This window comes from Cydia strobilella, chromosome 8 (assembly GCF_947568885.1).
Source record: "Cydia strobilella chromosome 8, ilCydStro3.1, whole genome shotgun sequence".
NCBI lineage: Eukaryota > Metazoa > Arthropoda > Insecta > Lepidoptera > Tortricidae > Cydia > Cydia strobilella.
Window position 1 is genome coordinate 10,357,400 of NC_086048.1, and position 72,089 is coordinate 10,429,488.

Sequence of the window (72,089 nt, forward strand, 5' to 3'; positions counted from 1 at the left end):
GTAGGTATTCACACAGAGCTCTAATAATTAGCTATAATGATCTTCCTTAGCCACTCCGACAGTTAATTTTACAACAGACCATATCTGCATAACTACTTACTACATATTCCATATAAATGGCTTTATGGAGTTCTCATAAAAGTGGATTTATATGGTGTAGTCCTCGTCGGGTGTTAACAATTGCGTAATTTTATCGGATACAGGTTTTTACCCGCGGCTGGTCTCGCGTAGAAATCTTAAAGATATAAATTTAATAGTCAAAAACTACAATATATATTTAGTATACGGTAATAAAAACACAACACCTTATCATTATCTAATAGACGATTCAGAAAACCCAAATGCACGATCACTAAACCTAGCATTGTGACTGGGCGGAATATACAAACACAATCGTGGATCGAATGTGCGATCATGTCGAAAAAAGAAACATTGATCGGCATTAGAAGAATATGATAACAAACATTAATAAAAAATTTACCTACTCGTGTCCCAGTCTCGCTGCTTGGCAAAGACTCCCTTTTATTTCTACTCGCTCTGGTTTTATGCATGCGAAATGGGTTCATGTTGTTCATGTAATGTCATCTGCACCTCAGTAGTTATCATTATTTATTTGGATTTATTTGCGGATATACCTACATACTAATAAATGAATTCAGTAGTGGATATTTTACAACCCTTTAACTTTATAGACGTTATACAGTATGCTTTTAAATCATATTGCCTATAATCAATACCCAAGCTACATCGGAAACGGCATATTCCCATATTATTGTAGGCACATGTCTAGACGATTTACGAGATGATGCAACGGACAGACGCGCTAAAAGAACGTTATGCTAGTAGAGCAGGAATGCAGCTGTCTATCGGGCCATCATTAGTGCGTTCCTAGCCCAGAATAGCCCCAATAAAAGCACTAGGGGCTAAACGGCGGTTTCGCGAAGAGTTTTACTAAAAATACAACTAATGGAGGAACGGGTTCCTTCGGAAGATTGATCACGAGGTGAATTCGTTTCACGGTCTTAGGTGGTTTTTTGTGCTGCGAGAAAATTTTATTGGGGATGTTGGATGCATTTCGCAAAGCCCAATTGTAAAAAAAATCGGCCAAGTACGAGTCGAACTCGCGCCCTAAGGATTCTGTAGGTACTTCGCAAATTTTTTAACAATTTTTTTAAGTACGCTCACGCTCGACTGCAGTCTTCTTATGGGTTTTCCTGTAATGTAAAGTAATCTATATATTTTCCGTGATTTTTTCAAACAAATAGGGTCAGTTGTTTTTTTTTTATTATAAACTGATCGGCGATTGGCCCTTGTCACACCTGATGGAAAGTGAAGACAGGGCCTAAGATGGAGCTCACCGGTTCAGTAATAGCCTATAGTCACTCTTGCTTTAAAGAGACCGAGGTCATATTAATCAGGGAATACAGATGGCGGGAGCGCATTCCATATTATTATTATTCCATCGCCGTTGTTTACGTATGTTTAAATTATTTACGTTGCATGTGTCGCGCCAAGCGCGATGTAATTTGGTAAGTGGTATCAACCAGGTTTCTACTTTGTCATGTGGCAACACTGACATATAGAATGACAGTTCTCATGGCGGTGCACGCACGATGGCGCCTTTAGAGAAGAAAAGAAGGTACGTGCAGGAGGTGTTGGACGGCGCTGGGTGTACTGTGTCGGTACACGGTGCACCTTCACGCTGTAACAGGAGCTTGCCCAGGTGAGAGTTTATAGTACACTTATGCTTATATAATCGACATTCTAGCTGCATGGGAGTGGAACAAGGGGTTAACCAACGGTCCTTGGTTAACGTAGTGGGGGCACCGCCCCCACGTCCATGTCGTGTGCAGGACACCAGGGTACTAGACGGTAGTACCTAGTCTGGAGGCGAACCGATCGTACGGGAGAGTCACTGGATAGGCCAGTAGACTGCACTCTTGTATTGATACAGACGTGCGATGCCAACTCGGAAGTAAATGTACTTGTACATGTAACAGTGTGGTCGTCGGTGACCCCTTCTACTACTCTCATGGTAGCGTGGTGTTATGTGTATTCATGATGTGTTGTGAATGATATATTTTGTTGCCCAGAGCAATCTATACCCCTATATATACCTATATATAATCTATATTGGATTCAGGCACGTGTATTATGCATAGCTGGGTATAGATGGCGCGACTGCATGTCCATGTTGAGTCAAATTTCAACTTAGTTAATGGTCGAGGAGTTTCGGAGCAACGGCTGTTAGGCTGTGAAAAACGGTTAAACGGACGCACGGTTGATCCTTTAAGATCCTACCTATTATAATTGCTAGGAACTAGTAGATATCTAACTTTTTTACTACGCGACAGTAATGTTTTTTTTAATTCATATATTTAAAAAAAAACATTATTTCGAAGGCTTGATAAGAGGTATGTTAGGCTATGGTCTACTGACAGATACAGGGGCGACATTAAGGGCTCCGCAGTAATGTCACAACAGTAATAGGTACACCGTCTGATATGGATTGGATATGTGAGTGTCAAAAGTGACGTTTTTGTTTGAAGGAATATTCGTGATAATTGTCCCAAATTACACTGGCCAGTATTAAATTTTGTCTAACACCCCCCAATTTTGCCTCCTGTAACTATTCTTATAAATATAAATAATAAAATAAATTGGCACCTAATTCTACTTTAACTCCAAGTTGAGGACGATTTAAAGTTATCGAGAGTTACGTGCGTATACGCAGCTACCGTGTACTTTCACCGGTTGACTCTGAGTTCAAGTTTATACTACTTCCGATAACTTCATCTAACACAACACAGAACAAATTCAGTAACAAAACTAACTAACTACCGCGTAACGTAACTTAATTCCTAATTGTTTTGACTTGTTATTTCAATCTACCTTCGCGATGCAGATTTGATGCATGCTTAGATACGTATGTGTAGAACAGCTGTTCAAATGTAAATATCTCTCTGAAATGCAAATCTGCGTGATATGTATGCCGTTGTCTTACTGATCTTGTTGGTCTACTGCTAATAAACATGTGGGTCGTACCACTAGGAAATAACCATTAGTTATATTGACAGCTCGTTGTAATTTCCAATTTAGACGTCACAGTGTTCAACGGGCGTAATGATGTTGTACTTATCAAACAACTTGTTTCACATTGTCATGTGCACAATAGACGTACACATTAGCTTCATTATAATAAGATTACTTTCTTTTACAGCTTGTGGCAGCCTCGAGCTTCGTGTTATCTCGGATTACTAAAGTTATCTAATTTGCGTTATTCGTCATAGCTATCAGCAGTTTGCCTTGGCAATTCTGATTGTTGTGTAATATTGAACGTATAAACACAATATTTTTTGAAGTTATTACGAGTTAGGCAAAGAGCAGCAATAGTTTGATTAACTATTAATTTTTATTACACGTTTGCATCAATAATGTGAAACAGGTAATTAAAATCAGTTAAAAATGCCTATCTACAAATCTCCAGTTTTTGAAGTAAAACTTCTTTAGGCGCGACTAGAGGGTAACTCAGATTTTTTTTCTGACGGAAGTAACGCTCAGTAGTGACACACGCACAATAGGACACACGTCAAAGTGCCAACATAGCGATCAACGTCATCGTCAAAGAAGTTTTACTTCAATCGCACGTAAAAATTACACGAACACACTTTTTTTTAAATAAAAAAACGCTAACTAACTAAGTTTGTTACTCAAAAGTAACAAACTCAGATTTCGATTTAAAAAAAAACGCAGGTAATTATTTTATGAAATGTTCTGTAGTGCCCTTGTCGCCGTTGCCACGTTTTTCTTTTTAGGAATCAAATTCCTTTTATATTTTAAAACATAGTTGTTAGTATGTGATTAATGAATCAGTCATTCTGGAATTTACTGACAGAGCTGGAGTCGTATCAGCGGGACCCGAAAAGTCACAAAATAATAAAAAAGCTCTTTTCCCAGTTACGTACGCTCGCTAGTATTACGGCAAGCCTGCATTCTACCTGTTACCTTGTAAGGCACGTCTACAGTCTGTCGGCCCCAGCACTTGTCACGGCGTTTGCTAAGACGCTGCCACACTACGTCCAAACCACATCTGCCACATCACAATAACAAAGTAACTCTTAAAGTGTGGCAGCGGCTTTAACAACATCCGTCTCTTTAACCTATTAAACGGCAATCTTCTTTAACTGTCAGGGATTGAACTATGTTTTGCTAGATAACTGTTGATACCTACATGGATAATCTTTGCCTAATATAGAAATAGTTCCTGTAGATTAATACGTGTTTAATGTGAACGTGTTTCCCGGATGTTGCTGATTACTAATGGAAATATACGTAGTTCTGGTTTCCAAATATATACAGCGAAACAACAGTGACTTACGACGTTGATAACTCTACGAACCAAAACTAACAAACAGAACGTGGTTAAAATATATAAAGACGTGTCCTATACAGAGGAGCTTGATGAAGTTGGAATTAAATTTTCCCCTCACTAGCTCGGAAAGCCGTCTTTTATCCTTTAAAACAAGCGGGGAAAAACGCATTTTATCCACTAGTGGGGAAAGTAATTTGACCTTGGATGGAGCGTGTTTAAGTAGCTTGACAGATAACAAAACGTAAAACGCTCATAATAATGGTTCGTTCGATATTCATTATCATTAAATAAATGGTTTGAGAATCTATTAAAAAATACCAGATTTAGCTTTATTTAATGATTTTAAGTCATAAACTTTAAAATTCCATAATAAACGTTTGTTTTTTAATAATTATGTTAAATATAATTCTGAACGCACAAGTTAAGTCGATGCAATTTCAAAACGCATCATTGACATTTCATACGTCAGAAATGTCAACATTGTCAAAAAAAAATTTAACTTAAAAACTTCTCACTTAAAAGTACAGAATTTCCAGAGTTTTTTGTTATAATATCGTAAAAAAATTAGTGATTCCAGTTGATGAAGATGATCTAACGCCTGTGGATGTTGCACTTTCCTCGCTATAGTGAGGGGAAAAGTTTTGTGTTACACACGGGTGCAAATGTATTTTACTTCTCGTGTGTTAAAACACTCGCTACGCTCAGGATTCTATTTTAGAACCACTCGCTTCGCTCGTGGTTCAACTATAGAATCCTTTCGCTTGCTCGTGTTTCAATTCCACACTCGCGGGTAAAATACAACTTTGCACCCTTGTATAACAAATAACTATTACAGTGTTTTGTATTTTTCCAATACTCTGATACACAACTAACACAGAACACACAGAACGTCTAATACAGAACTTGTATTTGAAATAGCGGATTAATAAATCTCTAATACAATCGAAAATTCATGATTTATCGTGAATTTTATTATCATTTAAAATGAGCCTTATTGTACCTTCACTCCGCCTGTGTCCTATGTCGCTTTGCTATCGAAAGGGCTCAAGTTGATATTAGATTCGTTTCTTTATACGTCCTTATTGTTTAGTAGTTCGGTATGAATCAAATGTAACAGTGTCACCGAACCACGAGGTAGGTGGGTCAGAGGTACTATATTAGGGCACCGAGTGGCGGTAGATCCGAGATAGCTCAAGGGTTCGGTTGTGACACGATGCCTATTAAGCGCCGTCTTCGCCTTTGATGTTTCATCGACCACAGTGCCTTTATACTCGTAAAAGTAAGTTACCACACTGCAAATACAAGATTGTAACATAATTTAGCATTTACTCGTAAAGTGCATGCTACTTAATTAATTTTGTATCAACCAGAAACGTCTGCGAACGCTTCCCTAAGTCTCATGTATGGTGGAAATATTCGCTGTATTGGGTAATGGGTAGGTCTTGGTAGCTCACATGGCAGAGAACTGGGCTAGCGATCCAGTGGTCGTGGGTTCAACTCCCACCCAAGACAGTGAATTTTTCCACTTTTAATTTGTTTCTAAGCTTAATTGCACGCTACTTGATTAGTAACTGCAGATTACAAAAAAAACTGTTTAGGGATCTTTGTTTCCACATAGTACGAGTACCTAGTTTTTAAATTTTGAAATTTACCGTTTATGATTCTTTCACATTAATACTGCATTTTTTTCAATATTTTTATTTCAAGAAATAAATAATACAAATAAGTTTCATACCACTACGGCCAACTAGCTTGCGACGCGTGGGGCTATATAAGTCAGCAGATTGGGAATTGGGACGGACTGCGTAAATTCTACGCTTCGTACCTGGAGGCAGCTCTGCTTCACATCAGAAGATCCTGACTCCTGCGCAGCCAATGTTGCCGTCGTCATACTGCTAGGAATGGATTGTTTCGTTGCCAACACGGTAATAGCTGCGGAAGCAAACTCATCAGCAACGTCCTTGGTTTAATCGGCCCTGTAAAGAAGCTACAGTTTGCAAGCAACTAGCAAGCCGCTTACAGGGCTTGGACCAAGGCCGCATATCATAAGGATCCGAACGTTTCTGATGTGAAACGCGAATTAAACGCTGCCTCGAGGTCCAGTAAAAAAGCCATTGCCAGGGCTAAACCGGCTAAATACGATTTCGTCGGCAGAATTGGTAAGAAACTAGCGAGCTACCCTACTCGGAGTTGCGCGTTCTGGTCGCTCGCCAAAGCTGCTGAGGAAAATTTTTGTCAGTCGTCTTTACCACCACTGCGAAAAGCTAATGGTGATCTGGCCCACAGTGCAAAAGAGGAAGCCGATCTTCTTGGTGCTCTTTTTGCCTCGAACTCGACCCTGAACGACGACGGTAGCCCCGTGCCACCCACCATCCCGCAGTGCGCATACTCCATGCCCGAAATTTCATTCAGACGGATATTCGGCGGGAGTTGCTATTCCTGAACGTTCATAAATCCAGCGGGCCAGACGGCATACAAGCACTTGTGCTTAAGCAGTGTGCTCCTGAGTTATGTCCCGTGTTAGCGCATCTTTTCACACTCTCTAGCAACAAACGGCATGTTCCAACTTCGTGGAAGACGGCCTTTGTGCACCCTGTGCCTAAAAAGGGCGATAGATCGGACCCATCGAATTACAGGCCTATCGTTATTACCTCCCTTCTCTCTAAGCTCATGGAGCGTATAATTAACGCAAAGCTCCTGAGATACCTAGAAGAACACGATCTAATCAGCGACCGCCAGTTATGGTTTTCGCCACGGTCGCTCGACTGGTGATCTTTTAGTGTATCTCACACACCGCCAGGCTTCGGCCATTGAGAGTCAAGGTGGGGCATTTCCTGTGTACTAACATAGTTGTTCTAAGTATTACCTATTGTTACTAACATATTTAGTTTTAATTTAGGATTAGTTATTTTATTTTATTTTAAATGTAAATGTAATTGTATATGGAATTTTTATTCTGAAATAAATTAATTGAATTGAATTGAATTGGCAGTTAGCCTAGATATAGCGAAGGCATTCGATCGGGTCTGGCATAGGGCTCTCCTATCGGAGTTACCATCTTGTATTGTTTGACATGAAATTGTATATGTAGTTGCAAAATCACTTGACATATTTTTAATTAATATTATTTGCATGACTAAATTGTATTTCAATGATTATGTACTGTTTTGCTATTTGCATGTATAAATTTGCCAGCGCTTTGGTGCAAACTGTAATGCTGTGTAAATATGTTGCTTTAATAATAAATAATAAATTGCCGGAGGGACTATGCAAATGGATCGCTAGCTTTTTGTCCGGCAGACGCATACGAGCCGTAGTAGACGGAAGCTACTCCGATAGCTGAACATTAACGCTGGCGTTCCGCAAGGTTCTGTGCTATCTCCAACGCTGTTTTTGCTGTACAGTACATCAATGACATTCATTGCTATGCAGACGACAGTACTGGGGATGCCTATTACACAGGCCGTGCCAATATCCCTCGTTCTGTGGTGCTGGAGAGTCGTGAAAAGCTTGTGTCGGACATTGAGAGCACTCTATCCAGAGTTTCGGTTTGGGGTCGGGACAATTTATTCCGATTCAACCCCACAAAGACACAAGTTTGCGCGTTTAATAATAATAATAATAAATAAATAATAAAAGCCTTTTATTTCCCAAGTATGTGTTACAAAAAATTTAGTTTACATATTATTTTGAAAAAGTTACAAAGAAAATAAATTATAACTAAGTTTTACTAACTAGTATTTTTATGTGGGTTTGTCCATTTTTGGACGTAAGCTCCATGTTGCACCATAGTTTTCTGTCGGCGGCCAGACTGGCCCAGTCTATGTCTGCATGCTCGGTTATGTCATCTCGCCAGCGGCGGAGCGGATGACCTTGCCCTCGCCCGCCAGTTTGCGCGTTTACCGCTAAGAAAACCCAATTTACTGTGGTCCCACAGTTCCAAGGCACAGCCCTTAGAATGTCAGGGAGTATTGGGATTCTCGGTGTACATCTCCAGTGACGTCCAATTCCGTAGCCACCTGGAAGGGGAGGCTGCGCTGGCATCCAAAAAACTCGTCGTGCTCAATAAAGCGAGGCGATACTTTACTCCGGGGTAAAGACTGCTGCTATATAAAATCGCAAGTCAGACCCCATATATGGAGTACAGTACTGCTGTCACCTTTGTTCAAGAGCACCTGGATGCCAGCTTGGACCCTTCGACTCAGTCCAAAGGCGCGCTGTACGAATCGTCGATGATCCCAAACTCACAAGCGGTATTGAACCTTTAACACATTCACTGCCAGGGGGCGTGGCCTTGGAACAAACTTGTATGACGGTGAACGCACATGTGCGTTGGGGGCAGTGAATATGTTAAGTCTAAGGAGAGACTTTGCCTACTTGTGTGTGTTCTACCGCTTGTACAATTGGTTGTGCTCTGAAGAATTGTTTGACATGATGCTAACGGCCGCTTTCTATCACCGCACCGCTCGCCTTCGGCAGGGTGTTCATCTTCACACCCTATTAGAACCTAAATGGTCGCGTACTGTGCGGTTTAAGAGGAATTTCCTCCCGCGGACGCTCCGGCTTTGGAACTATTTTCTTATACTATTTTGCATATCTAAATCTCATCCTAAAGATCATCTTCGCGGAGCAAGATAGTTAAATTGTTTTTTTTTTGTCAAGCGAAATATGTTATTTCAATGATTTCACAGTTGTTTAAGACATGATATACTTTTTAATAGAACTGTGGACTGTGGCAGTAATCGCGACTCACTCCTAGTTAAGCTTCCGTCAACCGAACGTCGAGCTAACGAACGCTATACGTTCGCCGAGCCGGATCCTTGGCGATGACCAATTAAGTAACATATCGTTTGTACTTAAACGTTAGCTGACAGACGATTACAGTGGTCAATTGGAAATAATACGCAGATCGCCTAAATGTACCTAGGCAGATGCGGTCTACATTTTTATTTGAATGTAATTACATATAGGTACCTATATAATTGTAGGCCGGAGACCACTGCTGTCAAAACTCAACTTCGAAAATACGTAATTGTGATTACGCACCTATCGATTTATTACAGTTATTTTTTTACTTAATATATAGGTAGTAATTTCTTAACGGTTAAGATTATGTTTTTCATTTCTATTATATAATTAACACAGTAGAAAATTAAACGAAAAATGGCGGGTTTATCAAAACTCCCGAAATTGCGATGAACGTCGCGGCATTTTATTTCAGCGCTGTTTGTCTGTTTCGTAAACTTCGGTTCTTTATGTACATAATATTATGTAGTTGACTCAGGTGCTTTTTAGGGTTCCGTACCCAAAGGGTAAAAACGGGACCCTATTACTAAGACTTCGCTGTCCGTCTGTCCGTCTGTCACCAGGCTGTATCTTGTGATCTGTGATAGCTAGACAGCTGAAATTTTCACAGATGATGTATTTCGGTTGCCGCTATAACAACAAATACTAAAAACAGAATAAAATAGAGATTTAAGTGGGGCTCCCATACAACAAACGTGATTTTTGACCGAAGTTAAGCAACGTCGGGCGGGGTCAGTACTTGGATGGGTGACCATTTTTATAGATAATGGTACGGAACCCTTCGTGTGCGAGTCCGACTCGCACTTGGCCGGTTTTTCGTGTTTATTTAAACAAAATATGCATTCTATAAGGAAAACATATACTTACTTACCTAAAAATAAACCAGGATGAGAGTATTTATTTTTCTGTATGTCACGAAAACATTTTTTAGGGTACCGTACCCAAAGGGTAAAAACGAGACCCTATTACTAAGACTCCACTGTCCGTCTGTCCGTCTGCCCGACTGTCTGTCCGGCTGTCTGTCACCAGGCTGTATCTCATGAACCATGATAGACAGTTGAAATTTTTACAGGATGATTTATTTCTGTTGCCGCTATAACAACAAATAAGTACTAAAACGTACGGAACTCTCGGTGGGCGACTGGACTGGGTGGAATCGCACTTGTCCGATTTTTTTTAACTTTTGATATGAAAGATATATGTAGTTTTTTTGCGTATATGTTACGTTATTATATGTATAAATAAAAATATATAAAACATATATATATATATATATATATAAATTTATTACTTAACACATTTAAAAGTATATGAATACCTAAAATCACATTAAGTGTTCCGCGTCTAGTGATTCAGTGGCCTGGAAGTTGGTACGCCGAAATGTGGTCATAAGAAAGGAAGTATGTTTAATATTATCAAGGAGGTTCCGTATTTAATAATAATAATTTAAACTTAGGTAATTGTATATGTAAATAGGAAATATATTTTCTTGAAAATTATGTAGGTACAAATAAAATTGGATAGGTAGGTATTTGTTACCAGCTCGTCGACGTAGAAAACATACATGGAAATTCAGATGGCAATCACTTTCTTATACACTATTTTGGCAACGCCATTTCATTAGAATGCGATGCGACCGGGAAAAAGTCGGGCAGGTAGTATACTATAGGCAGTAAGAGCAGTAATTGGCAATAAATATTACACTATTTAATTTCAATGTTAGCTTTTCACACTAGCTAAGAGCTTATTTCTAAGAAGTAATCTTACACTGTTATCGCAGTATAGCGAGAAACGGTAGCGAATACCGGGCTATATGGGAATTGTTTATGTTTCGTGAACTACTATTTCGGGGCTCATAACTCATTGTTAAGCCGCAGCGATTATAATTTTACGATAAGTTAACCCAGAAATTTAAGTACCGTTAAAGCCGGTCGCGACACTAGGAAATATTCTGACTTCAGCATGCCCATTTAATAAAACTACTAAATTAAAATTTATGACAACTGACCTCCAATAAATCGATCCATTCCGATCCGATATGTTCTAGATTTCATGTTATCGTTGCTTTGCTTGAGATCTTCATTTGATACCTTACGTGCGCTTTTACGTAGCATTTCATCTTTTATTTCCGTTTTCACGCTAACATTATCCGTATAGGATAAATTTATTTATTATATATATATAATTATAAACATTGAGTACTTATTCTTCATTTTAGTATCTAAACAGATAGTGTACCTTGCTAATACTTAGGGGTCGGTGACTGTATATTCTATCTATTTTATTAACTTTGCACATTTAATAATGCATATTATTATGTAATGTTAATTTGAGTATTATTTAAAGTAAATCTATTTCTTCAATAATATTCTTTGGTCTTGATGTTACATTCATTCATTCGTACTAGATACACCTACGAGTTTGCTTATTCGAACTAAACATTTTTAAATACCTACATAAATCTTTTTTTAACAAATCATCATAAAAAACATTATTCTTCTTTTTTGGACAGTGTATAAATGAAATCGCTACGCGCTCCGTTCGTCAGCTATGCACGCATGTCCTCCATACGCGTATGTTTGAGATTCAAGTCCGGGTTCCAGGAACCACGGTCACCTGCTGCGACAGCAACATGATAAATAAGACATAGAATTAATTACTTCCTACTACCAGACCCTACTAAATCATTACACATATTAAACTGTCGTCATTTAATCACCTTTATCATTCGTAGATGCCTTTTTTAAACCCTAGAGTTTATTATAAAGCTGTCCATTTGTATCGCAATGGGGCTTATTTATCGGACTAGTCTGACTAGGTCCACCGTGACTCATAGTTCTTTTACGCGGTTCGGTGTAAGCGGTGAGCGGTGGCGATGGAAACGGTACTGTACTGTTACATAATTGATTGGGGCAAAAAGTTTTGCCGCTATAGTATCTTCCACTGAATTACACACTTCGTTCGCGTAGACCGCCGACCTAATGGACAGCTGACTGATTGACTAGATTGGTAACAGTTGTAAACTAATTTTTATGGTGAAGTTCAAATAGCGCACAAGGTAGACTACCGTTGAATTTTTTGGTAATGTTATTTACCTAATGAACTGAAATAAAATTAAGGTTGCTAAAGGCTTTTATCTACAAGCTAGTCGTGTTATTCTATATCGGGCGTATTTAATTTTAACTTAACCAAAAACAAATCATTAGCCCTTCACTCATCTATGCAAACAGCTCATTGAAAACCATTACGGTAAATGAATGACTGCTTTTCTCAAAATAACTCCGATTCACTAGCGGCAGCTAGTTAGCAAATAAGAAATAACTAATAACCGTGGTTTTAACTAATAAATCCTAATGAGTTATTCAAGAACACCTATTTAAATTCCAATTACTCGTATTGGATTAAATACAGTAGTAATTTGTAATTAAGGCTTTACCAATCACTGCGAATTGGTTTATAGTAGTGCACGGCTCGGCCGGGCTTGCTCCGGGCACTCGTTAATATGCTAGCTACTGAACTACGTGCACTAACTTATTAATAGCCGTAATGAATTAGAGTTTTGATCAGGAGCACAATTTCTGTGAACAGGACTTCAGACGATATTTTTAAGTGTATCTTTTTTCAGTCGGTTTAAATTTTTATAAATGTAGGGATTTGAAATCTGCATGATCAAGCGAGTGGGGCAATATTAATTACTGTAATCAGGCATATTCAATAATTTAAGAGGTGTTTAACTATTGTTGTTGAGTTGAGTAATCACAAAAAATACACCTTTTCTAAGAATGTAATCATGATCCATGGTATCTGAAGCTCCATCAACGCCTTTCCTTCCTTTCTACAAAATTTTGGTTTTGCGTTTCAAAAAATATATAAAATATATAACTTTTTTAATACAGTTGCTCAAAAAGTGCTACTTTTCGTGGCTGTTTAGCGTGCGGAAAGTTGGTTTTCGCGAACTAGTGCTTTTTACTTTTCCAATTTTTTTAAATTTTTACTTGTTCCAATTCATGACTACTTATTGTTGAGTGTTAATATTAGTTTCCTTTAAACGTCGTAATCAACATAAAAACCTACTGTTAATGTAAGAATACGAAAAATATGCATATTTCATATTTTATTACTTACTTCTTCATCATTATAAGTATTATAACACGTTTATTTTTTAATGTTGAAAAACCGTTCTTAATAATTTGTCTGAATGGAACGGAACGCCTGTCAAAAAAGAGGCGTATTTTCTTACTGCAAGAATGTTTTAAGTTTCCAAAGGCAACATTCGATATTGTTTTTATAAATATACGATACACAAATAATCGTAAATAACGATATTTAGGTAATAATAGTGCAATGTTTTAATATTTACAATTGTTTCTGTCTTATAGAACATGCATTTGAAAAAAAAAAAAAACTTTAAAAAAAAAAAAAAATTAAAATTAAATGTATTAAAAGACGTCGTTCGATACACGTGCGGATATGTCATCCTTCACTCGTCCCGAGTCTATATCTCGGTACTCGTGAAGTAATGACATACTTTCCGCACTAGCATCGAAATGTACTATTTTGGTTCTCTTAGAGTCTAGCACAACTCTGAAAATGTACCTATGTAAATAATAAAAAACCGAATAGACACATTCACACACAAGATCACACACAACACACACATTACAAGATTCTCCGTTAGCAAATAAAATGCAATAAAATTGATCAATATTTTAAGAACATAAATAATATCAATGCCTTCAACGCCCGTATCTGGCCGTGTATTCCTTGATTGCGTGAGTTTTCGGTTGATCCCGTATAAAGTGATCTTGAGATGCGCAACAATTTTAAGATAATAGGATAATCGAAGAGCCTGGTTATACTCACTTAGTTCCCCTGAGCGCTCTGTGAGCGATTTTAATAAGAAACCAGCTTCTTGGAACAAATTTGCTCTCGAGCGGTTGTTGCTGCGAACTCACTGCTTGTTTTATGCGTCGTAATGGTTTCTTAATGATGAGATTCTTCTGAGAAAAAAAAACTATTTAGTTTGTTTCGTGAGGTTTATTTGCGGGATCATCCCGTTATAGCCTGGGGAACTTACATTTAATAAACCTGTTTTGATATTTTCATCTAATAGGTATTAATTACATCATCATTGTAATTACTTAATTGTTTTTGTCATATTTCTGTGAAGTAAAATAAAAAAAAACTACTTAAATGAGAGTTTTGGCAGAAGTAAATACCGCAAATACAGATTAATATTGCAGAAAAATAATTAAATTTATTTAAACATACGAGTAGAAGTGCTGTCCAGGAAGACGAATTGCTAATGCGCGAACAATAATGACTGGTCTTACGCCGACTGTATCTAAGAGTTCCCTATATATCTAATAATTAAGGCAATACTTATTTGTTTTACAAGGGGGCAAAGTTGTTGGTTAACATCTCGTGCTAATATTGATACCCGAGCAAGCGAAAGATTCCAAAATTGAAACACGAGCGTAGCGAGTGGTTCGAAAAATGGAATCTTGAGCGTTGCGAGGGTTTCAAGGCACGAGGGTTAAACAATTTTTGCCACCGAGTGAAACACAAAATTTTTCACCACACCAACGCAAGGAAAATACTAACTGTAAAATATTAAACAAAATTAAAGCAAAAAAATTTAAAATTAATGTCATTAAATATTTATCATTCAAAATCATCATTTGAAAGTCAATTCTACCAGCCAACATAAGGAAACAACTCAAAATTTTCATTTGATTACTTTGCCCCACATGAGTGAATAAAATGCACTTTCTCATCAGTTTTTGAACAACCAAGAGTGCCTTTATCAGCTGGTGTGGTGAAAATAGTTTTATTAGGTAGTCAAAACACCAATTCTATTTTATTGCGTTGGTATGTTGCTCTCCATAATTCTAATCCTTTATTTCCATTCCGACATCCGATGATGGTTCCAGGGCTCGGAACCGGTATTTTTCAAAAACCCCGAACTTTTTTATGCTCATTACGTAGGACTGAATCATGTATTTAGGAAACAATTTTGCATTATTAAAACGTCCCATTAAAAATGAAATTATAAACAAAAGAACGAAAAAGAACGTAATAATACCGGTATTTTTGTATAGAGCAAATACCGGTTTCCGACCCCTGGATGGTTCTATTCCCCTTTACAGAATTACGAGTATTCCTGAAAAAATGTGTTTATCCTTTTTCGTCTAGGACTCGAGTCGTGGGTCGTTACGTAACAATAGTAACGTTTTTTATTATTGAATATTGTATTCCGCTATTTGCCTTATGAGGGCATCACTAGCATGCATTCCGTGTGTTGCATTATGATAATGTGCCATTTTGAATGAGCGCATCGCGGTTGTGTTAGCCGTGTAGGTATTCCTATTCGTTGTGCGAGTCGAGTCCTCAGTCTAACCCCTGTAGCGTAGTCTCGACATTCGTAACAACTTGGTGTGACCAAAGAGGGCATTTGTATTGGTTCGTCTGAGCCTCGATCCCCCCGTGTTCGGTAAGCGATTGTCAGAATATCGCCCTTGGTCGCAGGTCGCAGCACGCGTTCTCTGTGGCGCCTGCGTTAGCGCACACTAACTTAAACCTTATTATAAAACTACAAGAATTGAGCTTCGTTTAAAATAAAGGGCGGCTATAATTCTCGCCAATTCTCATTCCCTATAAGCCAACACATACAATAGAGCTCAAGTTCCATTTCTTAATAGGCAAAATATTTAACTTGTCCCTCGCACATATCAGCGTAGAATCTCCTCATTACCAGATGCAGGAATGCTGCTTGTTATTATTTATACATCGTTAGCTGTAGCGGGTGCCACATTTGACACGAATGAAACAGTAGGTACCTACGCATGAAGGTGTTTATCAAAAATATTTGGCATTGGATCACGTATGTGGGTTTTATGGTAATGTTATGGCGTTAGAAAGCCTTATTCGTGGCGAAATCGGCTAAACAATGGATTGTAGTGTTTCAAAATACTGCAACGATCGATCTTTTGTTACTAATGATGGCAACGAAATTTAATCCGCAATCTTTTCATTTTTATCTGGCTGACCATTCGTGTCATTAGCATACCCGGAAAATATCTACTTACCTTTCTATATTCAAAAAGTTTTCACTTTTTATTTAAGTTGGGTACCAGCGTTATCATCATCATTCGCTTGCCCTTATCCCATTCATTTGGGGCCGGCGCAGCATGTCTTTTTCTTCCATACCTCTCTCTCGCCCCTCATCTCATCATTCAAAAAATAACCAGCGTAGTAAAGAGTAGTAGTAGTTCTCTCTCTTAATCAGATCTTATTTAGTGCTCTGGCATATTGCTTAGGCAAAATATACATGTTTAATTATTTATTTTTGCAATTTTTTTTCCTGAATATTGTTTCTTTACTAATTATGAACTTATTTTGCCTACATCTAGTATCAAAATCTATTCACCTTTTTATTTTTGACATCAAGCTTTTTGAGCGCATACTTACTAATCTGACCGTGCAAACTTTAATAAATATTTTACCATAGTTATATGTCTTCGGTAAACACTGTGGACACTATAAAATAATCACACGATTATAAAGATAATAAGTACCTCGTACCTCGTTCGTTATGTCTGCGTTTACATTAGTACGTGTTGTACACACGACAAAAAAGTGCGATTTACGGCAAATGTTGAGCGCGTTTCCCAGAGATAAGACCTAGCTAGATCGATTTCCGCCCCCGATTCCGAGATCCCCGAAATACATAAATATAATATATATTATACAAGAATTGCTCGTTTAAAGGTATTAAAGGTAAATGATTTATCTGGATTTCGGAAGTAGATACATAGTCAAAACAAGGTATGAAATATGACAAATCAATCTTATTTTTTAATTTAAAACATCTTTTTAGAAGGCGGTTAAAAAGGTGTCAAATAAAGGAAGGACTGAAATTCAAGGCTGAAATTCAATGAGAATTCAATATATCCGATCCCTGGTCGAATTCAATATATCCGATCCCTGGTCGAATTCAATATATCCGATCCCTGGTCGAATTCAATATATCCGATCCCTGGTCGAATTCAATTCTTTATTGAAGTTCAATGAACGGATTTACAAAATGATGTCGATGAACTCTTAAAGAGCATCCTGAAGATGCTTCAATACCGTCACACTTTCAATTATAATGTGTAATATTCAGCCATTATCCTCGCTTTAAACAGGTACAAGTAAGGCCAAGTTCACATGTGGTACAGTACAGGTAAAGTGCTTTGATTTAGTACTTATCTAAAATCCTGGCTGCTTTGTGTTTTGTTTTGTATTTGTGTGTGTGTGTTTTTTTTTATATTAAAATATATTAGGTATTGTTGATGAAATTGTATGTAGATTTTTTTAGATTTTAGGTATTTATTAATATTTGTATAATTTTTGACATTGTATTTCTGTATAGTGAATAAATACATTATTTTTAAATCCTGAATATTATAAACAAAACTCAAATCTAAACTATCCAGCAATCTACTATAATCTCACCTGATAAAACAGAACAGAACAATTTGTTTTGAACAGTGGACGACGGAATATTATCATAAAGTAAAATACCTAAAATGTATTTGTTTTTGTATATCGCTTTACGTGTATTGTTTAAAGTAAAATATTAACGAATACGTATCTTTATAAGTTCATTGTCACTCCCGATAGCTGAAAATAGCGAAAACCCAACTGACTGACTTCAGAAATCGAGGGGGTTATACATAGGTACACTTAGATACGGGGTCATGCAGACCCCCACCTGCATGCACCCGGGGGCCTAACCAAGGTGACAATCGTTAATAGAAAACGCCAAACGAAACTTAAATAATGTCACGTAACTTTTTGTAGCATCTGTCATCCTGGTAATTTTTTTATTTTCGTTTGGCGTTTGTCGATGTACGATTGTCAATGTCATCTGGGCTAGGTTCCTTGCAATACATATTTACACTAATGGCTTTGTGACCTGTAGTCCTCGCGAACCCCTATGGCTACGCCATTTTGAAAAAAAAATCAAATCGAGAAAAAATTCTATTCATCGAACCTCTCATAAAATTTCACGAGAATCGGTTGAACATGAATTTGATTTCAAAAGAGAAGACAACTTTATTGAAGCATGAATTTATACATCCAGTGTGTACCCTCTCAAAGCGTACACACACGGCAAGCACTATTAAAAACAGCTAACTGACACGGGTCGGCCAGAACCGACGCAGTATTTGCATAATATAGATAGCCCCGTCTTCAGCACCCGCGCACCCGTCGGTTGTCATACCAGGCGCCATTTTATCGGCAACAAGGTTGATACCTCCTAGTTTCTCCACGACCGTTATTAGGACTAATCATAATTAGCGTCCCTGCTATCTACTTACTTAATATTATTTAATAAGATTTGCAAAGTAAATAGCAGATTGTAATAATTTATGAGGCGATAAGCTGTGTTGGATAGCGTATAAATTTAGCTTGTTGCGTTTCTAACTAGAGTATTAGCTACTGGACCTATGTGCATACGTGTTATTATATGTATACTACTTTTATGTATAGGTATGGTACGGTTAAGGAACTATACTATACGATACGAGACCTACACTTCTTTTAAAATTAAAACAGGTAACATCTCTTAAAAAGTAAAACAGTGATTCGAACATAAGACTGTGAATATAGTACCAATCATTAAAAGAAACAAAAATATATATTTACAGCTCATCTATTTTCAAAATTTATTTACCATCAGTTTAATATTCCACCTACTGCTAATATAAACTATTTATTGCGAGTTTGATTTAAGAGCTTATAAATCTTGTCAAGTGTTTAAGAATAGTTTGCGGAGATGGCGGGACGACTGGCCGGAAAAAGCTCAACAACGGGAGTCGTGGAAATCAAGGGGAGAGGCCTTTGCCCAGCAGTGGGACACTATAACAAGCTATTAACAGAAAAGTTTGCTATAAAATTAGGATAGTTTACCTACATTTTGTACTAACTTAGAAATTATTGATATAGTTTTCATCATAATACCACCTTAAAACTAGAAGCATTCTTATAATTGGACTGGGTTATGCAAAAACGAACTAAGCGACAAAATAAATAAATAAAGTTATTAATGCAGGCCGAATCTGGGTATGAAAATCTGTGCTCGACTATTTCTGTGATCAAAAATCATGTTTATAGCCATATTATAAGGGGTAGAATCAAGAGACACAACAAAATATGTAAGGGCCTATGTACTAACTCGTTACGTGAAAAATAATTAAGCGCCAGTTACTTTTAACAAATTATAATAACCACCCATTTAAAATTGCTAAAACGCCTAAGATTTATTAATTATTATTTTAGTTTCAAAGTTTCAATGATTTATAAACGCAATATCGACTTAACCGCCTTGTGTCTTTTAATTCGTTATAATATTATCTCAAATCGCACTATCTTTCGCTTCCGCACCTCAAACAAATCGCATTAAAGTATCAAGCGACAATATGTCGCATAGTGCGTTACTACCAAATGATAAATGAAAATGAAAATCTATGTTAGCGTCATTAGTTAAGTTTTAATTAAGCGTTTTTGAATAAAGCATCTTCTATTCTATTCTATACTATAAATAAATTACCCCCATCGTAGGTTTAGTGCAAAAAAGAACTAAGCGAAAAAACGCCAATAATTTCAAAACCATAAATATAGGTAGTGTTTTTTTTTTACCGATATATAATTTATAAACACTTTTACAGGTTCACAGTAAAAAAATACCGGTCAAGTGCGAGTCGGACTCGCGGTCCAAGGGTTCCGTACATTACACAATTTTTAACAATGTATTTTTTGGGGTTCCGTACCTCAAAAGGAAAAAACGGAACCCTTATAAGTAGCTTCACTCGTGCGTCTGTCTGTCCGTCTGTGACAGCCTATTTTCTCCAAAACTACTGGACCAATTAAGTTAAAATTTGGTACACATATGTAAGTTTGTGACCCAAAGACGGACATAAAACGTAAACACATGAATTTTAAACATGGGGCTGGCCCCCATTTTGGGGGCTAAATGAGAAAATAAAGTTTTTTAAATTATATCGTGTTACATATATCAAATGAAAGAGCTCAAGAAAAAGTTGAGTCCGACTCGCACTTGACCGTTTTTATCTATATACTTAAATTAGGTACGAGTATATCCTCTAAAATGATCCAATATTCCAGAAATGTCTAAAATGCAGTATAGGCCCACACAAATTATCTCTCTACTGACAAGCATTGAGGAAGGCGTTTTATCAAAGACCACTGCAATGATGCAGCTGACACCCGATCAATGCTGTGTAATTTAAATCCCTCGCGTTGAAATGTGGTGGGATGCACTGACTGGTGTGCTGTGCCGTCAATCCAGCCTAGTGTTTGTAAAGATTAACCGTTAACGTTTTCTTAGCATTGGTAGCTTTTGGAGTCCTCATCGTTTTTAAAATTACCAAATATTCCTTATGCCATATGTTTCTGGTAAAGGTCGTGGTCATGATTTCTTTTCAAAATTCGCTTTAATAAAAGTAGTAATTGATAATAAAATAAGTTATTTGAATCGTTTTAATTTTATAATACCTAATGTTTTATTTATGACCAGTAAGTGGACACCATATAATGAAAACTGGAATAAAATTGTTCGACTCAACACGTTGCTGGCCACATTAGCTTGTAGAGTATCCATTTATTCGCTATAACAATCATAATTAAGCGTAATTTTTCAGTATATGGCCATGTTGCGCGCGCAAGTTTCTGCAATACAAGAATCGGGCGGTTGTTGATAGAAAAGTTGATCTTTATTGAATGGTGAAAGGCGATACTAATATTGCTCAAAGTATCTACCGCGTGGAAGTTAGTTAAGAGCCAACAGGAGCTGAGCGAATTCTCAATTTTGAGATTTCAAACTGATTATCTCCGTCGCGCTGACGGGGGCGGCGCCGCCATATGCCCGTGTGTGTGGTGCACGCACACAGACGCGCACGTCATTTGCGCTCACGGACCTTATGCCTGCAAGTCGCGTCGCGGTCGCGGCCCGCTATATAGGCATATCATGGGCTATAGCTAGTTCTTACAAACTTTTTCTGTTAGCTTAGCTCGCTACCACCACTGAGCGTTTACTTATTTCCTGTTATTGTGATTTAACTTCTTGATTTTAGGTAGCTGAATTCAATATCCTTCTACAACCTGCAATCCAAATAACATTTTGACTTTTACAGGAGAGTAAAAAAACAATCATTTCTTTTCTCGTTTCCGTGCGGAAAGTATCAACTTTCGACACGCTGTGCTATTAGTACCTACATTGTGCAACGAGGGGGGTAAGTGAGATTTTGTAAAGGAGGAGTTTACAATATTCTTACCCCCGGAGTTACACACAATGGTTTTCGTTACACTTGTGATGAAAAACTAAATTTTCAGGGAAATAATTATAAAATACGGTGACATTTCAAATATTCGTCCGCCATATTGTCATTTCTTGACAGGTTAGGCATCTAAGGCACAGACCTTCGGCATTCAGCCACGATTTAAAATTTTGTGTAAAAATATTTTAAACGGCTATTAAATTAATCCAATTAAATATTATAAACAAAAATACTAAATTATAATTGTCAGTATTTTAGAAGTAAAACTCCCTTACACACCCTTATACTTTAAACAAAGTATTTTACTTATAACTTACTTGGTTCGTACTTCGTATGAATTAGTGACATATCTAATTAAAAAAAGAAAGCTATAACTCCCGCGGGAACAATATAGGCCTTTTGTTTTCCCTTCAGTACACCTGCATGAAATAAGATCTTTTCGAGCAAGTGTGATGAAAAACAAATTTGTCGCTCTCCGGCTTCGTTGATTAGAAAAAAAGAAAGCCTCAGGTTAGATAAAATTATCATAACAAAGAAACATGTGACATGAGATATTTCTTACGTTGATGTAATTATACAGTTTTATTAATGGTCCGTTTTTTATTTATGAGTCAGATTTTGATTAAAATAGGTATGTTTGAAGAGCTCCTAATCCTGGTCGGAATGAATAAGAAACCCCAATTTGGGACAATAGTCTAGTCTACAAAACGTTCAATGTGGTTAAAAATATAGTGTAAGCTGTTCGCATTAAAAAACCGCAAATCGATGTACAGGTTAGCCGTTTGGTACACGTATACTAGAGGTCAAAACAAAATTATCGACCCGCAGTTCCTAAAAAAAAATCCCTTGGGAGGGAAGTGCTGAAACTTTTTTTTGTATAAAAAATCTTTTTTTTTTTGTATAAAAAAACTTTTTTTTTAAACCTATCGTATTCTTCTCTTATCTATCATACGAAAGGGCTTTTTGAAGCGATTCTGAAAATATATCACATCATTACATTTTAGCCATTTTTCTTAAATTGAAACAAAAAGAATTTTCAAAACATACCAAGTTTGGGCTCCTCCAGATACGATATGGCTGATTTTTTTTTGTACAATATACCAAAAATGATACGTGATTTCCTCATATCTAACCCAAAAAAAGGAATTTTAAAAATAATTTTATTTAGTTTTTTTTTAAATACAAAGTGACACAGTTAGGTTTAAAGATCTTTATTTTCTCATAAGAATACATAATATTCACTTACACGAGAATTAATTGTTTTTTCACGCAAAATACATTTTATCGGTGAGCGCACACTTAACCTATAACAAATAACTTAATACTGTAGGTATTAACATATATGACTTAAACTAAAAGTATACAAATTAAACTAAATTAAACAAAAAACACTTTTTTTTGTTTTTTTTTTTGTCGGGTATATCAATAACTTATAAACAGAACAATTAGCAATGGAATGCGAGCGTAGTTGCTACGGCCCGGACCGGCCGTTCTACTTCAATACCTATTTTACGAGACTTATGGAACTGTACTGCAGATACGGTACATATTAATCATACAAGGATACGTAATATCCATATATCCAACGGGAAATACCTCTTTAACCCTTTAACTTGACCCCAAACTTGGTATGTTTTGAAAATTCTATTTGTTTTAATTTACAAAAAAAAATGGCAAAAATGTAATGATTTGGTATACTTTTAGAATCGCCTCAAAAAGCCCTTTCGTATGATACCACACACGATAGGTTTTTGAAAAAAAATGTTTTTTTCCATACAAAAAAAAAATGTTGTAGCACACCCTTCCTAAGGGATTTTTTTAGGAACTGCGGGTCAAAAATTTTGTTTTGACCTCAGTATGCGTGTGCCAAACGGCTAACTTGTACATCCATTTGCGGTTTTTCTTTGAAATTGGGCTTGTACGGCTGCCACTAATAGAGATACTAACTCCTAAAAATACGTATGATACCTCATTAGATTCGGAATGATGTCTAGAAAAATGCATTCGAAGCATTCCCACATAAAAAAAGTTCAAAAGCTATTAACAAAAAACGCAAACGTACCATTACGCAAAAAACAGCAAAAAATCACGTTTGTTGTTTGGGGAGCCCCACTTAAATATTTATTTTATTCTGTTTTTAGTATTTCTGTAAAAATTGCAACTGTCTAGCTATCACGGTTCATGAGATACAGCCTGGTGACGTGGTGACAGACTGACAGATAGATTGACAGACAGTCAGACAGACAGACAGATATTATTTTAAAGGTATTAAATATTCTTTTAAAAATTAGAAAAAAATATGGTGCATTTAAAACATATCATGGAATATACTACGGTTATAAGTTGATAGTATGTAAAGTTATTTTTTCAACAAGTTAGGCAATTATTAAGTAACCACATTTTTCTCGAACTTTCGTCTTTGTTGTAAATAAAAAAAAAAAAAAAATAATTGTCGTAAAAAGTATTTCGCCTCGTGGAGCCCTTTTCATATACATACTTAATAAGATCACGTCATAAACGATTTAATAAAAGTAATACTTTATTTAAAATAAATTTTAGAATAATAGTGAAAATTGTAAAATATAAAACAATATGTTAACCAAAGTATTACTAATTCTTTTTACAATCAAATGTATGAATACGTACTTAGAACTGATACTTTTCTAAATAACGAATAAATGGACTAAATTGTGTAATTAATTTTTAGTGCAAATCACCACAATTTGCTTCTAAAGAGCAAATCAGTGACCAAAAATTATATATGATTTTAATGTTTCGTTCATATATTCAGATTTGTGTATGAAAATGTGAAACTATTATTTCTAAAATAAATTATTCGTCCCTAATTTACACAATAATTATACCAAATTTGATCTCATAGCAACAGATATGTAGAAATAGAGGCAAACTGGACCGCAGAAGCCGACTTTTCCCCTCCCTTTTTCGCGGGTTACCAGGACTTAATCTCGTAGCTAGTGCGTCAGCTCAGCTTTGTATGAACCAAGGAATAATAAATAGTGTTAAACGATATCCCCTGAGGCCAAAGTGCATACTCACTTTACTTACTTCGCCTACTAAGAGGCAAATCGCGACTTTGAAAAGGTTTATCGATCTTATCACATCACTAGATTATCGACATTTAATGTCGACTATTGCCCATCACTATTCTGTCTGTGTACGTATTTAGAAACTTGACCCCGCCCCTAAAATTAGTGCGATAAGAACAACTGCAGCTTAGGCGAAAAATCCTGCGTAAAAATCTCAAAAATCGAGGTTTTGTACTCGACTGTTTCCTCCTCCAAAACTTAACCAATCGTAACCAAATTTGGAAATCTAAATGATTATGAAATTGTCTGTGTCGGACTGTTTCGATTTTTTGGCTAATTGATACCAGTTTTGAATACCACGCCTCTCATTGCGGCATAGTCAGTGAGGCCATTTTTGGCCATGTGTGAAGGGCTCTAGCGCCTTAAAAAACAAAAATATCAAAAAAAGCAAAACACACCGACACAGATATTGACAATATTAATCTGTGTTGAAAAAATCATTGCTCTAGCTTCAAAAACCACGGAGGAAACAGTCGAGTACGTTTGTATGGAGAAATGACCACTCCTGTTGGCTCTTAATAGTATGTTATATTTAACACAAAACTCTTCGAAACAAAAACACTACCTATCCCTGATCATAATATTCATAATATTTGGTCGCGGAAAATGACAATATTAATGTCATTGATCTCGATAAATGATATTCCCCTTGGCAACTCGACGCGGCAATAACATTAGGTCTGTATGTAGGTATTATATTTTGTAAGCACCTATCATTGCCTATGGACATTTGTCACAGTTCGTTGTTTATTGCTCGGTGTGTCACATGCAAAGAACTCTTTATATACGATTCCCAACGACCAGCTGGAGTCGGGCCGCGCCGGAGCGCACTTTCAATAGTTTCAATGCCTATATATTATGTGTGGCAGAAGCGATGGAGTCTGTCCGGAGCCATCCGCGTCCGCGAGGAGCTGACCGGCTTGCGGCTGTACAAATGTGAAATGCTCCGACTCCGCCTGTCGGTGAGAATCGTACTTTAGGTATTGTCAAGTTTGCATTCATACCTAAACGGTTTCAAGCGATGTCAATGCATCACACTCGCTCAGCCTGATTAATATGACAATTTTTTTTAATGGTATCAGTCGGTCAGGTTTGTTTTGAGGATCAAATGTCTCTATATGGGACCCATTGTCTTTTTAAAGCAATACAAAAGTCATAAATGAAGGTCAAAGTCTGGCACCCGTACTTCACTGACAAAACGCTTCTAACAATGGCAATACATCGTGCCGTCACCGTGTAACGTCGCTATTACTTAGAAGCCGTTTCGATGTATAGAAAACAAGAAAATTGCGATTATGTCGGTGAACTACTGCGTTTGTGTATATTGTTGCCTTACAATTTTTTTAAATAAAATGTAAGGAATCGAATGGTACCATTATTTTTTTCCTATTTACAAGTTTAAAAAAAATTTTAACAGCTTGTATTTTTTTTATTCCTATATATTTTTTAAGTCTCCAAATTATTGTTATAAATTGCTCATTTTCTATCTGGGGGCACGGCAGTGCCCCCGCCAAGTCGAGCAAAACAAAGAGGCACGGCCGTACCATCCTTTTCTCGAAGCCGTTTAGTCCATTTTCGACGTCCTGTAATTTTGTGCTGGCTAAAGCTAGAGCCCTGAATTTTCAGTGGCATATAGGGCATGATATGGCCTACATATATTCCCAAGAACATTCAATTTGAACTTGTAATTTAAGAATTATTGTACGTCAAAGTTCCTTACTTTTGTCACTGACACACTCACTCACCGATCATCATAATTCTAAGGTACTTTTAGCCAACCAACAAGCATCAAATTTTAAACATAAGTAGTTTACTTTTGCAGTTCCAACAAATAGGTAAAGTAAAGGTCTAAGATGTACGATGTGATTAGGTATAAAGATGTGTACAGTATGAGTATGGTATGGCTATGAGTACGGTAAGGATATGAATATGGTATAGGTTCATACCATACATATGGCACTCATGTGCGGGTATGGTGTGGGATGGGGACTTGGGTATGAGCACGGAGTAGGAATGAGTATTGTATGAATACAAGATACAAGTATAGCTTGGTATGGCCATGACTATTGTACAGGTATGAGTACGACTGTAGTGTGGGACGGGTATGAGTATGAGCTTTGAGAAAAGTGGTAGCTGACGTACAAGAAGTACCTAGTACCCGAAAAGAAGGACTGCCTATAAAAAGAGATGAGATCCTATCAAAAACATTACATTACGTAAAAAGATGCCAGTCTCGCAACGCAATACTTCTACTACAAAAAAGTTTAGAGATGTAATGTGATACCAAGTCGGTTATTTTAGTCAGTGCTAGGGGGGGGGGGGTGTTAAAACCGCATCAATATTAGATATCTTTAATTTTTAATACATATAATGACTTGGCAATCGCACATAATGCTTTACTCGTACCGTACTCCTAAATATGTGCAATGCTCAAGCTGCATGCGCTAGCGTTATGTTCAATTAGAATTATTTTTAATAGTTGACGATGATCCTACGTCATTATGCAGCCGTGTGATGGCCAAGTCATTATACGTATTAAAAATTTAAGATATCTAATATTGATGCGGTTTTAACACCCCCCTGGAACTGACTAAAATAACCGACTTGGTATCACATTACATCTCTAAACTTTTTTGTACTAGAAGTATTGCGTTGCGAGACTGGCATCTTTTTACATGTAATGTTTTTGATGGGATTTATTTAACTAGATTTAGTTATAAAATTCAACATGTGTCAACAACCCTATTGTTCCAAGCACAGCGAGAGCAGACGCTATAAAAGGAAGTTAGTGATAAGTACCCCCAGTAGTAGTAAGGAGTACTACAACTTGCTAGCTGATAAACTGATAACATACCAGTGAAAAAACAGTTAAGTATTATAAGCAATGTAATATGCCATAGTAATTACGTTAGACATAAGTTATACAGTATAGTAATTGTATAATATTGCAGTGCCCTACAGGGTTTCATGGCTGAACCAATAAAATAAAACCGGCCAAGTGCGAGTCGGACTCGCGTTCCAAGGGTTCCGCATATTACACAATTTAAACATTGTATTTTGTATGTGAAACGTGAGTGAAATGTCTTTAAAAAAACCCGTAGGGGTCGGATCAAAAACTAAGTAATTAAGTCCGACTCAAGCTTGACTGCGATTTCTAATAGGTTTTCCTGTAATCTATAGGTAAATATCTATTTTGTTTATTTTTTCCAAATTTTAGACCCAGTAGTTTCGGAGATAAAGAGGGGGAATAGTCATTTTTTGCTTATTTTCTTGAATAACTTCTAAATTATTTATCCTAAAATTATAAAAAAATATATTTGAGATTCTCACAATGAGCTCTTTCGTTTGATATATATATAACACGGTATAGTCTGAAAAACTTTATTTTTTAATTTTTTCATTTACCCCCCAAAAGTGGCCCCCATGTTTAAAATTCATTTGTTTGCGTTATGTATCCGTCTTTGGGTCACAAACGTACATATGTATACCAACTTTCAACTTTATTGGTCCAGTAGTTTCGGAGAAAATAGGCTGTGACAGACGGACAGACAGACAGACAGACAGTCGCACGAGTGATCCTATAAGGGTTCCTTTTTTTCCTTTTGAGGTACGGAACCCTAATACTAACTTGTATAACCTATAAAAGCAATAAGCACACTGATTACTGATTGTTCTTTCTAAAATATGATAATTTAATAATTAAATATAATCGTTCCCATTATTCCCTATCATGTTTATTGAAAAAAAAGAAAAAAAAAGAAAAAATATTTATTTAAGATAAGTAGGTACAATAAACTTATTAAGTAACCTATATTTACAGACTTATTCACTAATTTACTATGTAAGAAACTTATCTTAACGTGCGATGCAGACTCGGTATCGGTGGTCCCCGCACTAGGCAAGCCTGTATTGCGGAGGCCAGTACATCGGTGTGGTACAGATAGGGTACGGTCGGTTGACATAACAGTCAAGTGAAAAAAACTAGTAGGTATTTTGGAAAACATGTAGGAGAAAAACAAAAATTATAAAACGAATAGAAATTATTAAATGTGGGCTACGAAATAGTTACGGAAAAATATTAAACATGTTACTATTAACTTTTAACTACAAACAAAAGGTTAAAGAAGCATAGGGGAAACAAAATTAAAGTAGATAATTAATAACCAAGTTAAGTGAGCGCGTGCTAACTCCAATTTAGTGAAATTACTTTAGTAACTCCTCCGTTTCGTCGTACGACAATCCGGTCAGCCAGTTTTTCAAAAGCCTTTTCACCTCATAAACGGAGCAGACACAACCCTGGTCGGACCAGAACCGTTCTGTGGAACCACAAAACGGGATGCATATTCTCTGCTCAGCAACTTAGAAAAAACGAGAGCAATCGATTGGTGGAAGTTCGTCAAGGGACAAAAACACTCGAAAGCTCTAATCAAAGGATTCAACAGCAAAGTTGCTAAGGAGCTTCTAGGGCTCAAAAGACACAAAACCTGCGCGGTGACTAGAATACTGACTGGACACTGCAAGTTGAACAAACACATGTTTCAAATAGGAAAGATACAAGATCCGACATGCAGGTTCTGCCAGGAGTCAGAGGAGACTGCAATGCACATTCTCTGTTCCTGTGGACCACTAATGTCAAAAAGAAGTACCTACTTAGGGCGGCACGTACTGCAACCCTATGAGGTACAGAACATTACGGCCCAAAGAATCTGGAATTTTCTGGATTCAACGGGCATTAGTAATGAGCTTTAAAGGGCCGTCACAATAGATCACTGTTTGGTCGACTTGACACTCAAAGGCCCACAACGCCCCAATAATAATAAAAATAAAAAACTGAGCTGTCCTTAATTTGACACTTTTTCACGACTCTGTTGTAAATAAAACTTGAGATATATGGGTCAAAACGACTAGCAAAAACACTCACTTCTGGCGTTTGTGTACGGTACACTCTTTTTTGGAGCATAATTGCATAGTCATTAGAAGTCAATAAAGATTTGTGTTTTCGTAGTACTATTTTTAAAATAAAAAGTTGACGCACTGTGAGTACCTTAGCTTCATTATATAGACATACTGTTGGGTATCTGAATGGTCTCTTTAGCATTGTTTTGAGCACTGCGCGTTGTGCCCTTTCGACATCGATAAGCACAGTCTTTGCAGCACTACCCCAACAAGTGTTGCAGTATGTTAAGATGGACTGACACAACGCGTAATAAACAGTTTTAAGTGTTAGAATATTAGCTGCATTTCGGAGAAGTCGCATAATGTAACAGATTTTCTTTACTCGCCCAGATAAGGCGGAGATATGATTTTTAAAGTTAAGGTTGTTATCGATTAACACTCATAAGTATTTCAGGCAGGCTGTTCTAGATATGAATATTAACTTACATACATACGTAAATGCACGATATGTCAGGTTTGCTTTGATTGTAAACCGAGAAACTACACGGAATAGGTCAGAAAGTTACTGTAAGATAGTGCTTATTTTCTCGTACTTAAATTCTTACTTTACACCTCATGTCAGCTTCGAAAGTGAAACTAGTATGGCTTATTATCATAAGTGTTATTTGAAAATTATTCATAGGAAATAGGAAGGCATTGAGCTAATGCAATTTATACAAGTGATCTGCATTATAGGTAAGGATGAAAAACAAAATGTAATTTGAATAATTTTATTAAACAAGATACCTACTTAATATCAAGTGAAAATATCATGGCACATTTACCTCTTAAATTTAAATAGGTATTTAATTTACAATCAATCAATTAACACTTATACTAATGGTCCAGGGACAGTCTTATTTCTAACATGTATTTTAGGCACTTTTATACGTTGGAACCATATACGTAAACATGTCGACGAATTTAAAATAATACAAATACCTATAATTAATTATGTACAACAATTTCTCCTACAATGACTCACTTTTGTTCATCTACTTCAGTTTCGTCTCTTACTTCACTTACGTACGAGTGTAGCATAGTATGTTAAATACTTAAAAGGAGTAAAATGAAGGAGTTGTCAATAAATCAAGGAGTATCTAGTTAAAGTGACTCTTGCTATTTTACAGCACCATCATGATACATTTAAGAGAAAACTTGGAGTATTTTAATCATTTCTCTGAAACCTGTAAAATTCCTACCGATTAGCGAGTTAAAGTTGAATGTCCTATTAGTTTTTTAACGCGTTTAATAAAAAAATACTGCAATTGGTTACAATATAATTAACAAATTAAAACTATGTTTTTTCTCCAGTCGTGGGCAAATTAATGAAATCTTAAGCAGCTCTATAATTCTTGGTTGTGGTAAACTGGTTGCCAGTGTTATTTAAAAACTGATGTTAAATACTTATTTTATATGATTGGTGGTTTACGTTTCACTATTTATGCCATGTCCATTATAGGGGTGTTTCCCTTATCTAATTCCCATATCAAATGTTTTCGCATGTGTACTACTAGTATTAACTTTACCCCCATATCCGTTAGAACTTTCAGAGGTAATCAGAGACAAAACTAATTCTAGATCGACTGTTATTGTTTGTTGTTAGATTTAAATGTGTTGTTTACGACGTGTGTAATAGTTACCATAATAGCTGAAGCAATCATCATGACCGGGTAACGAAAAGTTTAAAAGTCAGATAAGATCGTTTTGTCCCGCGCTTGTTTTGACAACGTATATCGGTGTACATATTTAAAAACATCCACAAAATTGAGTAGGTTTAAAAAAATATATAAACCCTCTGTAAATGTTTATTTAAACTTACCAGAATAATATTAATGCTATCTAAATAAATACTTTAATATCAGATTGAAATAAATATCGGTAAACAATTGCAAAAAATCACACAAACCAATGTCTTTTATAAATCATATTTAAGTAAGTAAATAAATTATCACATTGAATAAAATAAAAACAAGTTCATTCGAATTCAAAAGCTAGTTTTATGAGAACTAGACATACTTAACTCACATCATACTTTGTTCATTCGATTGTTACAAAATTGAAACCAACAATTAAGATCTGTTATTGGAAAGTACAATCAGAGTTTTGCATCAATGCATTCTGGTTTCGCTGACATCTCATCTGTCCAGAAATTCTTTTGTCATCTCTCCATCGAGACAGGCCTGCCGTAGACGGTCAACAAACTCCTCCAGGAGTGAACAAGATCCGCGAAGCGCAAACCAATGCTTCATATGCTCAGGGATGGACGTTTCTTTCGGACGCTCTTGTTGCTTAGCCCAAGGATAGAGCCGATTACCTGTATAATAAAAAATCATTTTAGGCGCATAATTGAAACCTTATTACAAAAAACAAGACAGGCGAAGTTGAAGAACTTGGTTAAAGTAAGTGCAGTATTTGCCTTTTGGATCTAGTATTATAGAGCTAAAGAAATAAGTTGGGAGTCTTTATAGCCTAACTTTTATTAACCTAACCTAAACTATTATCAAATTGTTGAGAGATAGTAGCAAAGTCTAAATAATTGTTCTATCCTGCTGACCTTTTAGGACGTAGTATAGCTTCCTTGCGTCGCCCCGCTAGAATTTTAAGAAAACAGAAGAATAGTGACGAAGTTTAAATTAAGTAAAAATAAAAAATCTCACTTTAGAAACAGAATAGGCGGCGAGCTTGCGCCGGGGCGAGGGCAGCAGCAGCGCGAGCGCGCGCGCCTCGCGCAGCAGCGCGTGGAAGCCGAGCGCCGCGCCCGCGCACGACTCCGCCGCCGACACCTCGTAGAACTGGCACCCGAACCGCAGCGATAGCTCCTGACCCTCCTCGGCTTTCACGGCTCTGAGCAAGTATAGCAAAAATAAAACATTTATACCTATATATAATTCGACTGGTTATACAAATCGTGCGAAATCATATTGAGAAACGAGAATTGCTGATTGTTTTTATTACCAATAAAAAAAAGTTTTAACATACTTAATAACAGATGATACTATAACTCACATAAATACATTGAATACATGATGATGATGGATAATCAATTTGAGAACAATCAGATACTGTCGTAATCGCAGGTCTTCATGTTTACCTCGCATGTTCCAAGTCCCGCTTATTTCCTAACAACGTCACAGCAGTGCAACCGGGTAGTCTAGTTCGCTCCAGCAAGGCAAGGAGCTCTGCAGCTGCCAGGAACGACCGCCGGTCGCACACGGAGTACACTATCGCGAAAGCGTCACCCCATCGGAGATGTTCTGCTAAACAGCCGCGCTTCTATACAAAATCAAAAACACTCTGATCATCACTGGATGTTTGAAGAATCGCCCATACTGGTCATATCAGCATAAAGGGGCCCACTGACTATCAGTCCGCCGGACGATATCGGCCTGTCAGTATTAAGAACAAAAATTTGACAGTTCCGAACAACTGACAGGCCGATATCGTCCGTCGGACTGATAGTCAGTGGGCCCCTTAATTCTCGCATGCGAAACTGCGTTAAAATCATAAATTAGTAAATACTCAAGACGGACAACCTCCATACAACACCGTGTTTGTCGCGTGCCTTCTTACTATTTTTCCACTTTAGCTGTATATTTACGAATAAAATCTATTAACATCTGTCACCTACTCCTATTTTAAAATGAAAAAATGAAAAATATATTTATTTTGCACACAAGGATGGGAATTTGCAGATGGAGTATACATGAGGTCCAGGTTGCGCGCATACAGCGGTACATTTATAACAGTATGAACAGGGGTCCCCAAACTAGGCATAGCCTGTATCTTGGGCGACCAGTTAGTGAATTAAAAACTAGATTGAAAAAAAAGAAAGTATGTCTAAAGATGAAGATAGGTGCTAATGCTAATAACCTTAGCTACTAGGGATTTACGTTGGTCAGTCTGTCAGTCAAGTCTCTTACGGCTAAGTGTCTATACCTGTGTGTAGTGTCTATACTATATTTATGACTTTTAAACGTAAAATCCGACTTTAAATAACTTAATAATTAGATATTTTTTGAAAGATTTCTCAGATTATCAGATTTACAGCCATCCATGGTCATGGACTTAGATGGACATGGATTTCGTAATTTACGACATATTGTATACATTGATGCATGTCTAATTAATATAATAAGTGAAGCCTCTTTCCTGGTGTCAACCCTGCTAGTCAGGGTGATGTGCGCTCGCTAGGTGGGTTCTTTGGTAGCCCGTTGTTATCTATGGCTACCTATAGCAACAACCCGGCTATAGTGTGTTATCTGGCATCTGAGCAAAAGTTACGAGCGCCCACTAGGCGGGTTCCTGTAAGTGAATGTGTTAAATCTACTTTTATGACTATATTATAAATAAGTTTGATTTAATGTCATCTTTATCTACAACAATGACGATTCTCGCAGCGTTGTATGGGGGTGGTCAGTCTTCTTCATTTACTAGACTCTGGTTAAAATCCACCATTTTCAAATCCTTTTTATGTGACATATTTGACTGCGCATAGATTTTCATGACTCAAGTATGTACCTAAATAGAAGGTGACTTGCAAATAAAAAATCAAAGCACATTCACAAAACCAATAGCATGTGTTACGTGAATAATGGGGTATAAACATTGAATTCCCTATTAATTATTTTATAGTCGGTCGTTGTTTATCTGGTTGTTGGAAAATGCTCGTATTTTGTAAATGCGTTTCGTCTACTACAGTTTTTGGACTAATTACACATTCTTAGCCCAAAATAATGACTGCATTTAAATACAGGTAGGTACAATATTAAATATAGGTAGGTAAAATATTAAATATAGGTAGGTACAATATTTACCGCGCAACCACAAGTATCTAAAATCTCCACTTCCGATGTCGCGCCATCGAATGCGACTCTGTGCTGATACAGGAAATCTGTAAAGAAATTTTGAATTAATGAGAAATTATAAAAGAAAAACCTTAATCATACTACGCAACAGACTGAAACCAGTTGGAACTACGTATCCATGGTTATCATATAGATAGGAAGGTCAAACCTATTTCAGAATTAGTACTTCATTAAATCTTCGTGTAGACTATGGATTTTTGATATCACAAACATTGTGAAAATATAAACAGCTGGCTTGTGTTGATCTTTTCGTTGCAAGTTACGATAGCCGCTTATAATCGCGTACTAATAAAATAATAATCAAACTATAACAAAATAAATTCCCATTTTATTACACATATCAGTTTACTTCATTACTACATAGTATAGAAACAATATGTGCCATTCCAAGATGATGAATGGCCATAGAAGTAATTTGTTTACGGATATGATCGCTGGCATTTTTCAATCCATAACCTAACACCAATGGGCAGACTTCCGTCATGTATCGCTTGTCAATCAAACAGCTGCTCTATTATGTATTTGAGCCTCGACGCCTCGATTTTGACCTCATTCCGGAGTATTGGCTTTCTGAAACACTATGTCAGTCACACGACTCTAGGTTACAACAGGTTACCTTAGAATTTATTTCTAGATATGCAATGTTATAATGGAAAAGTTTCAAAGCGAGGAAATCCAAATATGTATATAAACGAGATGAATTAAGTATGTAACTCACGAGAAGTTGATTTGGAATCTACATAAGATGAATGTTTGTTATAAAATCTAAGCGAGCACGAATGATAAATCATGTAACTATATTCCCGCTGTCATAGAGTAACTTATACTAGAGCGGTACTGTCATAGTCAATTTTGTAACCACAGTAAATTCACTGCCATCTGTCGACACACTTTAAAACTAAAAATGAAGACTTATAAAAATACGATAAAATGTATTTAAATATGCATAAATGATTTTTTTTATTTGCATTAATTATTTTTATGATTTTGACCCATGTTCTTTCACTGATATGCGTTAAAATTGTTAAATAACAAACGAAACCGTCAACGCCATCTATACGACAGTAGGCCAAAGCTAGTAGCGCCCTCTGATCGAGAATCAAATTTTCTTGATTTTTCGAGGCACGTTTTTTCCTTAGACTGTATCCATCTATTATGAAGTTATATCTATCTTTGCCGCTGTTTAAGAGTCCCCGGCAAGCTCGGCCGAATTTCACCTTCCCATAAAACGGATTTCGTTCTCATTTTAAAACTACGTGTTGGGTTGTAATGAAACTTTGCACATACAATGACATAAGATATATCTAGGTCTGTAATTTAGTTTATATAGCTCTATTAAATATATTAATAACGGGTCGGGGGTTAAAATACGTGAGTGACCCGTTATTAATATATTTAATATATAGCTCTAGTATATAAAACAAACGAAATAGAGCAAAGGCAAGTTTTGTATGAAAAACTTAAATTCGCTGTATTTTTTTAACTGTTGTATCTGAACCTACATAAACTAATTACAGACCTTATCCTATTGTAAGTAAAAAGTTTCAGAGCAATCTAGCTAGTCGTTTTAAAATGAGAGCGTAGCTACGTTTGTATGGAGAACCGAGCTTGCCGGGGACTCTTAAAGTCTGCGACATGTAGTTTTTATGACCATAACCAATAAATAAACTTAGGTCGTTCCGAGTAAGCGTGTATGTAAACAAAACGTAGGTAATATTTGCTCTGATTTATCTCGCTAATAAGCACCTCTCTGTGACTACCGTGCGCGTATAAGATCATTATCTTACTCAATATCTCAATAATAAGAAGCTATCAAAGGTCGTCGGCCGGGCGCAGGCGCCGGTGTCGCGTCGCGCAGCCTTGGCGCGCCCTGCCAATATCGGAAATAAACGCTGGCAAGTCTTGCCAATACTTGGCAACTCTTGATTATATTAAGGGCTGTTTCTAAACATTCTACACATAGCGAGGCTAACGTGAATGCCACACTTACCGCCGGTGGAGCTGTATTCGCCGATATAACGCTTTGTTAGGTAACGAACCACCACGGCTGAAACAAAAATACCAGTTGAGATGGTGTGTACGTATCATTTTGATTGTAAACTTCTATAAGTTTGGAGATCGCCAAGAATGTATGATCAAGTCTTCAAGCAACAATGGAACAACTGTGGTTGTTGTAGTGGGTATCACCTACTCAATATCCTAAATCCATTTAGTTTATTGGGAGTATTACTGCAATGTTCTGCCGCTAGAGTGCAGCACTAGTACAAACCGTAAACCATAGAGTAACTTATACGTCGCAGCAAATTGGTTAAATTAGCCAGCAAATTAGACGTCTAGACCGTTTATGAAATGCATGTAATAAAATGGCTTAAGAACAACCAACAGCCAAGTTAGGCGCGACGTCATTTAGTTAAATTGTTTCACCTTAAATAGAACAAAAGGAAACTTAAATAAAAAAGCTTGTAATAAGATTAAGTTCGGGGCCATTCTATAAAGGGACAAACATGAGATAAAACCTCCTTTGTTTGTGGTTAAATATCATATTGTAATGGTGTAGACCATTACAATTAGCAAGATAGTCTACAGAAGTATGGAACGATCATAAGTTTCTATTATAAACATTAACAGCATGTAAATATGCTACAATGTTATATTGACAGGCAGTTAAGGTTACAAATAGATATTTAATACAATATTGCCCAATAAACCGCCGCAATCGAAACATTGAAGTTTAGAGAAAGCAGCAATTAGCAGCAATGGGTAAGAGGTGTTACAAAAGTTGTGTTCCTGAATTAATTTATAACTACAAGTCTCAATTAGAGGGAAAGCAAACATTGGGTTGCATGCACGTTTACTTAAGCTGAAGGAAATTATAGATAGCCCACGTATTTCGAGCTTCATGCCATAAGCGTCAGTTTGTATTGACCAAACGTTAATTACTGAATTATTTTATAGTAGATAATATGTTATACGCGATATTATCCGTTTTCATAGTTTTATTTCATGAGTAACTATCGCAGTATATTTAGATAAAATAGAATAGAATAAGAATATTATTATTTGCTAAGAAACAGTATTTAGCTGACTGAATGTAGACATTTAAAATATTTTTGAATGCCTACAATTGTAACTATAAAATGACAAATGAAACGCTGTGAATGAAATGACTTAAAAAGTATAATTATAATTCAGTGAAAAACTTAGCCTAGGTGCCTAGTGCCTGGGTTTAGGGTAAGCTGGTCTAGGAGTACGCACTTAAGTTCTAAAATTTATAAAAAAATAACAATGACAGGTAGGTAATAAAATTTGCCATTATGCCATGTATAATTTAATCATCTTCCATAAAGTGATATAAAAAGTAGCAAAACTAAGATAAGAGTTTTGAATGATTCACGGTTAGTTTCACTAGACTTATATTGACCGGGATATAGACCGTGATTACCTTTTGTATTATTTGTGAGCTCCCGATATTTCGACGCAGTTACATGCATCATGTTCACGGGTGACTGAAGATAGCGGGTGGGTGTCAAAGTTGTGTAGACAGCGCTCTGTCTACCCTCATTCTTGCGCGTCGGCTGCGTTCACTTTCAACGTTACCAACGGTCGCATTCACACTTGTTGGTCCGGTCGCGTTCACAATCGTTGGTCTGTCCAAACACACTACACTCACGGTGTCACTACGCGTGTTACGCGTAACTGCGTCGAAATATCGGGAGCTCACAAATAATACAAAAGGTAATCACGGTCTATATCCCGGTCAATATAAGTCTAGGAAAACTAAGATAGTTTTCTAATAATAAGAAAAATTATCTAAACCCTGACAAGTGCGAGTCGGACTCGCCCACCGAGGGTTCCGTACTTTTCAGTATTTGTTGTTATAACAGCAACAGAAATACATCATCTGTGTAAATTTCAGCTGTTTAGCTATCACGGTTCATGAGATACTGCCTGGTGACAGACAGACGGACAGACGGACGGACAGACGAACAGAGGAGTCTTAGTAATAGGGTCCCGTTTTTACCCTTTGGGTACAGAACCCTAAAAATGGGAATTGCGTACTCTTACCACCCCTATTGGATAAGAGTACGCGCTAACGCTGATAAGAGTATGCGGGTAAAAAACTACATTATTTTACTTGCAGGCACAAAAACAATTTTTTTGGCCTTTACAGCTTTTACAAAGCTTAGATCCTTTAAAGAGGAGCTTTGGGGACTATTTTTGGCACTTTCTTTAGTACTTTCTTTTAGGTAAAAGCCCCCTGCTTGCATGGACATATCCTCAAAATATCTGACTTTGCTCTCTGGTGCGTAGAAATAAATCCAACGCATGGTAGATGGACAATATTTTTTCCAAGCGGTACAAAAGGTGACAACGTTTGGAATTTGGAGTCAAGCAGGTGATGTACGCGCTCTGTTTGTCAAAACCAGCAACTGATTAGATATTAAATATAGCGGCTGCATCGTTATCACCGTCTATGTTTTGTACCAAATCTGCAGCTGCCTGAAAAATATGTGCCTCAATTACTGTACTCTAGGTTGTCAGCCGATTGCGCAATTTGTACTTCGTGAGATCTTTCCATTGGTAAATTTTGTGGTCGGTCATCATTATAATTAAGATTGTAAGAAAAAATCTTTAAACTTACGTAACTTCTGTATTCTCACTACATTTCTCATTATTTTCGGCACAGCACTTCTATCCTCCATTCAACCTCAAAATACGATATAAGTTAAGCGCGTATCCTAAACAGCCTCGTGGATTTTGGTGTCGCGTACTCTTATCGGATGCGTGCTCATAGACCAGCTTACCCTACCTCATATTATTTGTTTTTGTCATAACTTAATAAAGCACTGATAAATGTCCAACCCCAACCCCATGATCTTACAGGCTATGAATTCATCAGAAATTTATTTAAGTAGTCTGGATTACCTAAATATCAGTGGAAATTTAGTGTATTAACCCTTCAAAAATGGTCATATTCTTAAATAGTTTATAGCCAACGCGATAAAAAGGAATTTAATAGTTGACATTTAGAAATATGTAAGGTTTTACACGCTTACGCTAGTGCAGTAAAATATGATGTACCATAAATAGTAGAATGGTACGTCTCTTCTCATCAGTTGGCCATTTTATCGACTGCCGTGGTAAATTCGGGTTTATTTACGTCAAGGGCAAAAGTAACTAATTTCAACTTTATTGTCTAGGGCATAAGAGAGTAGAATTCAAATATTTTGTTACGGATTTGCTTCAATCGCCTAACTGTGCCGCCTATCTTCGCTTCACAGCGTGCAGATAAACATGTCGCTCTGAATGTATTGTCAGCTTCTGATTTATGGTGAACGCTAAAAGTACTCAACGTTCAGTAGGTACTATGTTGCACTTTATTACAAACTGTAAGTACTACAACTTTTACCTTTGTAATAATAAAACTTACTTTGAAATAAAAATTGGATTTTTATGTTAACCAAATAAAGCTCACATAGAGGTGAGCTTAATTTGGCTAAGAGATTGAATGACAATTATTAAGTTTTGGGATATACTCAAATTAATTGAAATTTCTTAATTCAGTATATTTTTGTTACAAACGCATTTGTAAAACCCAGTCTTGTCTGTTTATTAGCCTCTAACCAAATGTGTGTTAATTGCAAGTATCTATTGAGGCTGTCACTGTGTACCTCTCTTTCATTTAGGTCCACCATTCGTTAACGTATACAGGAAGTCATACGTTCGGAATGTTAGTGTGTACTGGGTATTTGCTTTGAGGTCTGCTAGCAAGAAACATCGTCTAGCGTATCTTTTAGAGGTAGCTTAAGAATGCAACAATAGATACTCTTAATCTATTTATACTATTAATAGTCTATTGGCATTAATTCAGCTCTGTGTCGTCTTTACCTTAGCCACCTTAGCCATAATACAATGTATCATCTTACCCGTAATATAGTTTTAAAAGAGAAAACTAAAATTTTATAGGATATTTCCAAATGTGAAGAACTAAATATAATCGCACTTCAAAGGACAAGGACCCGCTGGGGAGCCCGGGGGTATACGAGATACCTTGCGATTGTGGTAGGGCGTATGTCGGTGAGACCGGAAGGAATCTCTCCACTAGGTTGTCGGAACACATACGCAGCGTAAAGAACATGGACAAACCGCGGACACTCGTGCCTGAGGATGGATTCCCAAAGAATCCGAAACATGTCGCCAAAAGCGACTAAAAATAATAGTGAGTAAAAACCGTACTGATAAATATTTTGAACTAAATATAATGTTTACAAGCGAAGTTACTGCGATCTCCATCGACATAAATAATTACGCTCGAAGCAAGGGGAGTCGTGAACGAAAACACCTTATCGTCTAGTCTTACACACTCGCTTTCCAAAGCAATTGTGGCTGCAGCTTTAATAAATAAATACTTAACTCCTTCAAATTAATGTCGACCATAAATTAATTGATCGGGACGGCGATAAAGTAAAAGTAAAACGCGGTAGCGGACTGTACAAGCACACGTACTTTAGCGTGAAATGTCTCAGAAAAGTTGTTCCCTTATCAAAACATGCAGAATAAACATGGGTATTGATACAGGCAGTCAATTATACTAACGAATACTTTCACTGCAGCATTGATAGCGCCATTCAAGGTAATCCACAAGCACGTATCTCGCGACTGACTGATAGCGAGGTGCTGCCAACCAATAAGTAGCAAAAACCTTATATCGGATAGGTTGCTGTGAGATAGAGGTAGAGAGTCGATAAGAAAGTTTATGCCATAAAGAACTATTCAATTAATAGAATATAAAAATAAAACCGCAAGCTGTTTCTAAATATCCCGCGAATAACTCTATACCCCAACACGCGCTCAATTAAATGAGTTTTTTCAATGGCTTCTATGGCCGTTGTGCTATGTATACATGCGTGGTGGGGCTAAACTATAGGTACTATTTGAACATAATTGACAATCTTCGTGAGAAACGCGTAAAACCTCTTGATTCTTATTTCATAAGTTGTGAACGTGACGATTTTAGAGCAAAAATGTAAAATTGATAGACTTAGTCGTTGAAATTGTCATCTTTTGTTAGGTAATATCTAAATAACAAGTATTGGTTTCTATTAGCACGTCTTCTCATCTTGCCTTTTAATAATGAGGTCGCGAGCGTGCGTCTCCGGTAATATATGACTTGAAGCCAGTTTTTAAAAATTCATCAAAATATTATGGTGGTAAATTATACAAAATGATGTATAAGAACAGTTTCAGCAAATGTTGTAGATTGTTTAAATATCATAATTAAGTTGAAATTAAGTCGATTTTCAGAGAAATTATCACTTTTTTGAAGTAATTTCTGGAGAAAATTGATTTCGTCTAACTTTCATTTACACTACTTCAGTCCTAATAATAAAAATGTAGTATATTAAAGGTGGAGGTAACACAGGATATGTGTAATACAATATTACCATTTTTAGCAGTCCAAACTTTACGAAATTTACAAATAAGACCGACAAAATCAGTCCTTTACGCGCGTTTACCTAAACGTACATCAGAAAAAAAATCATTACTAATTTAGTGTCTGTTTTCAAAAAAAATATCTATTAAACAGCAAGATGAGAAGACGTGCTAATAGAAACCAGTACTTGTCATTTCAATTAGGTAACAAAAGGTGTACAATTTCACCGACTAAATCTATCAATTTTACATTTTTGCGACTAAAACTGGGCTCTTAAACTTGATATTGTTATAATACAACATTGAATGCATTGCACTATTCGCAATGCATCTCGCGCGCAATAATAAGTGGGAGCGAAATACCTAATGACAAGAATCACACATCACTTCGCGCGACCAAGCGGCGCGAGCGATCATATCAATATCAAAACTTTAACCGATTTTAAGATCAATATACCGCTCTAGTTTTTGTCTAAAAAAATTAAATCTCATTTAAAACATATAACTACTTATTCTTACAAGTTTTTCTCAATATTTTCATTACCCAATTCATACATCATTCGGATTGCAAATTTCATGTCGCATTTGACTTATTCGATGATTTTAAAGATTAACTCGTGGGTCAATAAATTATGCGATTCAGAACGAAATGGCAATAAAATTGGTTATCTCCATAAGTTGATGTAAAATCTTTCTTTCCAATATTTGTAATGCCAAAAAGATCGTGAGTTCAACGACACTAAAAGAAAAGATGTTCATGAATAATGAAATCTCAACATCTGGTAACGAATTATGTAAGAACCGCAAATGTTAATTTCAAGTAAACTCTATGAACACACGCGCGCTGGAAGCGAGTTCACGGCTTTTGGACGTTGAAGAAATTCTAGATTTATTTCCAGAATACGGTAACGAGAACTATAACGGTACTCGAGAACCGAAGATTTAACCGAGACGTCTGTGAGTGAATAAGGTAGCAAAGGTAAATGTTAATTAAGAGCATCGCGGAGGTGATTGCAGACACGATCCGGAGTTCGCCACGCTAGTCGCGGTAATTGGACGCCAACTGTTTCATTTGCATTTTTAACGTCAATTTCATTTCCGTAAACCTCACTTAATTAAACTGCTATCCTTTAATCCACTAGCTACGGCTTTAAATAAATGGCTATTATAAAAATTACCTCACGCCTCGCATTCGAAGGATGCAACTTTCTCTTGTTTATGGACATCCTAATAGGATAGGATGATCCTATGCGACTTGCTAATTTATGATTTCTCCCTGCCAAGTTTAGAATTTGACAAGTCACGAGTTTCTTAACAGTGGCGATTAGATGCGCGTGACCTACAAGTCTAGAATGCGTGGTGCAAGTCAATTCGTATATAAATTTAGAAATGACAGGTACACCTGCTTAATTAAATAAAAGTGGACACGATGTTTGAACATCAATAGTTCTGCTAGTGGACTTTCAAAGTCCGAAAGGTCGTGGGTACAATAGGTATGAGTAAGATATGTATTTGTGATATATCTAAAATGTTACCTCGGCCTTAGTGGCCTGACGCCTGACCCAGCATGATTGCACATCCCCTTATTCATGATATGGTGCCTAACAGCTTTTAAAACATAGGCTGGCGATGATAATAACAATGAACATACAGGTTGTTTTTCAATCCCTAGCCATATTTTTACCGGAGAATATATAGGTCATAAACTGATAAATAATAAGCAACTTTTACTATAGGACCAACCCAGAACTTTTTTTCGCGATTACAGGGTTGATCCCAAAGTATAGTTGCTGAGTATGATCTTTATATTCACAGCGCAAAATTTGGTTACGGGTGGAAAAAACAACCCGTGCGTAAATCATTGTATAGTCAGCCTAAGAAGTAGGATCAAACAACGTGTCAAAAGATTCAAAAGTAACTGTTTCAGCTTAACAAAAACTGATGGCTCTATATGCAGAACAATTAAGATTGCAAAATATGTATAATATACTTTTGAACGTGAATTTTAGAGATTTATCTATATTTGGAAGTTATCCGGAATATCAGATACTTTTGGCGCGTTGTTTCATCCGCTACTATTGATGCTGACTGTAGGTACCTACATCTGAGTAAGATTTTCGTTCTTAAATGTTTCATCATTTTATTTTTTCCTCGTCCCACGTTAACGTTCTACAATTAACCGAGCATACTAAATTTAATATCTGGTGCTAAAAATAAATATTTAGTGAGAGTTTATAAATTGACGAGTGAGTAACTCAATCGCTTGCAAATTAGGGCCGTCAAATGTTTAATTATAATTAATATTTTTTTAGTTTGTTACCTACGTTGAAATATTTTTATATTCTAAAAAGACTAGAAAAAGGGTAGATTTCCCCATTATCGGCTCATGGTGGTCAGCAGTGGCCACTTTCTTATAAAAAAAAATAGGTGCCAATGGTCTCACACTTTTGAAGGTAGTTTTTTATTACCCATACTAGTTGAAAAACCTACCAAAACATGACAACAGGAATAAGTATTACGTAAAAATAAATGTTACGACAGCACTAAAAATATCATATTTGTGGCATAGGTATCTAAATCTGGTTTAGTACGTGGATATTCATATTAACCACTATCATAACTACGCAACCTTACAACAAAAAGAAATGTCGTCGTAAAAAGACACTGGTTGTACACCCAGCTACAAAAGTGCATATCCACTTTATGAATGATTTCCATTTATAAGGTGGCTAAGCACTTTTGCGGCTCGCTGTACATAATGTTGATTAAATGAGTTTATAACTTTTTTGTAACTGAAATAACCTAAATCCTCAACTGATTGTGATAGTTTATTTAAGGTGCTCTGACGCTATTAACGCTGCGCTCTGCTGCTGTTCAATCATTTTATGTAATTCATTTGTGATCTTCCTCTCTACTCACTCGCATTTCTATCTGACAGCTATGCTATGGCACAGTGGCGCGTGTTTAAATAATATATCTAACTATTAATTAGGTAATTAAAAAAACTGCAAGTACCTACTATCTACTATTGATTTTCCTAAGGAATCTACAAAAGTTCAAATATTTCTATAGGATAGGCCTGTATATGAGATTAGTGACAGCCCTACCGTAGGGTCCCGGTAGACGATTGACCGGGTGACTCAGCCTGCAAGCGGCATGCGGCCGGCACTATAAATACAGCTCTGACATTTTCTCGCGCTCGATCTAACATCCCACTGCTTCGGACTTTATGACACGACCTCATTCGACAAACTTACAATCATACATACAAAAATACCTTGGAGTTGATAGGATATAGCAATTTATATAATTTGATATCTGTATATGACTAATCTGTCTTCATGAGCAATTTAACAAAAGTGTGCCATTAAATTATCTTTTTGATGCCAAACTGAATAAAAGGCCATAAAGTATAAACTCAGGCAACCTTGGTTGCATGCGGCGACCGCGTTGGTTTAACGAAGTGTTAACCAAGTCTAATTACCGCATAATTCCTAATAAAATTAGCGTTTCTCTCATTATTAGGCATTAGATATACATAGACAGGCTGTTATTCAACAAATCAATATTTTGAACCATGGCAGGGTATATTATATATGAAGACGCATTACCTAAGAACGAACAAGAAGGCTCACTGAAAGACAGCTCTAGTATATTTTGTAGCTGATTACATTTTGATAGATTGATTAGGCAGCGACATTTGCCCTCGATGGCAATGTTGTCAATTTTCGTATCACTTATCAGTCGGTATTAACTAGCAACTTTAGGGTAACTACTAAGAACACGTTGAAATTATGAAATAAAACTATTGTAACGGATTATATCGCGTATAATTAATAATTATTATACATGAGGATACCGAATAATTTTAACAGCGTATTTCTGATCATATTTAAAGACTAAAATGTCCTATAAACCTTTCTGTAATTTGCCTAGTTTCAGAGTTAATACCAATTAAAAAAACAAGTTTTTATTGTTACATAGTGCAAAACGCATTTTTGATGTCGATGTTGCCAGTCTAAGTAACCTTATTGATAGATGTCAAAAAGTGACAAGTAACACTTTGTAAAAACTACGTTTTACGAAAAAAAAAAGTAAAAGTCCATTTTAAGTGACAAGTTTACCAATAATATTTACTTTTTATGTACAAATACATCTGAAAAAAAGAAAAAAAAAAATTTTTTTTTTGCGAATTTCACCTAAACCTATTCCATTTTTTCCTTCTTTTGGCCTCAGAAAAGCGTGGTTAAAATATGTCGGTTTCTTCGTGAACACCTTGTAATTAATTTTAAATACATCCCAACATTCCTCATACGGGAGTACCTAACTATAGCGGTAATCGAAGACAATATTATGTTCAGATTACCTGCAGAAATATTTTCCGAATAAGTGAGTTAAATTTTCATTAGCCAAATTAAATAGCTAATAAGCACACGCATTTGCCTCAAGCGATTACCTGAAGGAGTATGCGGATAACTGCTTAATCACACAATCAAGATGCGCTCGTGATTGATTGCTTTGTATGTAATTGCATAATGAGGCGAGCTTTACTGAAAGCGTTTACTCGTAGGACTACTCGTTTAGCTCGGAGGCAAACTGCGGGTTAAGTATTTATTTTGACAAAGCTACGCATTCCGTCGGTATAAAATAATAAGGTTAGTTAATAGTGTTGTGCCGTTCTGGAAAACGAACTCTGGTTGGTGTGAAAAATATTCTTGAATGAAAACTTTTCCTACACGATGCAAAACATTCTCGGCAACAGAGCAGCTTAAATACAATTTATACTACATCGGTGCATTTGTGGGGTCATGGTTGAAGAAGACAGTCACCATGGCCTTAGCTGCATGAAGTGCGCGGGTCGTTTTTCCAGGCATTATGCCATCAATGATGGCATCCGCAGGGCTTTGGTGTCGGCCAATATTCCTTGCGTTTTGGAGCCTCCAGGGTTGTGCCGCACGGATGGCAAGAGGCCTGATGGTCTGACATTGGTTCCATGGCAGAGGGGACGATGCCTCTTGTGGGATGCAACGTGCGTGAGTACATTTGCGCCGTCCCACTTGAGTCTCACCGTCAGGTCTGCTGGTACTGCCGCGGAGTATGCCGCCAAAATGAAGCATGCCAAGTACTCTGCCCTGGAACCAACGTACGACTTTGTGCCGGTTGCGGTCGAGACTGCGGGACCTTGGGCTGTGGAGGCTAGGGACTTTGTGAGGGATTTGGGTCGGCGGCTGAGGGACAGGGGGTGCGACCCTCGGTCCGGATCGTACCTGGTCCAACAGCTCTCGTTGGCCATTCAGCGCGGTAACGCTGCCAGCGTAATGGGGACATTTGAGCCAGGTGCGATTCGTGACGGTTATTTTATTTAAACAAAAAAGAAAGTGACGAAGCCTGTTGCGGATATCATCATTGGTATTTTTGGGATTTATACTAAGAAGTAACTAAGTAAGCGTAAATAAAAGACATTTCTAAGAAATATAGTCCGACTTTAAAAGTATGATACCAATCTCAGGGCGTACTCTTACACCAATATTAGTCAGGGAGTTGCACCAATGTTTTAAGAATACGCCTGTATATTAAGAACTCGCTAAATTCTCGTATGAAGCGAGCGTATCGGCAACGTAAACAACGCATCTAACTAGTTCAGATAATAAATTACAAGAAACGCAATGAGTAAAATTACTCAGGCGTATAAATTTACTTTTGGATTTCTCATCACATTATCTATATAAGTATGTATATCGTCGTCTAGCACCCATAGTACAAGCTTTGATTCGTTTGGGGCTAGGGTGATCTGTGTAAGATGTCCCCTAATATAATTTATTTGTTTTATTTATTTATTATACTGACTCAGACTAAAAAAAAAGGATAGAGTTTTTACAAGCCGAATTAAGGTGGATAAATTGATTTAGTAATGTAGAGGCATAACTATAAAAAAATGAACACTCCGGCTTTTGTACCCTGCTCCTAATTATTTATTTCCTTAGCTGCAATAAAGCAACTGGACAAAAAGGGGCCCGTCCTTAACCTATATCCTAGGTAACCTCCAGCAGTCGCAAAATTGTAAAAAAACGCTTATCATTTTATACCATAAATACATGTATACTAGGAAGGTAATAATTCAATGACAGAGCTCATTCAAGTGTGTTACTAGACTAGTCAATGTAAACTGAGAGCAACCAAGTTTCTATTTTTGCAATAACACCAAATTAAAATACTATCTATTCGTATGTGTCACCATCAACATCACTCTATATATTCGTTTACTATAAAACTAGTTTGGCTTCTAGATTTCCATAAATATCAGAACTTTCGTTGAGTAAAATGGTAGGAGCAACTTTTTGTTGAGTAAAATGGTCCGAGCAACTTTTTTACGTATAGGTAAACTATTTACTTTTAGTACCACATTTGTTACTTGATGATAGAGAGTAGAGAAATACAAGTAAAAAGTTACTAAAAATATAATTAAAATAAAATAAAAAAACTTTATTTAAATTTGAAACTACGAGTAAGTATGTACCTTTATGTAGGGTCCTACATAATTTAAATTTAACACTGCTTGTGAATATAAGAGCCATATGTAAATGTAATCAATTTCAAACACAAAAGTATTTCTCCACAAATATATATTACAATATCGCGATGACACGAGACATTCTTCAATAGTGTTATAAAAGTGTCGAGTGCCAGCAACTATTACTTAACAGATGCGAGGTTACCTAATCTCTTAATTGTTGTGTTAATGTTCTCGAGTGTTTCCCAAAACTTCCCGAGCCGATACTCTATAAATCAATTTCACTAGCTTTCGCCGACTTATTGTTTATGCTTTCTATTACGTGGCCTCTGCCTATTAGTGAATCAAATGATATATATAGTTTCACGCTTTTAAAAATATACAATATGCATGACAAACTATATGGCCGATTAATTTTAAAGAATCGATGACACTAAGCTCCATTTTAAATGTTTTATTAGTAAGTAGCCAATTTAAATACTTATGTACTCATAAATTGGCTTATATATATTATCGTCTATTACTTATTATATGGCATTAGGTATGTTGAACTAGCTAGTCAGTAAGAAATTGTATTTTTTGGCATTAAAAAAATAGAATAAACAATAGAAAGTGGTAAATCTATTTAGTACTTACATTAGTATGTTTCGAACTGAACAAAGCCCAAAAATGTTGCGTCCTAACGAATGAAAGTGGATTTTTGTTTGCACATTTTTTGCCGCTTCCGACGGTTTGCTAATATTTATCTTTACACTTCACACCGGAGGCGCCCGCTAATACTTTCAGAATACAAGGTATTATAATGCGTAGGTCCAACAGCAACAGGATAATAATGACTTAACAACGTTGCGCAGACGAGACGGTAAGAACGAAACAATGATCTAAGCTTTTCCCGTTCCGGCCTCCTTCGGTAGCCACTAGCCAATAATTATTTACTGGTCCGTATATAATAACCGGTGTGGACGCTTGACTTTGACGGGTCAAAGATTAGCAAAGCTTACCTGGGGGAATTTTTGTATCATACCCAAAACACTGTGTGTGGCAAGAAGAAGTGTTAATTCATGCAGAAACTGCATCTTACTTGAGATGAAAAACCTACAAACTTGGCACACAATGCAACAATGTGGATTCACTTCACCTGTCCGCCCATTTTTGTGCGCAACGTTTAAATTACAAACCAATACAGAAAATACACAAAAAAGTTTTCTGTCTGACCGGCGGACCCGAAATTGGACCACCAAGATACCGGACAAGTGAATCACGCTTGCTGTATTTTTTAAATCCATAACATATTTGGAAATACTAGTATACCTATAGGTAACAAATATAAACTTTAAACACTTTAACTCACGTGTTTTTCGTCACTCGCGCGACAGATTAATGTAAAATTAGTTAAATGTTAGTATGTTTCACGACAGTTTAAAATCGACGTTAAATTATAATTATGACCAGGGTTTTGTGGTGATATAGAGATACCAACATAGCGATAGATTTGTTTTTATTTATCATGGCATTTTTATATGCAACATCGTGTCAAACGACACCATTTCTGCTCTATCCTATTTAAGCAACCGTCTATCATTTTACTCAGTGCAAAAAGTCCCTGTTAATATACTTTCCTGTATAAGGGTACCGGCGGCGGATGTGATCACTCTCCAGCCCACTGCGAGCCGCCTCGCTGCGCCGGTGTCTGGCACCAACACGCATTCTTCTTGGTGACTAACGCTCTTATTACAGGAGTCATAGACCATGAATATTAATATTTAGGACTGTCCTACTTCATTTGGATGACTAAATCGTCACAAGAGATTTCTTGACTACAAGAAAATTACTATGCAGCATATTTTTCAGCATGATGCGAAACGTTTGGCTTGCCCGCTCTTTGTCTTTTTAGCCTCACCAGACAGAAAGTCGAGCGAACACCAGAGCAAAAATGTGCTCCAACCGTTGAGTAAATCTTTGAATACCTAACAGCGATTGAGTAATAAACGCCTTAAATAACACCTGAATAAATCATAACTATAGAAATAAATAATTATTTATTTCATATAAAACCAAAGAAAACTAATTATTTTCCTTCTAAAGCTAAACATTCTAAAGACTTGTATCTTATTATAGGCACCAACATTGTAGGTAACTACCAACTTTTTCATAATTTTGGAATAACTATACTTTGTCATCCACCTACGTGAGATTGATGACAAATACCTGAACGCTCTACGCATTCACTACTTCGGATAGGACAACAGCATTACGACGCCGTTACTAATTCTCGACGCTGACTAATTACGTACCGACCAAATGTTTGTATACCTACGAGTAGATCTATTTATTCAACGTAATCTGGCCAAAATTGGATTAGGTATAGATTATGAATCAGATCATTAAACACCATTGTTTACGTTACTCGTCTGCCATTAACCGTCCTAGAATAATCTGAACACTATTGCTTCTTAAGACGAAAGAGGATGACCGCCTCGAAACCGAATTTCCATACCAACGTATTCACCATTTTCCTCTCTGGCAGACCACGTTTGGGAAGCTTAGTGCTTGAAATAAGTAGTATCTGGCCAAGTAGCTTTTAAAAATTTGTATAAAACTTGTCTTTTGCTAGATTAGTAATAGCTATGATTAAAATACATCAAATTGTGTAAAAATATTTTCCATAATCTCAGTATCCAGGGAGGAAAATGAGGACTACGTTTGTATGGAGAATCGATCATCCCCTATCCTCTTAAGACTGAAATATTTCCATCCAGGAAACGTTTTCATAACTGTAAATTACTGCAAAGAGGTGCAGACGTTAAAATTATTTAAAATTGACCATTTCTTGGACAATAACAAAAAACATGTAAAATAAATTATTAAATAGGAAATAATCAGATAGTTCCGTGACGTGACGAGATTCACGTGAGATATAAGTACTTACGCATTAGTTCTGTTATAAGCACCAAAGAATTTTATAAGCAAATTATAATTATTATGATTGCTGTCATGGAATTGGCCAGAAGGCTATTGAATTGACACAGTACCTGAGTTATCAAGCGATAGCATTGACTCGAACTGATAAGTTGATAACGCGCCTTTGTTTCACACCTTACATTACGACGCAACAAAGCACTACGAACTTACGAAGCAAGTAATGCACAAGTATTTAATATAAAGGCGGGATTCCACCAGTGTGCAGCACAAGCATTTTTGTACTGAATTTGCTTGTGCCGCACAGTGCCGCACACTGGTTACTCTAACCGTTTGATGTAATTAATGGATTTTTCAGTTCATTTATTACCGTTTTAATATGTATTCAGGCCCATCCATTCCTTTATGTTAGGTCTTATAAATGTCGTTTAAACGTGTTTATGATATTTTTCTTTCTGGTTTCTAAAGATAGAGGTAAGATATCAACACATGGTTAACATTTCCTTATAATCTTTCTCCAAATCAATTCGTGCTTGTTATCTTTAACTGTAATTGGCCGTTCTTAAACCTGCTTATCGTAACTGATAATAATTGCAACACCCTAACCTGCAACCCACATGTTGCTTGTTTGTTTTGAAACCGTTTCAATATTCGATCATTAGATATCCAATAAGGGAAGGATTGGCTAAACTGGCTAAAGCTTAGCTACCTCATTTCCATTCAAGGGCTCAGTACGAAAGGGCTTGGGATAAATAAGTCCATGCAAATCAGTAGATAATCACGCAAGTCGTATCAGACTAGTGGCAGAGCTATTTAAATGCTAAGGTTTCATTGACCCAGTAACAGTCACTGAACTAGTGTGTAAAGATGTTGACAATTACATTTGGATACAGGTCAGGGTTAATTATCAACCCAAGCCGGACGAGAAAACTCATAACTTCGAAAGTATGAAACGGATACAAATTATATACAAAAAAACAGCTGGTTAAATATTCACTTTTTTACATTTTCTGTTTACTTTATGACTCCAAAACAAAATGGGTTGTTTTCAAACCGGACTACGACTCACGCTAATTCATAGCCGAATTGAAATCTTCGTAATAGTTATGAATGCTCTAGTTCGGAGTTAATGAACTCAACCGAGAGCGAGAGTCGGATGGAGTCCGAGTTCGAGTTTCGAGTGGTCATGATAAATCAGTAGGATAACACTAATAGGCACCTGCCGAGCGCCGGTTAACTTCACATAAAACAAAATAAAACTAATGATAACAGTAATTAAATTAACAGCCTTAATTACAGCATCCGATTATTTCTCATAATAAATCAGGGAATTCTTTGGGAGATCGTTAGGTATAATTGATTTAAGTCGAGCCCTCTCGTCAAAACATACGATATTTTTCATTTATCCTCTTCCTCTCTTCGATTAAATTGATAAATACATAAGTTGTCAGACAGAGTTAGACGGTAAATTAAGATTCGAAAAACTCAAACTTGGTTCGAATTTGTATCGTTAAGTGATTATCTCATATTTTCGTCAGGAAAATAAAAGCAAGAGTGGCCTCAAATTGCAACCATTCCATTCCTATTGGTTAGGTGAGCATGCCAACATTTTCAAATTAACCTTACCCGATTTCCCGCAACGAGCGCTGCCAAGCACCACAACTCTTATTCGATTAACTGTCATCTTCATTAGTCTTTGTACACTTTACACTAACACAGTGCTAATGTAAAACTTGAATTTATTAACAAACTTTGTTAGGTTATGTTTCTTGATCGTGTGTAAGATCGCGTTGGCGCCAAAATCAGCTGTTGCACAAAGTTGTTTAACGCACGCGCGCTCCACGCACCTGCCTGCGAGCGACTGGCGTCAAACAAAAATTGGCGCAGACGCAGATAGCACAAAGCGCAATGATGCATTTTTGAATATATAATAACTAATATCAGTCGTATAATATAATTTTTTGCGGGGGTTTGGCTAGCTAAAGAAATACTCGAATAGGTACTCTGGGTACACCCACCTCCATCTCGAGTAGAGAGTACTTAGTGTATGAAACTCGATTCACAAGTACTGGAATATTACTCATGCCAGCTATTATCGTTAAATTTCTCTCCCCCGAGCAAAAACACCCATTCAAAAAATTACAAGAAATATTTTAAGCCAAAGTCAACCAAGACATCAAAAGTATCACTTTTGAAATCGGCAACACTTAACTTTCGTTTAAACTTGAAACAGGGTCATCCAATCATATATTATTACTAGGTCGCCAATTTAATCCTATCAAATACCGAGTAAAAGCTAAAACGTGCGACAAAAAAACACAAATTGTCGCTTAAGGATTACTAGATCCAATAATTAAATCGCTTATAAGCGTGAAACTGGGACAAAGCATGTCGAACCGCGAACAGGTAGAGCATTGACATTAATCCACGCGAGTCGCCAGTTTATATCGGCAGAAATAAAAGTGCAAGCGATAATTCTATCTGAACATTACGGTTAAAAGACATAGGTGCGCTTAATCCCGCGGAATCTATGCCAGCAGATACCGTGGACGTGTGATATGATTCGATGTATAATCACAAAATTGATAGTTAATGTTACGCTGTCGAGTCGGACGGAAGTAATTCCTGGCGCCGCGCGCCGCCATAGATAACGATAGTCGGCAGATTAAAGTAAAATTGGCAGTTGTTCTTAATTACACGGTGTTTATTGCTTACAAGTCTCACAACTACATTAACAGCTTTACAGACATTGAATACCTATCTCTGAAATTAATTGAGATGATAAAAACGACGCAATTATCACCTTAACATTAATTGTGGTTTGTTCAATTCAAAGAGTTTCTTTACCTATAAAAAAATATTGATAAGATACCTAGTTGTTTAATAATAACAATAAAAAACTCGCAGTTTTTATGTAATGAAAGGCTATTTAATTTTGTAAGTACTTAGCTTGTAGGGTCATGCAGATTCTAGTCATTTTATACGCTTCGCATTCTTGCAGCCTCTTATCGGTATCGGTAAATGGTTTTACCTGCCTACGATTTAAATACATAGTTCCGACTGTTACTGTGATTTAAACTCCCACTACTATCTACCACTATTTAACGACTTTTGAATTTTGAATGTTCTGAAATATTTTATTTAACTACCTACTTATTAAAAATCTGGATATATAATGTTACAAATGTTATATGAAGAGTATATTATATTAATTCGACCTTAGTTAATATGAATTAATATGCTCAAATAATGGCATTAGTGGCATTAACTTGCAAAACAAACGATTTTATTTCATACTAACAAAACTTTACAAGAGGATGTTACACACCTCCTTAAAAATGCAATTTTATATCGCATCAAAAATGAGTAGCAAAAGTAGGTTAGTGGTCTGCTCCTTTTACACATACCGCATCTAGATACGCGGTAGCGTGTCCAGCCAAGTTCAAAGAAAAATTAACTGGCGACGCAGCAACCCTGTGTTCGACAGTTCGAGCTACTTTTGACCCCTTCACACCTTGAAACTTATTTAACCTACAGACATGAAACTTGGCACATTTATTCAAGTAAGTGAGTAAGTAAGTGTTTTATTTGTAAATACAGGTACAATTACAGTGGTGGTCAGTTTATATATTGTTTAATGTACAGTTTCACTATATTTTACCAAACGGCGTACAAAAACATTGAACTTAATACTAGAAACTAAACTATCATGCTCAACAAGTGCGAGTTTGTAATCTTACTTACAGCTATGATAAATCAATAGTGAATATCAGGTACATAGTTTTATAAGAATTGTAGATGTCAAAATATAAAATATAGATTTCTATTATTATTAGTACCAACAAAGATAGATATAACTCCGTAATAGATGGATACAGTCTAAGGAAAAAACGTGCCTCGAAAATCAAGAAAATTTGATTCTCGTTCAGAGGGCGCTACTAGTTTTGGCCTACAATCGTATAGATGGCGTTGACGGTTTCGTTTGTTATTTAACAATTTTAACGCATATCAGTGAAAGAACATGGGTCAAAATCATCAAAATAATTAATGCAAATAAAAAAAAACATTTATCTGTATTTAAATACATTTTATCGTATTTTTACAAATCTTCAATTTTAGTTTTAAAGTGTGTCGACAGATGGCAGTGAATTTACTGGGGTTACAAAATTTACTATGACAGTACCGCTCTAGTATAAGTTACTCTATGGTACCAATATTAGATGCCTATTAAAAAGATAAAACAAATTGTCATAATACATATCATTCTAAGTCATCATTTAAATAATCTGCAATGGAATATTAGCATTTATGAATCAATAATGTCATTAGCTTATTTTTTAATTCTAATATACTTAGTGACTTAGAGTTAGTCGGCAATTTGTTATATATTTTATTGGCCAAGTAGTACACGCTATTTCGCAACAATGATGTTTTTGCAGGAATTGTGCAAAGATTGTGTATATGCTTGTTTCTATGAGAAATATCAGCATCTTTTTTGAACAAACTTGCATTGTTTTTTACAAACATTATCAGTTCAAAAATGAAAAGCGAGGGCATCGTCAAAATTTTTAATTCCTTGAAATACGGTACGCAACTGTCGGGTGTTTTGATTCCACACATTGCTCTAATGCACCTCTTTTGTGCCTTAAAAACTAATTCTCTATTTGTGGATTTTCCCCAAAAGATAATACTATACCGCAACTTTGAAGCTACAAAACCATGATATGCTACTAAAACTGCGTGAGGGCTTGCTTTTTTGGCTAATATATGTAGGGCGTAGGCATACTAAGTTTTTTGCACATTTCTTCCGTATGGGCTTGTCAAGATAAGTTTTCATCAATGTACTCCTAAAAACTTTGTGTCGGTAACAGACTCTATACATTGACCTTCATATTTGCAGCAAATTGGAGAAGGTATTTTTCGTTGGTAGAAATGGATAATTTTAGTCTTATCTAGATTTATCAATAACTTATTTATATTAAGCCATTTAACTGTTACCAATTGTATTATTAATTTCGGAGTCATACTTATAAATATTCTTACATTCTATTATAACGGTACTGTCATCAGCGAACAGGACCATGGGATATTTGACGTTTCGTGGAAGGTCAATGATATAAAGTAAAAACAGCAAAGGGCCAAGAACGCTTCCTTGCGGCACACAAATTTGAGTGAGCAGTATATTGATCTGACCTGAATAAGTCCAACACATTTCCTCGTATTCCATACGCATTAAGTTTTTTTAAGAGAATCGTATGTTCTACGTAATCAAAGGCCTTGGTCATGTCCATGAAAACTGCACAATAGTTATTTGTTATACAAGGGTGCAAAGTTGTATTTTACCCGCGAGTGTGGAATTGAAACACGAGCAAGCGAAAGGATTCTATAGTTGAACCACGAGCGAAGCGAGTGGTTCTAAAATAGAATCCTGAGCGTAGGGAGTGTTTTAACTATAGAATCCTTTCGCTTGCTCGTGTTTCAATTCCACACTCGCGGGTAAAATACAACTTTGCACCCTTGCAATATAACTTTTTCAAAGATTTTTGAGAAAACAGTTGCCAGTGCAATCGGACTGTAATTTTTTATATCTGTTTTTTCACCTTTTTTATGTAATGGCTTTACAATAACAGTTTTTAAGTTATACTCCAGTTGCAATACTTAAATTAATGATATAGCTAAGAGGGACAGCAATTACATGCGCAACTTCGTTTACAACTTTAGTGCATATGTTGTCATGTCCGACACTGTTAGTGTTTTTCAAAGACTTAATTATTGTGAAGATGTCCTGAGGGACAGTTGGTTTCATGTACATAGACTGAATGCAGTTTACATTTATGTCATATTTTTGTCGAGCTGTGCCTTCTGATGATGTATGATCAGTAAAAAAGTTATTGAACTCTTTTGCTATGTCTGTTGGTTCTGTAACAATAGTATCATCATTTCTAATATTTTTTTGAATCGGTTCCTTAGGTAACCGTTGCTTGGTTTTATTTATTACTTGCCACGTTGCCTTGGATTTATTACTCGCAGATTTAATGAAGTGATTATTTTGTGAGCGTTGCGTTAGTCAAAATTTTCTTTAATCTAGCATTATATAATTTAAACCTATCTCTATTCTGGGCAGTGGGACATAAACGGTACTCCCATAACATAGACCTTCTCTTTTTACTACATATCTTGATGCCATGAGATATCCTACTTCAGAAAAGGACAGACTACCAAGACATTTTTTAAACATTTCTATATTTTCTGAACTAAAATCACGCCCCTTAGCTTGCCTAAAATACAAGATTTCATAAACGTAGCTCAAACAGTTACTTATAGATCAAAAACCTAAGCCACTTTCATATGACCTAGAAATTTCAAATTTGGCATCAAGGTAGACTATTAGGTGTATATAGAGGAAAAAATCTGAAAACAAAAAAATATTGATAATTCGATGGGAAAACAACACATATTTTTGATACTTATAGACCATAGACCATAGGCCATAGACCAAAAACCTAACCAACTTCTAGATGACCTAAACTTGATATTTGGCATGATAGTAGACTATTTTAGGCGTATACAAAGGAAAAAAACCAGAAAACTGGATTTTTTTGACAACTGACCACGCGTTAGCGAGGATCTCCTTTTCAGCTTGGGCAAAACTGCTTTCGTGATGAATACTATAGTAATTTCTGTAAAAAAAGTAATGATATCCTCTTTTGTCGGCGAGTCAACAACTACACATATGTATTCTTAATATTGAACTTGGCTCTAGTCTCACATTTATGTTTTTGTTGGGATTTATCTGTCTTTATAAGGCAAACGAAAAAGGCGTGCTTTTTTATTTTAATGGGGCATGTTAGATAGCGGTCAACTTTGGAAGAATTTTAACAAGCTCTTTGTTAACTCCTGGCTGGCCTTAATCGATTGCGCATGGACCCGCTTTAGACTATCCTTATTATGAGTTAAAATATAAACTAGTGCCTCCAATATCGGCTATTGGATACAGTGTTGGGATATAGAATATATGAGGTTTTTACTTTTTACATACAGAGTGTTTTCTAGGTAGTTTTTTATCCCCTTTCTTGCAATTTAACGTAGAAGATGGTCGAAACTATACAATGTTATCTGTATGTCTAAACAAATAATAAGAAGACTGATTCATAAATTCATAATCGTTTGCTCCCCTATATATAATTTTCACATTTTGTATTTGTTAGAGAAAGACAAAGCTTAACAGAGATTTGTTAAGTTTTATGAACATGGGAGTTACAAATTTAGCACTATAAAAACACATTTCTGCAGCTTGAAATTAAATATATTCCTCATAAACTTATCCAATCATGAGACGTGTCAGTTCAGAAAGCGCTTATCGCAAAGTGACACATATCACTTTCCCGGCAAACCCGAATTTCGGCGCATTGTTAAAAATAATTGGAAAGGAACATTCAGCTCAAGTTATCAAAGCTGACGCTCTATAACTGACTTCAAACAGCCGAGATACTCGTACAACTTTGTCACGAAATCGGTGCGTGCCCGAAGAGGAAGAAAACGTTCAGCTTTAAAAGTAGTAATGAAATATTTACTAAGATTTGATCACGTAGTTGACAAACAAGTATTATAGAAATTGCTTACGTAGCATATGGACGCTTGCAAGACCCAGGATATCCCGTTATCATTTTTACCCTATCGTACAAACAACTCCTATTTTTTTTTTTTTTATTATAGTCTCAGCAAGGAGCCCAATGTTCTGCTACAGGAGCTACGAAACCCTAAGAAAGAAAGAAATAATAACAAATATGCGGGGCAGACGACACCTGTGGTAATTGTAAGTCTTCCTTGCGGTTTTCTCTCCGCCACCCGCGCCTTGGGGTACACAACACATGAGGGACACAAGGTATAATAAGGTGTAGGCTTGTATTATTAGTTTTTAAATTATATAAATACAATTTTCTTTATCTAAAGGTTTAGGTTACGTTACGGTCTCAAGGTTAACCCTACTAAAACTCAGGTTATAGTCATAGGTAGCTCAAAGCTCACTGCCCGGATTGATTTAGGTTCTCTACCTGCCATTGTGTTTGACGGTATTCAGATTCCCTACTCTCTCCAGGTAAAGAATCTCGGTGTCATGATGGACCAGAGTCTCTCTTGGGTACCTCAGGTGAATGAGGTTAGCAGGAAAATGTTTGCTGCAACTGCATCACTCCGCAGACTCCGTAATTTCTTGCCTTACGCCACTAAGATTGCGCTAGCTCAATCCCTCTTATTGCCCATATTAGATTATGCCGACATTTGCTATCTGGACCTTACGGAGGACCAGCTGAATAAGCTCGAGCGCCTCCAGAATCTCGGTATAAGGTTTATATTTGGTCTGCGCAAATTTGACCATGTGTCACAGTTCCGTTCTCAGCTCAAGTGGCTTCCTATTCGTCTTCGCCGTGACTCTCATGTTCTCGCCCTTCTCTATGGCATTCTCTTTAACCCCGCTACACCACCTTATCTCAAAGAGCGTTTCAAGTATCTCTCTTCTATCAGATGCTCTCAGACTCATATTCTTGCTTCTCCCTCATCTACTTCTAAATTTTATAATAGCTCTTTTACCTTCAGGGCTGTTCGGCTGTGGAATGCTTTACCAGTAGAATTAAGATTAGCTAAATCTCTCCCCATATTCAAAAATCAGCTAAAACTATACTTTCTATCTCTGCCTTAAGTTGCCATTTTATATATTGTATATATGCTTGTATAAATATATATTATATATATATATATATATATATTGTATTGTATATTTATTTGTGTGTTAGGTTTCGTTTTAATACTTATATGTATAAGTAGTAATTGTAGTATGTGTGTTTGTGTTTAATAGTCTCCATATTTAGCTCTTTGCACTACCTGTTGACTTTTGTATGAGTTCTACATTTCCTGCTACCCAAAGGTTGTCTGGAAGAGATCGCTTTTTAGCGATAAGACCGCCTGTTGTTACCTGGTTCTATTTTTTCTTTAAATATTTCTTTGTAGTTTTACATGTATGTAAAATGTATAATTTTGGTGCAATAAAGAATATTTACTTACTTACTTACTTACTTACTTACTTACTTAGGTCGAAGTTTTAATATTTTTGTGAAAATGTATTACAATACATGAATAAGATAACTAGGTGCGCTTAAGCTGCTGAACCGATTTAGATGAAATCTTATAAGGAGATAGTTTGATCCCCGGGGAAAGACATACTTAAAATTTATAATTTTTGGCACGAAAATCATAATTCTCATCTAAAAACATAAGACGCGAGTAGTAATTGAAGAATAAAGATTTACGTCTTTTCATGTGACCCAATTTTAGTTCAATAGTACTTTTATGTTAGTTAAAAAAAATCACAATTAAACATGTCTCCACCTAAACGTGCAGCCCTTAAAGTAGCATAATTTATGACGAACCTTATCATAATCAAGTTTTTTGTCACCTTTACAGCGAACATGAAATACAATCTATCTTAATTTAAACAAGGCTTGCTTTTCCGGCGGCTCCCGTTTCCAAGGCAGTTCGGTAGCCAGATCTTTATCAAGACTTCAAATAAATAAAGTAAATCGAGTCTTTTCGATGCGGGCTTCCGTTCCGACTCGCACCTCGCACCGGACCCAGGGTTGCCTAGGGACTGCGCACTCAGTTATATTTACCTAATATCAATATCAGTATTTAAACAAACAAACTGTCACGCCAGTAAATACAATCGTACAGTACTTATATAGTTTTATCATCTCAAATCTTGTATTAAATAGGTACTTTGTGGTATTTTTTATACCTATACAAATGCTCTGAGTCATACTGTCAATGTCACATTGTGTTAGATTGTATTAATTTGTTTCTGCATGACCATACATTTATATAAGGTTTCTCGAATACCCACGAACACATATACCTAACTAAATTTTTCAATTGATGCCGTGACGGCAACAGGTACACTAGTATTTCCACCGAGAGGATGCAAGATGCAAAAGCAACGCAAAAAAAAGAAATCTAACTAATTAATTACCTTACAACCACCTGCCCGCGAATTGAACCCGAAAGTGATGAAGGTGTGAACATACTGAGCATGGTTCCGTACAAACAAACCCGAAGAGCGGTGCCCCCCGACACTAGCAATTTTTTGCTTACCGGGCGGCTCCATCCCCTAAATTATGGCAATTTGTATTTTAAAGAAATAAAGAATTTTGTATTTGTATTTGAAACAAATAAATATTTTTTAACCTTCTTGTTAAATATCTTCAACCTCGTAAAATAAAGATACAAACGTACGACAACACAAAAGTTAACGAAACGTATTTTGACTTTAATATTATAATTCGTACATTTTTATGTCCTTGTATAAATGGTGTTTGCTAGAATCATTTTGAAGTGCCAAACCGTAACTAGCAATTGGTACTGAAGAAAGGACAAAATAGAGAAAGAAACACATGCGAATTAGACTGGTTGTAAGACCGATTCACGCTTCACTGATTTTTATATTTTCTTGATATGCATACTGATATACCTACCTACACTTCTTTATCCCACCGGGTATGAGGTTGGTGCGTTTAACCGTTATAGAGATACATTAAAAACAAGAAAAATACGTTTCTTTTACCTATGATTTATAATTATATTTTCTTTTGATGATTTGTTGTAATGCAGGCATTTATAAATTTTTTTTTTTGTTTTTTTGTTACTAAACAATTTTATTTACATACAAGATATATACAACGTGGTACTACGTAAACGAAACTAATAACTAGCTTAAAATAAAACTATGAAAACGGATAATATCGCGTATATTGAATTTATAATACATCCCGACGTTTCGAACTCTTTACAGCGTTCGTGGTCAACGGGTGACTGAGGAAAAATTACAAAGTGCAAAAATACCCACATACTAAAATAATGAACAATCATAGACTACAAACTTTAAGGCTGGTTGTACATGCAAAATCGGTTCATAAGGCTAGTTATACACTACAATTATTTTCAAGTAAAGATATATATAGGCGATAAAAACTACACCGGCTCCAACCCTACACCACGGACCCGAGAAGATTTAATTCCCTCCTAAATTGTAGGAGGGTATCCCAATATGGGACCGGCAACAAACTCGACGGGACACATCTTTTCAAAACATCAGAATGTCCAGCATCATCCAACACTAAGGTCTCACAGTCTATGTCTCGCTTGCTCCTTTATCAGATGGACTACAGGATCCCAAGCTGGTGGTAGAGAAAAGCCATCTTCAGGATGTATTATAAATTCAATATACGCGATATAATCCGTTTTCATAGTTTTATTTCATGAGTAACTATCGCGGTAACCGAAGACAATATTAACTAGCTTAAATACCTAGGTAATAATACCTAGTTAAACTTACAAAATCAGCAAACTATAAGTACTTACATATCACATCAGGTACCTAAGACTGTTGGGTATGAAATTAACAATATTAAAAGTCAATGCTACAAGTACTAGACTAGGAATAGATAGTCATGTTGTAGCTGCCCGTTGTTTTATTTATCGCGTATCTACGTGACATTTGTCGTAACAAACAAGTACTTGACGGAGATTAAAGTGTACCTTTGAAACATCATAAAAGACGTTCAATACCTTAACGCCTGCAAAGTGATAAAATATTATATAAAATATATAAAATTAAATTAAACATTGTAGTATATACCTGACTGAGATTAAAGTCTACCTTTGAAACATCATAAAAGACGTTTAAAGATTAACGCCTGCAAAGTGATAAAACTTCTACTTGTAACAAGCTTATAATTATTAAAAGTAACCTTAAAAGCTACTTCACTTATACAATGTTAACTAATTTTCAAATAACTACGTACTTAGAAATTGTATTTAATGACTTGCTATATTTAGTATTTTAACGTCGTCATAGTAAAATAAGGTAACAGTTCAATAAACTTTAACGATCTGCTTAACGAAAAGTTTTGTGATATTACTTGCAATCTCACTAAACATATCGTTCCTTCTAATTGCAAAAACTGAATATATTATGCATCGTTGATCGCAGTTTGCACTAGGTATTCGTAATTTGCAATAAAGATTCCCGAGGAAGATTCTTAATTACATCCCGTACATTTTATATAGGTTTCGTTATTTTATCGTGGTCATTAGAATTGGTTCAGGAATTGGCACAACTTTGTAATTTGTTTTTAATTTGCGCTAATTGCATATTTCCCTCAATACGTCAAATGGAATTAGCGCAGTTATGCAACGCAATAAAATAACAGACAAAGAAGTAAAGCGTATGCGATTGTTTAAGCAGAAGTCTGGAATATAAGTCCCCAAGTCAAACCCTAAAAGGCATAATAATTAGAGAAAATGCAGACATAGGATGTATTATATCGGCTGGAGAGATAAAAATAGTTCTAAGAAGGGTTAACTATCGCTTCTCCATGTTATTGCATTGAATAATCTTTGACAGAGACTAGATCACACGACGCGACGGCATTTCGCAGCCACGGCTCATCGCAGGCGTTTCATTTAACATGCCCATATATTTTCCATATTAAGAATCAACTTTCCAGTTGTGACGGTGCCGAGGCTTCGTTTACGAGGGTCGAAATTATGTGTCCATCTCACGCGAGTGCCGGATGCTCATGTCCAGAAACAACTTACACATTCTACATGTCATGTTGTAAATTACCACTTGTACATGTGGTTACACTTTGGTTGCGTTTGGTAACGATTATCTATTCTGTGTAAAATTTACCTACATTTGATGTCAACCATATACCGTAAGAGCCATATTTTGATTTTAAAGTCAGTTAAGGTTTTGATTTAGACAGTCATGTTACGATAACTACAGATACTCGCAGGTGCGCGAGAGATCCACTGCGATGCGCGAATTTCCAAGTGGTATTAATATAACAATATCAAAAACGCTCAGAAGTAATGATCAGGGGGCTTAGCCAAGATGTTAATCGTTTGCGCCGTAGCGACCGACACGCTAATATCTCTCTGTCACACTTAGCTAGGCTTGGCTAGTCCCTCAGGAGTCACGTACGAAGATATCTTTATTATTTTTTAATTTTTCGCGAATGAGTAAGTGAAGCATGTCGTTAATGATACATGGTAAATATAAATATGTTACTACATATTTACCATTAATTAACCTAATTGTTTGGTTTATCGGCATTTAGCCACCTGTATTGTATATTTGACTCTGTTTTCTAAAACGACTATATTCTAAAATCAAATAGGTAGAGCATTAAAACAATAACGAACAACAAAATTAGGTATAACTTATAAGTACGAGTATAATATTCTTAAGCGAAAGTACCGCATTTCCTACATGATTTCTCGCTTTAACACCTATCGAAGCAAAGTATCTCAAGGTAGGATACTTACTCCTAAAAGCCCTCTATTGTTAAGACTCAGATAAGCCAACAATGAGCCTGTAATTCGCCGTAACGCCCAAAGGTCAGCACAACAGTTTCCACCCGCGTATCAGATCACTCTCACTTCAAGCAAAGTTCATTGCTGAGGACAACAGTGTTTGGATCGCGTTATAATAGACAGACCTTGGTGACTGGAGTTATAACAAACGTAAACCCGACTACGGCGTTTTTCACAAAATCTCTATCTACATAAGCTACATTTTCAACCGACTTAGGGCCACTTGCGCCATACAGAGTTAGCCACTAACTCGGGGTTAACGGGTTAAACCCGGAGTAACCAGTACAATTTAACCCTGTGTTAACGGTTAACTCCGAGTTAGTGACTAACATGGTGCAAGTGGCCCTTGGAAATTTTGATAACATGACATTCATATGCGTCATAAAAATGAATCGATTGACACCTCATATGAAGTATGTATGTGTGTTAGGTTAGGGCTTTTTTAGGTTTGCATGTAATTCGCTAGATTTTTTGGTGTGAATAAAGTCTGCTTAAGTCCCTACACATTCCATAAAGTACATTCTAAATAAAATTACAAGGTAGACTTAGCCGGGCTTTTAATGCTTATTTTTCAAAATAATTAATTGTGAATAACAACAGGCGTGAAACCGTGAAATTAAATAGTTATTCATAGCCTTACCTATCAAAATACAAATCAAAATGTTATACATGAGTAATTATAAAAGCACGTAGTGTTATTGCCTTATAGATTATTTTTTTAATAAGTTAGTAAAACAGATCTATACTTAATCTTAAAGAGCCCTAGTTTCGCCTCTGGGTTGAAACGTCAGATGGCAGTCGCTTTCGTAAAACTTTATACCGTAAACCCAAGCTGCTTAAGTTAGCCATGGCAAAATGGTGCGACAACGCTGCATGAGGATGATGACGACGAGAAACAAAAGGAACATCTTATCTATCGTAATCTTAAGTCACAACGTCAAGGTGCAAAGGCCTACACAAAGCGATATATTTAATTTAACTCAACGGTACTGGAATAAGTAACAAAGGTCCATCAATCGCTCAGTGGTTAGGTCGTAGTAAAACGACTCAGTAATATTAAATGACAAATTACTTTGAACAATTTCAATTAGTCATGCGATTACTTCTCGTTATTCATTGTTGTTGAAAGTTAACGGATTAATAACAAATGGTACATTGAATATTAAACATAAGTACACATTGAGATAAACAGATTTGATTAAATGTTTTTTTCACTTTTTAGAAAATATATCAAAGGGTATTTTTTGTGGAAATTCACATTAACATTAAAGATTCAAGACTCTGTCTGTGTTTTTATGTATATATATGTATTATTAATTCATCATTCGATAAAATTTTATAAAAAATAAGTAAGCTATAAAATTGTATCAAATCAAAGCAGAACAAGTAGGTACCCGCTTTGCCTCAGAGCACGTTTATGCTAGTCAACAGCTGCAATTTGGTATGGGTATTTCAATAAATCACGCCAACAAAGTGGTTAAATAAAAACAAATAAAACAAAATGTTTACACCTTACCTACACGTAGTGGGGATGTTTATTTTTCACTTTAGTAAGTAAGTAAGTATGTATTTATTTGCAAAGAATAAGTAGGTACAATAGTGTCTTAGGTGGTAAGTGACAATTGGTTGCTTATTCTGCTATTTGTACTATACAGGTTGTACTAGCATGCCAAAATCTTAAAACTAGAAACTACTACAAATCTGGCTGTATATCTTGAGAAAGGAAATCTTTTACACTGTAATAGCTTTTATCAGTCAATAGCTTTATGTCGTTTAATACATTTTTCAAAACGAATAAGGGTCTTATAAACCCATACTTTGTTTTTTTTTTATTATCACTCCTAAAGGAATTAAAATGTGCCTTTTGAATTATGGGACTAAAAAATATAAAAAAATCATAATTGTAAAGCTTAGCAAACACTTAATTAAAACTATAGCAAACATGTTCGGTTAAGGCGTTTTAGAATTTTCGCAAAAAGTCTTCCCTTGGTAAAAAGACGTATACTGGTGCAAGCGCTGCGTAGTTGCTTGTTATGTACATGATTGATACGCATTACATACATACTAACTACAGTAACTACGGAACCCTACACTGAGCATGGACCGACGTGCTCCTAGACGGTTTTTATTAAGTTGAACAAAGATAAAATCAAAAACGTAAAAAACAACGTCCGAACTCTTGTAAATCGTCTTTTGTAGTTAAATATTTCCAATATAATATTGTTTTATCGCTAGTCTTCAAATTATACGATGACCCATTCCTTTCGTAGTTTTAGCAAATACATAAATTTTCATCTAGTTACTATCATCTAGTCAATCATAACTCTGGTGCCCACTACTATGCATACACATTATATTCGCAATAAAACAGCTCTACCAGCTTAAGGCTAGGTCTCTCCTCTAGACATGTCGACCTAGCCCCAAACTAAGCAATGCTTACCTACACTATGGATACTAGGCGACGATATACGTATTTGCCAAAGATACCTATATACATAGGAAACATGTATGTAGATCTACGACATCGCGATGGACAGAAAATACAAAGAGATAAACCATTAAGTAGCTGACGCCGCGCCGCTGTAACTTAGGCTCCGATATCGGCCGCACTTGGTACTCTTCTTGGAATGCAATTCGAATTACTGAAATGTTTATTAACAGTATCAGCTTCTTGGTACATAAATATAGCAAGCTCTGCCGCGGAACGATTCCAGACCCGATCAATCTTTGTACATGCTTGTTAGCCTTCCCTCTGTAATAAAACTAATAAATCAATCAGTTTTTGGCGATCGCGGATTTGTAATTGACTGACTGACTGACTGAGAATTTGCATCCAAATAAACTTGCGGAAGATTGATTCTCAAAAGCTAATAATAGTAGATTGTACAACAAGGGCATAAGGCGATAAATTTTTACTCGAGGCAATTTATTGGTCCGAGCTCAGCGAGGACCAATATAGTCGAGGATAAAAATGGACATTTATGCCTGTTATATATACACTCTGCTTTTCACTTCGAGTGTGAGTAAAATATACATACAAAAATATCCAATATTTTAGGTAATTTTACAGTATTTATTCAAGACTAAAAAAAATTGTACTCGGTTGTGTCGGGCTGGCAGTTTGTATGGCAGATTTTCGACTTTATTGCTTAGTCAATAAGGGTCGTAATATATGATTTTACTTTTTGCTCTAGAACATAATAAGCAACTTTATGTCGTCTACGCACGACTTAAAGTTGAACTTTACGAGCATGAGAAGTGAAAATATATTTTCGGAATAATAATGTAAAGAAGTACAAGTAGTACAACAGATTTATTTTTTAAATAAAATACGGATACACACACTTAACGTCTGTTAAACACTGCATTTCTCACACACAAACTATCACAAAAATCACAGTCAGGCCCAATATGGAGACATGCAGTAATTTCTGTGCGAGAACACGCTTTCCATCGAGCAGGATATAACCGTGTTTGTCAAAAGGAAAAAGGAATTAATAGTGAATTACAGTTTCATTAACAAGGCAAAACATTTAACTAAAGCCAGCATAAGCTTATTTACTGTACAAAATGCAATTTGTAAAATATCTACATCGGAATAAATCATTCCTAGTGTCGATGGCCAATTGGCCATCATCAATATGGTGCATACCTATGCTCAAACCGAAACAAAACATCCGAGATTTTAATTTCACAAATTAAACTTATATCCTTTAGAACTAGTGTTAAGGAACAACCTTTTGAAATGTAATGTTAGAGCTAGTAGTGCACGCTGTGCACGTCCTCGGATTGAACCACAAGAGAAAAAAGTAAATAGTACTTCGTAGTTTAAGCTGTGCTGGGGCAGGGGTGTGTATCGAGGCTATCGACGCGCCCGTGCAACCTCGGATTTATCTGATCCTACCCATAAGTTACGCTAAAATACTAAAATTGCATTTGAGAAATCTTTCACTGAGATCTTCACGCTCTTCGTGCTTATTATATTCCATTACGATACCAATATTAGCTGTATATTATAACTAACTATTCGTTTATGCGCACGGTGTATCTCAGTATCTAAATTAACTGACCAAATGGATATACTATTGGTGATCGTATTTAATAAAGTTGGCGCAGAACTAAGCAATCCATCTAAATTTAATTAATAGATAAGATAACAGTAGTATTGTAGTTAAAACGGCAATAAATATATAAATAAATAATAAAAAAGCTTTTTTTCAGGCATTTACAATACATTTCGCATAAAATGTTCAGGCAATATATTTCGCATAAAATGTTTAGTGTTTTTTCAGAACAGGTACTAAGTTATAAGCACAGGCGTAGTCTACATCTAGCAGATGTGGTTGCCGCGTAAAAAAATATGTCGATATACACATAATTTATTTAAACTCAAGCATAATAAGCAGTACTTGTAAGCCATAATGAATGACTTATCACAATAAAAGTTACTGTATTTCATTGCTCTTTGCTTAGATCTCTAAATACAAAATCGTAAAACGAAATAATTTATTTCTAAAATGCACCTTTGCAATAAGGGTACGGCAACGTTACATTGTTCAAGAAAAGTGCAATACTATCTTACGCCTGAACATTTCCTTGGATATGGATGCAGTTCCCGACCAGTTTATCGAGCACAAACTCACGAATGCTTTCTAAAACACGAGAAATGTTTTACTCCGGCCGTTGCTATTTTCCCCGGGTATACCGGGTACAGCACTGAAGATAAACTAATGGAGGTAGATAGTCCATAATGGCTACATTAGGAATTCAGCTAAATTGAAAAACGGCAGTAGGAAAAATGATATCTGTGAAATACGGTGGTGCGGGAGAGTGCATAGAAGCCTACATTATAGGCTTCCTGGTGGAATGACTGTCTTTGCGTGGGAAGTAATGCGTATCACTAATAATTTACTATAATAATGACAATAGCCAATTACTCAGTCCTAAGATAATTTGTAATAACATTAAAAAATCATTCATGGGTAACTGTGTAAGATTTTATAATAAACTTCCAAATATCATCACTGAATTATCTGTTAATAAATTTAAAAAATATGTAAAACGTAAACTTATCTCTAAAGCCTATTATAGCACACAAGACTACATGAATGATGAAACACCGTAAGATTGTGATTGAAAATAATTAATTATTTATTATTGTGTTAATAATGATGAAATTGATAATTCAATGAATACCTATATTAGGTAATCTGTATTTTTTGACATTTAGATTTTTATTCTAGAAAGTTTCTAGACTAGTATTTTTTATACAATTCTGGTGTTTGACGATCCTTTTGTGAATTCTTATTATTAAGTTTGACATATCTATAATAATTCAATGTTTTTAAGAATAATAATAACTGCATCAATAAATTGCTCTGATATTTAGATTAAGGTAATATTTAAAACTTGACAATTTAAAAGTGCTTGTTGCTAGGCCTATTTGAATAAAGATTATATTGACTTTGACTTTGACTTTGACATTATTTTTTAAGACACGATGAAATTAATTTGTGCACAAAAATGCCAACAGCCTTAAACGTATGTCTTCTGGGTTCAACCTCAGTAATATAATTCGAATGTATCTTAATAATGGTGTCACGGCACGACTCATGACATTTTGCGTTAGTTCAGTATTCATTTTCAGCGCTGTATAATAATATGTTAGCTTCATGGATTCATTTTTGCTTGTTTTCATAATTTATATTCTGCTTTCATTGATTTTGATACGTCGATTATAAGTAATGATAATATCTGTAGGTATATTTATTCGTACATTGTATAATATAAACCTACTGGTTAGTGCAATAGATAGCAATTAACTCCATTAAATATAAATCATAATAAAGGACTATATATAGCATGTTTCTTCAAGTAATATTATTTTAGTATTCCTACTTACAACGTAATAATCTCAATAGTCAGGAAGCCGCGTAGCTCGCTCAATATCAGATCGTGACCATTGTGTTTGTTAATATGTATTTAAATTTTCCGCACTTGTATTCGTATTTCAGGTACCGGTGCGGGCGGTGCGGGCGCCACAAAGAGTTCGTGGCGCATAAATCGGCGGCTGACCTTCCGTGTAGACCTGAAACCTTCGAGATTTATGACATCCTCGACGCAGAAACGACCTATCCAACAACGTTTTACAACTACCAAACGACCTTTTATGCTAACATAGATGTATTATCTGATACACCGAGTAGATCAATTGGAGGCGCGCGCCACAGTTTTACGTTAAAGCAGTTGTAAAACTCGTGGACGACGGATTGATGACGTTGTTACGACAATGTTATAAAAGTATTAAAAGAAACCTCAGTGTTATCGCATTTTAGACATTGAACTACGTTGAATAAATACTGGATAAAAAAATACTGACAACACCTCATGTTGTTGTTGTGTTGTTGTTTAATCGCTCAAATATTTTATTTATTAATAGTTTTGTTGCGATGGTTGGTTAACTTCCGGCACTTTGTGTGCAAATTAATAACAGCAACTTGCCATAAAATTTAATTGACATTTTTAGAATTCTGTGAAGAAATTTAACCAAATATAAGCACCTCAATATCAGGGGCATCAATCAAGACTTATCTTCATGATGTTTGTATAAGTAGTCCGCGAACAAAACAACTGGAGAAAATGACACTAGCGCGCGTGATACAGAACAAATACTGCGGCGAATAAACCAACACTTGGCCTGTGAGCCAACAACTTGACGGAGAAAACTGAAAGTGGAGGTTTTCACTGAAATTGCAAACAGTTTGTCACACGTCACACGTGTCTGTTAGATCAAAGGAAGGAATTTCTTTTCAATATGTATTTACTTCTTAACTGGGTACCGGGTTATACGTGCGCCGTTATTGGTTTTGTGTAATTTTTTTATCCTATCCATTCATTCATTTGTTGTAAAAATTATATTAAACTAAGGTGGGTCAAAACGAGGAAAATACTAATTGGCGGTGTCGAATAATTTTTGATGCCCAATCGGGTTTAAAGCCATTGTCTTATTTTATTGATTTTCTGTTTTTTATAATGTTTTTCTTTTATTGTTAAAATTCTTAATCTACTAGAACAAGATGAGGTGGTACCAAGACTATGTATGGATGCATGAACCCTTAATTAATGTAGGTATGAGCACTAGGGCTAAACAAACTTACCTACCGAGTGAAGCAGAACATTTTTCACCATTCTTCACGCTATCATTCAAAATCAACATTTAAAATTCAATTCCACCAGCCCACATAAGGAAACAACTCAAAATGTGCATCAAATTAGGTACTTTGCCACTCTATTGTGGATAAAATGCAACTTTTTCATCAGTGATTGAAGAATAAAGAGAGCACTTACGAGCCGGTGTTGTAA

At 36.0% G+C, this 72,089-nt stretch overlaps 1 protein-coding gene and 1 non-coding gene across 2 annotated transcripts; one reads left to right on the forward strand and one right to left on the reverse strand.

Moving 5' to 3' along the window:
- Nucleotides 1-5,811: 5,811 nt before the first annotated feature.
- Nucleotides 5,812-5,884, forward strand: Trnaa-agc (transfer RNA alanine (anticodon AGC)). The gene has a single exon. It is a non-coding gene; the product is annotated as a tRNA-Ala (tRNA).
- Nucleotides 5,885-30,286: 24,402 nt separating this feature from the next.
- Nucleotides 30,287-53,181, reverse strand: LOC134743617 (ras-related and estrogen-regulated growth inhibitor-like protein). The gene is made up of 6 exons (XM_063677183.1): nucleotides 52,926-53,181; nucleotides 36,426-36,482; nucleotides 34,385-34,461; nucleotides 32,662-32,843; nucleotides 32,228-32,414; nucleotides 30,287-31,884 (listed from the first exon to the last, which is right to left on the reverse strand). The coding sequence occupies exons 1-6, from the start codon at nucleotides 52,987-52,989 to the stop codon at nucleotides 31,816-31,818; spliced, it is 636 nt and encodes a 211-aa protein (XP_063533253.1). The 5' UTR covers nucleotides 52,990-53,181; the 3' UTR covers nucleotides 30,287-31,815.
- Nucleotides 53,182-72,089: the final 18,908 nt, after the last annotated feature.

What these genes read in the sequence shown, in the direction of transcription:
- LOC134743617 (XM_063677183.1), bottom strand. Translation starts at nt 52,989, where the DNA reads ATGAAGATGACAGTTAATCGAATAAGAGTTGTGGTGCTTGGCAGCGCT. An exon ending in CGAATACAGCTCCACCGGCG is followed by an intron (nt 34,462 to 36,425) that starts GTAAGTGTGGCA and finishes ATTTCTTTACAG; the next exon opens with ATTTCCTGTATCAGCACAGA. An exon ending in CCGCCTATTCTGTTTCTAAA is followed by an intron (nt 31,885 to 32,227) that starts GTGAGATTTTTT and finishes TTTATTATACAG; the next exon opens with GTAATCGGCTCTATCCTTGG.